This window comes from Schistocerca nitens, chromosome 4 (assembly GCF_023898315.1).
Source record: "Schistocerca nitens isolate TAMUIC-IGC-003100 chromosome 4, iqSchNite1.1, whole genome shotgun sequence".
In the NCBI taxonomy this organism is placed as follows: Eukaryota; Metazoa; Arthropoda; class Insecta; order Orthoptera; family Acrididae; genus Schistocerca; species Schistocerca nitens.
The window spans coordinates 378,586,522-378,658,610 of NC_064617.1; positions in this window are offsets into that span (position 1 = coordinate 378,586,522).

A 72,089-nucleotide genomic window follows, 5' to 3' on the forward strand; every position below is an offset into this window, starting at 1 on the left:
TCTCTTTGATCTCAAAATCTCATAACAACAAAGGAAAAGCAGTGGCTTGCAGGATATATAAACAAGATGCAAAAATACCAATGACCTATAGAAAACGATTTAAAAATAAAAGCGAAAGGAATCTGGCGAAGAAAACTGTTTAAGGCAGTAAACGTAAGACGGTAAAACCAATAATACCTTCTCAAACTGGATCTTTATCTCAGCAGCCTCTTCCTCGCGGAGTTTCTCTCGATATCTGTGAACAAGAATTATGTTTACTACGTACTCGTCGATATTTAGTCCATGCGCTTTCACAGTAGTAATCGCGATGTGAACTGCTGCCCTACCCCTGACGGTCCTTCTATCAAAGGCAGCAGGAAGCTTGAGTCTTGTCACAGCTTGACGTCATCTTCTATTTCTTACTTCTGGCGGTGAAATTTCTGGGTTGGGTTGTGTTGGGCTGTTTGGGGGAAGAGACCAAACAGCGAGGTCATCGGTCTTATCGGATTAGGGAAGGACGGGGAAGGAAGTCGTACGTGCCCTGTTAAAGGAATCCCGGCATTTGCCTGGAGCAATTTAGGGAAATCACAGGAAAATCTAAATCAGGATGGCCGGACGCGGGACTGAACCGTCGTCCTCCCGAATGCGAGTCCAGTGTGCTAACCACTGCGCCACCTCGCAGTTTCTGGGACACTCTAATCAGCCGATGATTCCAGACCTTGCCGGAAATCAAGTACCCTGATTCAACACTACTTGGATTTGGTGGATCATTCCTAGCAAGTAGGTCGAAGAACAGAGTGCAAAGAAACACCTTGAACGACAGAAAGATAAACGACCGAAGTTTTCACTTTGTTTTCAAATCTATGTACGTATAAAATGTATATCCTACAATTTCATAAGTATATGATGTACCGAATTGTCGAATTTCATATTCGCTTCGTTCCCGCCTCTTTTCAGAACCCTCTGCTTGTTCAGATGCTCTTCCCTCTTTCCCGGTTAGTTGGTAATCGATTTTATAGATGAACCCTGACTGTTCTTTCTTTCTTCCACTCAATTCGTGGGACTAATAGCGGAATAAATAAATCTTCCCCCGTAGACGAAAACATTGTCTTTGCTACGGCTGCAGCCTCACCTTAGTTCTGAGACCTCTGGACTGGTCCAGGTTGAGTCATACGACGGGTTTTCTCTGCACGCTGAACCCTCAGTCTGCCTCTCTTTGGGTCACCGACCTGTGACTTCATTTAGCATGCAACGTAGAAACGCATTGACTTAAGACAACTGAGGTAAAAGAAAGACTATCAACATTGGGCAATGAAAGAGTGAGGTTGCTCCTTTGTGTTTGCATCTCACAATCAAATTTGACGTTAGAAGTCGCTGTGCTCTCTCAACGTACGCATTCTGCTGTTACTTGTTGTCTACAGGCTACTCTTCAGCAACTTTTATACTGGTGGGTCCTCATTCTGTGACATGAAGTGGTCAACTGTGCACTACATAGGAGTATCCGTATACTTTTGATCAGATAGTGTACTACGAGGAGCATTCAATAGGTAATGCAACACATTATTTTTCTGAAAGCACGGTGGTTTTATGTAGGATTCAAATACACTGTATTGTTCCCCACTCATTTGGCTACAAAATCGTATTTTTCGACATAATCTCCGTTGAATGCGACGGCCTTCCGCCATCTTACCGAGAGGGCCTCTCGGATCGCATGGTACAACTCTAATGATCGAATGGCAGCCAACGTCTTGCTGCATCAAAAACCTCCTCATCATCCACATGAACTTCCCCATCTCCCACGTGCTGCTTCTCATGGTGGTCATCGTTCTCTGGGCCAAACGAATGGAAGTCGGAAGGTGCGAGGTCCGGGCCATGGAAAGGATAAGGAAGAACAGTCCAATGAAGATTTGTGAGCTCCTCTCTGGTGCGCGCACTTGCGTTGTCATGGAGAAGGAGAAGTTCGGTTGCATTTTTGTGACGACAAACTCGCTGAAGTGGTTACTTCAATTTCCTGACTTCAGTGTTGATCGTTGCACCATGGCGGAGGTCATAAAAAAAAATAATCCGTTGAGAAGACGGTCGCCATGACGTTACAAGCCAAGGGTACGGCTTTGAAATGTTCCTTTGGAGCAGAGGTGGTATGGCGCCACTCCATGGACAGCCGTTTTGTTTCTCGATCGAAGTTCAAATGGTTCAAATGGCTCGGAGCACCATGGGACTTAACTTCTGAGGTCATCAGTCCCCTAGAACTTAGAATTACTTAAACCTAACTAATCTAAGGACATCACACACATCCATGCACGAGGCAGTATTCGAACCTCCGGCCGTAGCGGTCTCGCGGTTCTGTAGCGCCTAGAATGCTCGACCACTCCGGCCAGCTCGATCGAAGTGATTAACCCATGTTTCACAGCCTGTGACGATGATCGACAAAAATTGCCATAATCAGCTTCGCAATACTCAAGCAACTCTGCATAGATGCTTCTTCGTTGCTTTTTATAGTCTTCTGTTATGCGATGAGGATCCCAGCGGGCAAATACCTTTGAGTACCACAACTGATGGACGAGTGTGTCAGCACTACCAACAGTGATGGCCAACTGTGCAGCGTGCTGTTTGGTTGTGATGCGTCGATCACCTCGAATGAGAGTGTCTGCACGTTCTAACATTGCAGGAGTCATAGCTGTGTGCGGCTGGCGGGCACGAGGGAGTTCGGACAGGTTTCTGCGATCTTGTTGCGATGATGGCATACACTTCACCTGCTTTTCTTCACTGCCACGTCTCCGTAGGCATTCTGCAAGTGCGTATAAGTATCTTCGAGGCTCTGGTTTTCCGGTAAGAGAAACTGAATGACAGCTCTCTGCCTGGAACGCACCTCTGTTACAGGAGCCATTTTGAAGGCTACGTATAGCGCTACCTCCAAACGGATCTTCATGAATTTATAGAGGCTGAAGAGGAAATATTCCACAATGTTCCAGAACAGATTCCGCATTTCAAATGTTCAAATGAATTCCTAAGGGACCAAACTGCTTAGGTCATCCGCCCCTAGACTTACAAACTACTTAAACTGACTTATGCTAAGAACAACACACACACCCACGTCCGAGGGAGGACTCGTACCTCCGGCGGGAAGGGCCGCGTAGTCCGTGACATGACGCCTCAAACCGCGCGGCCACTCCGCATTTTTTTTCAACCGCAACTGGCCGAGGAAGAAAAAAAAAAGTGTTGCATTCCTTATTGAACGCACCTTGTACTAGATTGTACAGTCACATCATTGCCATATTCCGCTCGAGCTGCTCCAGTCCGTGGGTCTCCCTCGTATGTATCCTGCTTAGTGTCGCAATTTCAATGGTCAGCAGTGTACACGCGCCGTCGATGACAGAGCACCAGCGCCTTCCACTGTGTTACGCGCGCTCCGCGGGTGTCAATGTAGGTGTCATTAGCGGCAGGCGGCAACAGGTGGCCCGCCGCCCGGCAAACTAATTAAGCCGACCCCCTCTCCCGCCGCCCCCACAGCTCCCCACCCACAACCGCCCACGCGCACTCTCGCACCTCGGCTCTCGCGCCGGCACCCACAGTGCTCGCTAGGCTAATGACGCTCCCCGACTTCAGGTAGCCGCGTCCGTCACTCTCAACAACACCGTCGCCTCTATTTATATTTTTTTCTGCAGCCGGCGCTAAGACAAAAAAGAGCGTGTTGTAGGAGCGACGTGTGGACGGGCGGGTGTGTTATGAACGGCAGCCTTTCTCCGCCGCCCTTCCTTTTTGTACGCCGCCGCTGCTCCAGTTGGGAGAGATAGTGTGGTTTTTTGTAACTGGGGGGAGAAGCCAAATTGCCAGGAATTCCCGCGCGAGCCTCGCCGCGCCGGCGGGGAAATCACATCACAGGCGCTTCCTGCGGCTCGGCTCGGCACAAATATTTTGTTAAATTAAGAGCGCCATTGAGGGTGCGGCCGCCCGCGGCTGCGGCTGCCAGACCGCGGGGGGCCTCCCAGGCACCGCCATCGCCGCTGCCATTGTGCCCTCACCTCACCTCACCCCGGCTCTCCTCGCTGCCGCTGCTGTCGCCTTCACGTCCTTCTCACTCGTAGCGCAAAAGACGAAAAAAAAAACTGTTCCTATTCAAACGTGAGTCATTTGTATACATACTAGCCAACTTTGCTTATTTACTTAGTTTAATGCCAGCTCATTTCCACACTCGACCCACCGACAGGGGTGAAATGGTATCAGGACTGTCGCCAGTCAGCCAGTGACTCAAAAGGCTTTTCGATATGACACTAATATCATTTTCGATTGCTTCCCGTCTCACTCAACCCTGACCCCACCCCAAGAAAAGGTCCTTACTCATCTATATTTTCCTGACTGCAGTGTGCGATTTGTGCTTTTACCAGTGGGGGGGGGGGGGATGTCTTTGGGGGTTAGTACAATTATATATGTTACTAGCTTCGACCGTGGCGTTACCCATGGTTAAACAGTTATTTAGAAATAGATGTTAATGCCGAAACTCACTGTCCACGCGTATGCACTCTCAGAAAAGCCATCCATTGTTATATCTTTAAAAGTACATTATAGGTAAAGCTTATTTACAAAATCATCTACATACAGGTATACGAGGGGAATTCAAAAAGTAAAGGCACATTTGTGAAAAGCTGTACTTATTCCGATGATAGAAAACTGAAACATGCGTTATTTTTCTACGTCACCTCCCTGGACTTCAATGCAGTTTTCCCTACGTTTTACGAGTTTTTTTTATTTCATCAGAAAATACGTTCATCGTTTGCATCTGTAACCAACTTTGCACCGCAGCAATGACGTCTTCATCACTTTCAAATCTTCTTCCCTGTAGTGCTTCCGTTAAGGGTCCAAAAATGTGAAAATCGCTTGGAGCCAGGTGGATGTTCCAGCACCTCGAATCTCAACTCCTTTATTGCGTCGGCTGTCCGTTTAGCAGAATGTGGGCGAGCTTTATCTTGCTGCAGGATGACACCTCTTCACAGTTTTCCACGACTTTTGGATCTGATTGCAGGTTTTAGTTTCGTACGCAACACATCACATCCACCATACAATACAGACCTGGCTTAGAAAGCCTCGTTTACGCTGGGGCGACCTCTTGCAACATTGTGGCGTGCTACGGAAATGTGGCGTGCGTCGTCTTGTCATTTAGTTCTAAATGTTTTGAAATGCTTACCTACTACATATTTTTTTTCAAAAATAATAAGCGAACATATTAATAGTATTAACAGTAAGACTGTATTAAAAAATTTCAGTGTTCGGCTCCACAAATTTAAATTATATGTAAAGTTTTACTCCAGTGCATGGGAAATAAACCTCCCAGGTTGGGATGCATAAACTAAAACCAGAGGAGGGGATGGTCTGATGCAGAGGGTGGGAAATCCCCCCCATCCCCTCCTGCAAATCGCACACTGCCTGACTGTACGAGGGGAGTTCAATAAGTAATACAGAACATTTGTTCTCTCGCCAACTTCCCTTTGAAAAATGTGGAATTTGTTCTGCGACATGGTCGATTACTCCTGCTTCAGTCCGTATAGTTTCATGAAGTCCCGATGGGTGGCGGTGCTACCCGTAGCCTTCAAAATGGCGCCGTAACGGAGATGAGTTCCAAGCAGGAGATTGTCACTAACTTTGAAACCATTGCAGATATTCAAAGGCGCCTGCAGAATATCTAGGAACACCTGTCAGTGAACAAAACCACGGCGAGTCGTTGGGCGAAGCGTCTATCATCATTGCAACAAGTTAGTGCAAACCTGTCCAAACTCCCCCGTTCTGGCCTGCCGCACAGGTCTGTGACCCCCGCAGTTTTGGTACGTGCGGACACATTTGTTCGACGTGATCGACGGATCACAATCAAACACTTCGCTGCTCAACAAGACGTCTCTCTTGGTGGTGCTCAAACGCTTGTCCACCGGTTGGGGTGCTCAAAATATGTGTGCCCGCTTCGTTCCCCGCCGCCTAACAGAAGACCATAAAGAGCAACGAAGGACCATCTGAGAGGAATTATTTACGCATATGAGGCTGTTCATGACCGTTTTTAGTCGAACGTGATCACAGGCTATGAAACATGAGTTTAATTCGAACCGGAAACAAAACGGCAATCGACGGAGTACCGCCACACAATCTCTCCGCCGCATCTTCAACCGGTAGGTCGTGGCGACAGTCTTGTGACAATCAGAAGGGCTTATTTTGTTTGATGTTTTCCCCCATGTTGCAACGATCAACCCTGAAATGTATTGATTTTACCCTCAGGAAATTGAAGAAACGACTGAAGTGTGTTCGCCGTGACAAAAATGCAGAAGAACTTATCCTTCTCTATGACAACAACGCAATGCCTCACACAAGTCTACAACCGGTAGGTCATGGCGACAGTCTTCTGACAATCTGAAGTGCTTATTTTGTTTGATGTTTTCCCCCATGTTGCAACGATCAACCCTGAAATGTATTGCTTTTACCCTCAGGAAATTGAAGAAACGACTGAAGTGTGTTCGCCGTCACAAAAATGCAGACGAACTTATCCTTCTCTATGACAACAACGCAATGTCTCACACAAGTCTACAAACACGAGAGCAACTCACAAATCGTCACTGGACTACTTCTCCTCATCCACCCTATAGCCCCTATCTCGCACAATCCGACTTGCATCTGTTTGGCTCAGAAGGGTGCATTCAGCGGGAAGCAGTACGTGGATGATGCGGAGATTATTGATGCAGCATTCGTTGGTTCCAACATCGACCACGAGAATGGTACTACCCACGCATACAGGCCTTCCCATTAAGGTGGCGTAAAATCGTCGCCTTGAATGGAGATTATAATGAAAAATAATGATTTGCACCCAAAAGAATGGGGAATAATGTGGTGTACTGGAATCCTAAATAAAACCAAACTACTTTAAGAAAAAAATGCCTTGCAACCTATTAAACGCCTCTCATTAGTAATATGTGTAGCAAGTAGGGTGCAAACTGTTCGATAAATTATATGTAAATCCCTTCTCACTCACAGCCCTACACCAACACCCTCATCCACATCCACCTCTATTGGTCATTTGTCATCAGGACTGTTACCGCTCAGACTTTGAATCCTGAACATACGGATGTGGCGCTAACATTCGTCATCCGATTTTCAACACCATCCCCATTCCCATCCCCATCCTCATCTCCATCAAATGTTATCTCAATTTTTACCAGTCAGCCTAGCAACAACGAAAACTACAGATTAGTATGCTTGGCTTCCGATTATTTGAACATGCCATGCTGTTCCCACGACAGCCCCACTTCTAGCGCTGCTACAAGTGCCTTATGATCCCCTCCCCCTCAGTATTATATCCACATGGCAACAACCAATCGTACAAATTTTGGCGAAATTGCTCCACCTGTCGCAGTTGTTCCAATTTAATAATTAATGTTCTTAGTGATTTATCCTAGACATCATTAGTACACGGCATTTTTCCAATCAGATTACAAATTGCGATTAATGAATCACTTCATAAGAAAAGTGACAGCACAGACTTAAACAGCTACGGCATCGTCCAATTTCCTCGACTCAGAATGCTATTTATACATTCACTCATCAATTAATACAAATCTTAAATAATATTTGATAGCCAGTTGTTTTTTTTTTCTTTTTGATCTTTCTAAGGCGTTTTATGATGTAGTAATGGTACTGTCTTAAACTCAAGTTTTATGGAACTGATGCATTTACGCACAACTGGTTTGAATCATGCTTAACAAACGGAATGAAAAAGGTTGTGCTAACTGATTCAGACAATGTTGAAAAGATAGAAAATTTTAGTGACTGGAAAAAAAAGCAAAGTGGGAGTAGGGAGTGCCAGAGTCCCACGCGGTTCAATTCTGTGTCCACTCCTATTTCTTATATATGTGAATGACGTTCCACTTAGTACTCAACAAGCAAAGTTGGTACGTCTTGCTGATGATACTAGTGTCATAGTAAATCCCATTAGACAGAAAGCAACAGAAGAGATGGTAAATGATACTGTTTAAAGAATTATTAAGTGGTTCTCTGAAAATGTACTCTCCCTAAATTCTGGAAAACAAAAAGTCCACACACACTACATTCAGTTTTGTACAGCAGATAGAGTCATACCAACAACTGATGCAGCACATGATCATAAGTCAGTGAATAGGGTAGAATGCGGCAAAGTTTTGAGTGTACATATTGATGAATACTTTTAGTGGAAGAAGCATATTACTGACCTTCTGAATCTGTTAAGTTCAACTACTGTTACTCTCTGTATAATTGCTAACCTTGGAAACAAACGTATCAAACTCGTAACATATTTTGCATATTTCCACTCAGTAATGTCTTACGGAATAACTTCCTGAAGTAACTCATCAATTAGAAAGAAAGTATTGATTGCACAAAAGACAGCAGGAAGAATAACATATTGTGTTCACCCACGGACCTCATGTAAGCACCTATTCAACGAGCTGCGCATTTTAACTGCGCCGTCACAATACATACATTCCCTAAACGAAATTCATCATAAATAATCCATCGCAATTTAAGAACAGTGATGTCCATACCTACAACACTTGAGGGAAAAATGACCTTTATTACCCATCGCTAAAGCCGTGACTGGCTCAGAAAGGAGATATGCAGCAATACAAATTTTTGATCAGTTGCACAAGTTCATAAAATGTCTTCTATGGAATGTACGTATAACACTTCACAAAATGGACATCGTCGACATTCAATAAATGTTCAAAACAAACCATTAACTTGCACCATAAACACGGAATGACAAATGGCGCTCCACAATGATTACAAAGATTCGTGTCATCAAGATCGAAGGCGAGCTCCTTTGGAGCCTCAAACGGTGCAGGATGTTTAGCCAGGCATCCACTCTTAAAGGAAGCATGTAGAATCATATTGGCATAAACAATTGATGACAACTGACGGAATGCGGTGGCATGCAACCGAATGTGAAACGGTTTGTTGTGGAGCTTATCGTGAAACTGGCAATCATTTAAGGCGTAACTACAGATAGTACGATAAAATGTTTTAAAACGCACACGAGAAAGAATCGCAGGGGGTGGATCACCTGCAACTTCTCGCAGCACAATAAATAACTTTCCGGCCAACTTACCATCCACATTAACAGTCGGTATAATTGTGTACGAATGCGCTAAGGCATTGACGTTAGTTAATCTTGATACAAATCTCTCGGTATCTCTGATTTCCAGGGTTCCTTTGAAATGCATTTCCTCTTCAAGTCCCGGTTGGACGTAGTTGAAAACAAATTCCTTATTGAACGATGGGATAAGTTTGTTTATCTCATCCACAAATTTTCGGGACGAATCTGCAATTTGCTGTGTATCACCAACTTAACGCTTTGCTTGAAATTTCGTTATTCCAATTCGCTAGCACTGTTTGAAGTTGCGCAACCGTCCACGGATTCCATTGAAATCATTGTAATCTAGGTCGCACACAGTTTTATGTGCTTAACGTAGTAGGTTTCTATCATGCACATCCTTGAAACGTGGAAACATCTGTTCTTGTAAAAAGTACACCTTGTCCTCCCTTCAATATCCGCACTAAACAGTCACGTTTCTGAGGATTTACTCGAAATCTGTTCATATACTTTTGTTTTCTTTTGTACTAGGCTGCGGATGATCTTCCACGTACGTAATTATGTTTAGTACCCCTCTCCTTGGACGTTTGTCCATGAGTGCATTTCACTGGAGACGGGATTTGTGGCTCCCTGTCCGACAAGGATGGGAGACTGCAAGGCTCGACACCTGTTCCAGTATCATGTTCAGGTGTTAAGCACGCATCGTCATCATTGTACTCCTCATGTACATTGTGCACACAGTCGAGCGTGTACGACACCACACATTCCACTCACTCATCTTGTGGAAACGCCAATATTTCATCTGCCACTTCTTTCTCACTTTACAAAATTCCTTGAGTTCCTTTCTGACGGAATGTCAACTTCAGCAACTGTGATGTAGATAAAATGCAATGTTCGTTTTGCTTATCATCGTCATTGCTCCGCTTCGTATCAACACTACTAGCACAGGAACGCTGTCGTGGGTCACTCGTCGACTAAGCTATTCAACGACGCTCTGAAGCCTCATGCTGTGCTCACCATTAGATATCCCCAGTCCTGCCCCCTTTTACCAAGAGCATCCAATATTATGACTACGTGGTACACAATATGTGGGGCGTCGAATGCCGTAAATATTATTGGCCTTTTGAGACCTCCCTCTCAATGGTTCCTTGTTAGCTACTGTATATGTGTAGCAAGTGAGTGTGATATTTCTCTCGACATTCAACGACTATTATAGACACACACACACACACACACACACACACACACACACACACACACACACACAGAGAGAGAGAGAGAGAGAGACAGACAGACACACACACACACACACACACACACACACACACACACTCACGGAAAAATGGCAACAACAAAAAATAATTAATATAGAGTAATGAAATCTCGGGATCGTTTGTCTAGATAATATAATTAAGTAATTAACGTTCCAAGATCACTGGTTAATTTAAGCTCGAGATAAGCCATTGCAAATGTGAACTGCTGGTACATTAATACGCGTTGTAACCTCCAGAATGTTGAAAGCAATCATGTCAGCCTGCATGCATTGTGTAGTAGATGTGTCGGGTGTCAGTTTGTGCGACGGAGTTTCATGCTTCTTGTACTTCGTCGGTCAATGCAGGGATGGTTAATGCTGTTTGTGGGTGAAGCCGGAGTTGTCCTGCGATGTCCCGTACGTGATCGATTGGAGACGGATCTGGTGATGGAGCAGGCAACATTTTGAGACTCTCTGGAACATGTTGGGTAACAACAGCGGTATGTGGGCGGCGTTATCCTGTTTGGAATCAGCAACTGAAATGATGTTCAAGAATGGCAGCAAAACATGTCGAACCAGCAGACTGACGTACAGATCTACTGTCAAGATGTGCGGGATAGCCGCGAAAATACGCCTGCTGTGACACGAAATCGCATCCCAGATCATAACTCCAGGTGTAGTACTAACGATTCTAGCATGCAGACAGGTTGGCTGCACGCCCTCAACAGGCCTCCTTCGAACCAACACACGGCCATCCCTGGCACCGAGGCAGAACCAGCAGTCATGTACAGTGGCCACATTCCTGCCAAGTGTTTCTGCAGTATCACAGAATGAACATGCATCTTCTCGTAGCCCTGTTATACGACCTCGTTAAAACTCTGTGACGTGTTGATAATGTCTTTGTCCCCTTAAAGGCATTCTTGACTAATACCAGCTCACTATGTCCAATCTCAAAGGTAACTAACGACCACGACCGTTACATCGTGTATTTCAAGGACCTGATTTATATCCTTCAGGTGTAGAAACATGCCTACCAACTTTCGTTGGCGTCGCACAGCTCCTTCTCGGTACTGCCTTTTTTTTTCCGTCAGTGTCTTTATGGGTATAGACAACGAGCAGTAGCAGAAAATTTTTCGGCATTTCAAATGATACCGGTGACATGGATTAAACATTGGTTTTATACAGTGGGACGCAGATCCGCTCGGGTGGCTGACTCGTTAGCACGCCACTCCCGGGATTCGACGAGGCGCGTCTGTATTAAATCGAATCCTCCCGTCGTGTTAACGACTATGACTGGGGTGCCGGCCAGGTCGGATATGGTTCGTAGTCAGTTTCCCACATCCGACTACGTGAATTTCGACTGCTTCCTATGTCCCGACTCAGTTACACAGTTAGTAACCATTTCGAAATCATTCTCACATTTCCACAAGGGATAATACTAAATGTAGACAGACAGATGACACACACACACACACACACACACACACACACACACACACACACGCATGTACACCATAGGTATTTCAGACTCTGGAACCGTATAGTTTCCTGCGTCTGGGTTTCAGGCATGATCTCCCTCCCCTCCCTCCCCCCCTTTCGTTCGACGCTGAGGAGTTATTCCAATACAGTTGTAGAGCCTCTAGTATGCTGCTCGAGTTTAAGGGGAATGCCATGTCGGCTGAGGTGTGAATGGGAATTGGTATTGTCGAGGAAGGCGTACTTGTGTAATCTGTGCAGTTGTACAAAGATACTGTGCCAAGGTGGCGTAGTGGTTAGTGCATCTGCCTAGTGAGTAGGGCACCTGGGTTCGAATCCCAGACTTGGAACAAATTTTCAATCGTCACTTCTGTCTGCATATAAACAAAGTGAACGGCTCCCAGCCACTCTTTACGACTAACATTGTCAAACTCACATTAAACATGCCGACCTCGTGAAGATACAGGATAAGGCCAGGAAAAAGAAGATTATATCGTGAACTACATGTCAGTGAGGAAAGTTAAATGTTAACTCTATCTGCGGAACAGGATAAGAAAAAGAGCCTTATCGCAGTAAGCCCTATCGCTAAACCATGTCTTGTTACGTTACAGAGCTCTATCTGATAAGGAAAAGTGGAACTACTGTGCAACATCTGAAAGAGGTGTGTAGTGGTCATTGCTTACAGTTAGTATGCTCGATCAGTCGGCAGGACATCCCCCACAGTCGTCATCTATAAGTCCTCTTTACTCAGCTTCGCTGACGACACCGCCTTCCTATAATTATACTACATCTTCCAGAAACGCCAACGGTCCCTTCAATTCCATCTCTACCAGCTAACATCTGGTGCAGGCAGTGGCTACTTAGAATCATCCCTCCAAAGACATAGCCAATTATTACAGGTCGAACCACCACCAGCTACTTCTTTCATGTCTTCTGCTTCGCTATTTACGACTGTGTTATCCAATTAACTGACACACTAAATTACTTCTGACTAATCCTCAATTCTAAACTAAGATAATAATGGCAGCTACTATCCATAAAACAAGAACTCCACAATAAATAAAATGTTAACCGGACTAACATGGGATTGCATACCTCCAACATACTCCACACTTACCACGATGTACGTTCCACCAGAACTTCTACCACTCACTTCAGATCTTCGAACACTGTGCACTTCGCCTTGTCTTCCAAATCCGTCAGCCCTCCTCCCCTCCAATCCTGTATGAATTTATTTCCTCTCTCCGCTCTCCCATGATGAACACCTACGGATTTCCTAAATTTTCTGCAAATTTACAACCATAGTTTCATTTCAACCCTGATTGTCTGCCTAGTACGCTGGCAAAATGGTATCAAGACGTCCCCCTCCTCAATAGCCTCCATCAATCTCACATCTACCCAATCCACTTCCTAATCCAAGGAAGTTTTAAACACCTTTTCCTGCCTGATCACGAGGTCCACCCAGAGATGTACCTATCTTTGAGCTTCAGCTGTGCAATGCTTTTTATCTCCATGGCAGGGCTCCTCTTGCCCCTCTCTCTTTCCTTCCTCCATTTCTATAAGCTTGATTTCGGATTCTCCTTCCTGCCTCTTCCACCGCCTTTTGAAAATACTCTCCCAAAACCACCCTTCTCACCAATTGCTCGTTTCATGCAATTACGGCTGTAAATTGGTGTTTCCTTTAATTACGAAGATTGCTGTCAAGTTTTTGGCAGTCTGAAAAAATCACTCTGTTACTTAACATCTTCAACGTACAACCATCCATTTTGATAATTCTGAAAACATGTACATGAATTATAATGTTTTAAAAGTATGCTTGATCATTTTGTGTAAGCTCTTGGCTCAAGAACCTTAGTAGACCGCTGCCAGCCCACCCTCGGGCTGACGGGTGAAGCAATGATTATAACAATAAAGGGGGAAAGAATCAGTCAGAAGTCCCTATTTCTCAATATCATGATGCTACCAGTTTAATTACGTGGTTTACAGCTTCGTTTTCGTTGTAACGCGCAATTTACTCGCGGATGTAGCAATTATTTTATCGCGATTTCAATCCGAAGAGTATTTTTCATCTTCACCTACAATACACTCTGCAATTCACACTTAAGTGTTTTGCAGAGAGTGTGTAGAACCACTTTCAGACTACTTCTCAACTGCTCTGCTTTCGAACAGCACATGGCCAAAAGGAACACTTACATCTTTGCGCGCGAATTCTGATTACTCTTATTTTATTACGGTGGCCATTTCTCCCTACGTAAGTGGGAGTTAATTATGTATTTTAGCATTCCAAGGAGAAAGGTGGTTATCGTACTTCCTAAGGAGATCTTACCTCAACGAAAAATGGCTTTGTTTCTATAACTGCCACCCGCTTTTGGTTCAAAAATGTTTCAAATGGCTCTGAGCACTATGGGACTTAACATCTGTGGTCATCAGTCCCCTAGAACTTAGAACTACTTAAACCTAACTAACCTAAGGACATCACACACATCCATGCCCGAGGCAGGATTCGAACCTGCGACCGTAGCAGTCGCGCGGTTCCGGACTGCGAGCCTAGAACCGCTAGACCACCGCGGCCGGCCCGCTTTTGGTATCCGTGACATTGTCTAACCGATTTCGCGATAATTCAAACCAATTGTCTGCCTTTTAATTTTTGCTATTTTCTCTGTAAATTGTAAGCTGTAACGATTTCCTGCCGCGTAGCAGTACTCCAGTAGAGAGCGGACAACCACCAGCGTAGAAAGTCTGTTCGGCAGATTTGTTGCATCTTCTAAGTGATCTGCCAATATACTATCTTCTTTGGTCAGTCTTCCACACAGCATGTTGTACGTAATGATTCCAATTAAAGTTACTCCTAACTGCAGTCCCTATCTACTCTGGCGATAACTTATCAAGAGAACGGCGTAATAGAGGAACACAAAAATGACAGCCTAAGGGTGTCTATGAATAGCCGAGTGAACGCATTATCGTAGCCAAGACAGAAATGAAGCCAAAACCCACCACAGTAGTACTAGTTCATATCTCTATTAGTTCCATCGACAATTAAGAGACTAGCTCAATGTATAACGATTTTAAAAATGATTGAGATAGTTACGGTAGATGCAAATTTAATTGTGAGGGGAGAACTGAAGTCGAGAGTACGAAAAGGAAGAGAAGGAAAAATAGGAGAACATGGACTAGAAGAAAGTGTTAAGGAGAAAGCAGACCAATAAAATTTTCGATGAACCACAATTTAATCACTGCAAAAATATGGTCTAAACGTCATGAAAGGAGGTTGCATACTGAACGAGACGTGAAGAGACTGAAAGGATACAGTTATATTATGTAATGGTAAGACAGTGAGGTGGGAATTTAAGGAGATGGGACCTGGACAAACTGATTAAACCATAGGTTGTACAAAGTTTCAGGGAGAGCATAACGGAACAATTGTCAAAATGGGGGAAAGAAATACAGTAGAAGAAGAATGGGTAGCTGTGAGGGATGAAGTAGTGAAAGCAGCAGAGGATCAAGTAGGTAAAAAAACGAGGACTAGTAGAAATCCTTGGGTAACATAAGAAATATTGAATTTAATTGATGAAAGGAGAAAATATACAAATGCAGTAAATGAATCAGGCAAAAAGGAATATAAACGTCTCAAAAATGAGATCGACAGGAAGTGCAAAACGGCTAAGCAGGGATGGCTAGAGGACAAATGTAAGGATGTAGAGTATTATCTCACTAGGGGTAAGATAGATACTGCCTACAGGAAAATTAAAGAGACTTTTGGAGAAAAGAGAACCACTTGTATGAATATCAAGAGCTCAGATGGAAACCCAGTTTTAAGAAAAAAAGGGAAAGCAGAAAGGTGGAAGGAGTATATAGAGGGTCTATACAAAGGCGATGTACTTGAGGACAATATTATGGAAATGGAAGAGGATGTAGATGAAGATGAAATGGGAGATACGATACTGCGTGAAGAATTTGACAGAGCACTGAAAGACCTGAGTCGAAACAAGGCCATGGGAGTAGACAACATTCCATTAGAACTACTGACGGCCTTGGGAGAGACAGTCCTGATAAAACTCTACCATCTGATGAGCAAGATATATGAGACAGGCGAAATACCCTCAGACTTCAAGAAGAATATAATAATTCCAATCCCAAAGAAAGCAGGTGTTGACAGATCTGAAAATTACCGAACAATCAGTTTAATAATCCACAGCTGCAAAATACTAACGCGAATTCTTTACAGACGAATGTAAAAACTAGTAGAAGCCGACCTCGGGGAAGATCAGTTTGGATTCCGTAGAAATATTGGAACATGTGAGGCAATACTGACCTTCCGACTTATCTTAGAAGAAAGATTAAGGAAAGGCAAACCTACGTTTCTAGCATTTGTAGACTTAGAGAAAGCTTTTGACAATGTTGACTGGAATACTCTCTTTCAAATTCTGAAGGTGGCAGGGGTAAAATACAGGGAGCGAAAGGCTATTTACAAATTGTACAGAAACCAGATGGCAGTTATAAGAGTCGAGGGACATGAGAGGGAAGCAGCGGTTGGGAAAGGAGTGAGACAGGGTTGTAGCCTCTCCCCGATGTTATTCAATCTGTATATTGAACAACCAGTAAAGGAAACAGAAGAAAAATTCGGAGTAGGTATTAAAATCCATGGAGAAGAAATTAAAATTCTGAGGTTCGCCGATGACATTGTAATTTTGTCAGAGACAGCAAAGGACTTGGAAGAGAAGTTGAACAGAATGGACAGTGTCTTGAAAGGAGGATATAAGATGAACATCAACTAAAGCAAAACGAGTATAATGGAATGTAGTCGAATTAAGTCGGGTGATGCTGAGGGAATAAGATTAGGAAATGAGACACTTAAAGTAGTAAAGGAGTTTTGCTATTTGGGGAGAAAAATAACCGATGATGGTAGAAGTAGAGAGGATATAAAATGTAGACTGGCAATGGCAAGGATAGCGTTTCTGAAGAAGAGAAATTTGTTAACATCGAGTATAGATTTAAGTGTCAGGAAGACGTTTCTGAAAGTATTTGTATGGAGTGTTGCCATGTATGGAAGTGAAACATGGACGATAAATAGTTTGGACAAGAAGAGAATAGAAGCTTTCGAAATGTGGTGCTACAGAAAAATGCTAAAGATTAGATGGGTAGATCACATAACTAGTGAGGAGTATTGAATAGAATTGGGGAGAAGAGGAGTTTGTGGCACAATTTGACAAGAAGAAGGGACCGGTTGGTAGGACATGTTCTGAGGCATCAAGGGATCACTAATTTAGCATTGGAGGGCAGCGTGGAGGGTAAAAATCGAAGAGGGAGACCAAGAGATGAATACACTAAGCAGATTCAGAAGGATGTAGGTTGCAGTAAGTACTGGGAGATGAAGAAGCTTGCACAGGATAGAGTAGCATGGAGAGCTGCATCAAACCAGTCTCAGGACTGAAGACCACAACAACAACAACAACAACAACAACAACAACACAGTGATTTCGAAATTATATAGAAAACAGCAATATATTCGAATGGTTAGATGTAGATTATAGCCACTATTGATTTGTTACAAAGTGCAAAAAATTCAGAAAGGTAGGAATTGAGAAGATGTGATCTGGATAAAGCGGGGGATTCAGAAGTTGTTGATGGTTTCAAACTGGGTATTAGGGAAAGCTGACCAAAGACGCTAAAAGTAGTAGATGAGGTTTGGTATTCTTGAAGCAAAGTAACTGATTATAATAGAAATAGAGAGGATACAAAATGCTGACTGAAATAGGTGTATCGAGAAAAGCATTTCTGAAAAAGACAAATGTGTTAACATCAAATTTAAATTTAAATGTAAAGGAGTTTTTTCTGAAGGTATATGTAATGAAACGTTCGTTTAGACAGTATTACACAACAGTAGTAGTAAGCTAGGAAGTAGTACAATATATCATAGAGAAAAATAAAAAGATTACTGAACATAAAATATATACATGTGACAAGCATATATGCACTGCAATGACATCATGGAAAACTTCTTTATTTTGAAATAAATAATGGTGCTCACTCGCACATAAATTAATTTTCAAAAGGATCTGTACATTTTGTTCTCAGGTACACTCTAAGTAAAGTTACAAATGTTGTTAACATTGGTGCTCAGGTGCACTCAGTTAAATTTTGTTTGAAAGAAGAGTGCACAAGTTACAGAAAACTGTCCATATTACATTAGTGTGCACTAGTTGTGAATTCATCAACTGTGGGAAACATGACAACCATGGCGTTATTATTTTTATAGTTATTCTGCACAATAGCTCGTGAAACTGACTGTGATTACATTGTCTTTTAGTCATAGCAAATATGTATCGAAGCAATGTCTTTTCGTGGTTATTGCACACAAAGCTGCTGATATGAGTGTACACAGTACACTACCTAGCACATGCTGAAGTATCTTCTAGCACTTATAATGTTGTAATAACTCATCAAGTGAGAGCGTTGTATCATGATTATTTGTAGGGTGGGTCAGAGCAGACTCAGTAGATGCAGTACATGTCCGCAATAAATCCAGTGACAACTCAAAGCCAGACCACTCACAAATGGTACATTTCACCAAATGTCTGTGAAGTCTCCTGAAATCATGATAATCGATGTGGCATGTCGTGGTAAAGAAAACGTTCATCTCACGTCGACATTTCTCACAGTGCAGAGAGTAACGCTAACTAAGTCCATAAATGTGCTTCTTTCACAGAGTACGTATGTCCTGTTTCAATACAGTGAAAGAAAATAAAGCAAAGTCATTTATCTAAAACTACATATGATAAATTCTCAAATTAAATGACAAAGAATAACAAACATTCCTTATGAACATCGAAATTACATTTTATAAGATGTGTTGGTAGTGACATCTCACAAAAAATAATCACAATCGAAATCTATTTTACACTGTGAGAGGAAAGAAATTAAAATATATTAATCATTACATGCACAATGCATTGTGAAAATATCAAAAGGCAAACACTGTTATCAGTATTCTTGCTTTTTACATGAATATGAATGGACTACTCGTGTTATAATGCAAGAGTACAATCATAATTCTAAAGAATGTATTTTTTTCTATGCTCAAGTAAGTGCGCATAGGAATAAAGGGAAAAGGGAAGGAAAAGAAAAGAATGTGCACAGTATTTTGCTGCTGTAGAGAAAAGGGATTATTAGTTTTAATGTGACCTGCCAGTCACAAAACATAAGACAAATGAAAACGTGATCACAAAACCTTAACCTATGCATGTGCTAATTACTTCTAATTACCGCATATACAATATTTAAGTGGTATCAAGAAGTGTGCTTAATATCTACCAACAACCAAAGTAATGAAATAGAATGAAAATAATTAACAAATTATGTCATTCCGATGAAATCAGTTAGCTGTAGTTGAAAAAGAATGAGAAATGGTACTATCCTGTGAATGAGAAAATTCAATAGCGCAAGCAAAGTCACAAATTCATCAAAGCAAGTTCATGGGAATAAGGGTCTTCAGTACTTCACGTTGCTTTTCACAATGAAAAAACAGCATATTATTGAAAGAAAGTATTTATCTTCCTGTGAATTCATAGACATGCATTATTGCTTTGCAACACCTTATCTCAAACCATTAGAAATACAACCCATCAGAGAAACGCAATCAGTAAAGCATGCACCAAGGGTAAAATCATCACATAATCCCTAACAATCCATAATGTTTTCCATACTTCAAGTCATAAACCACAAACATCTGCATAATAATAATAAAAAGTCGCTATCTTCACTTCTTATTATTTTATCATACCCTTGTTATAAAAATCCATAAATCATCGCTTCACGTACTTCATCTATGATGAATCCGTAAGTCTTCACATACGACACCTACGGTAAATGTCTTACACTCAGTGAAGAAACTGGTTACAGCTCCGTGTTAGAGTATTTCAGTGCAAGATGCAGAAATTAAATATCTGCTCAGTTTATTGATAGTACATGTTATACCTGTGCAAATATGTTTTCTTATTACTAAATCCGTTATTGCATACTTCTGTACGTTAGCCTGTAAGAGAAAATGCATTATGACGTGCATAGTTCGATGTTATTGTTACTCATGTTGCTTTTATCTTTTGTGATTCGTTTGTCTTTAATGAAAAAATCATTGCTGTCTTCTTTTGTGTAAGTTTTGCTTGTAGAATGGTGGATTGTAAGATATGGGTCAGTTATATTAGAATGTGATATATGCTCTGTAACAATCATTGTATCTATTATATCGAAGTCATGACATAGGGGAAGTAAACATACGAAATGGCTTATACTTACAGTAGAGTAAGAAGCAAAAATATTGTTAATGTTATGTACTCATACATCTGAATGAAAGAAAACCTGTAGAAAAAGTTCAATTACTAATTACATACAAACTGTTGACGCCAAAAGAAAATGATGCCAAAAGAAATATGTGTTACCACAACATAACTGTTATATATGGGTGTGTTGTTGTCATCCTAGGGAAAAGAAAGTCAAATAATTATTCAATGAACGATTTTATATTGGTGATGTGATGAAGATCTCTGTAACCTTTCGTTCTGAGTGTTTCAAGGTGTACTGCAATGGCATGTGGAATTTATCGAATTACAAAGGGTCCATAATAAAGTGATGCAAATTTCTGACACTTGTTCTTCACTTTATAAGAGAATGGGTGTGCTCGAACTAAATCTTTTTGTGCAACTTCGAATTTTCTACTGTTGTTTACCTTGTTTTGTATCACATTCCTCTGCTCATCTTCGTTTTATATTACTAATCGCAATATCAATCATTTCACGATGATGTAAACGCTCTGACTTGGGGAAAGAAATAAGTTTTTTTTATTTCGTATGTCGGATTTTCTTTATTCAAAACCAAATGTGGCAAGAGAAAAGTTGACTTATTAGGAATTGAATTAATGGTGCCTTGAAAATTTTGAATATACCTGTCTCATTCAGTGTGTTCTTTGTGGCAATACAGTGTATTTTTCCTATCTCTTTCATTACTATTTCACAAGGTTTGGAGGAAGCGTGATATACATTCTGTTAGTGGTTCATATTGTCTGTAGACGACATTTTGCTGCGGACATCTACAGTATATTGAGCTTCTAGTCATCGTCTGTCAGGAGGAAAGAAGCGACTATCTGGTTCACTTAATATGCAGTGTTGTTGCTGTCTGTAAGAATCATGATGCCTGTTGTCATTGCAGTTAATGTGGCTGTAATTCTGATTGTGACGATTGGAATGTAACTCATTATTTCAATTAATGTAATTGTTTCACTGATTATTATTATTGTAATTCTGCTGTGATCCGTAATTTTGTACTATAATTCTATAAAATTGTACTACAATCCTATAAAATATACTAAGACAAAAAACAACAAAATTATTTATATTAAATAATTAAATATACAAAAAATCAATACTGAGATGAATTGTGATTGCTATTATTTTGTTATTGAAACTGTTGGTTGTGGCCAGCAAAATTTTGGCTTTGTTGATGACTGTACTGAGGCTGTTCGTAAGATTGTTTCGTCTTTGCAATTATTCTGTTACCTCTGACTATTGCCGTATTGTCCATTTTCTCTGTTATTAAATGATCTGTTATAACCTAGATTCCTATTGCAATTGTAAATTCCTATTGACATTGTAACCTCTGTCGTTTTGAGAGAAATTTTTGGTAACAAAAGAATAGTTGGATTTTTTTTTTTTTGCTCTGTGAGTAAAGGAAAACATAGTGAACGGGGAACTTTTCAGATACAAAGTTGAATTTAAGCTAACTGACTGTGCGGCTGTGTTAAATGCTGGTTCTGTTGTACCATGTACTCAAATAATTGCATAATTGTCGCGAATTGCGAATTCTGAAAGTTTGGTAGGCTGATTGACTGATTTTGACGTTTCCCGCCACTATATCGCTAATAATGCCTTCTGAAATTCTTTAATAGTATAGCATTGTCTGGTTACTGGACGCATTTGCATGGCAGGTTGACCTTCTAAAAAACTACAGATTAACTCTAATTTGTGAGTTATTGACCAGGCTCGAGGCAAAGAGAAAGAGAACTGCTGGCCCAATCTGACGAACACATATAAGTATTACAATTTTTAAAAACTTTTATTTTTCGTACAGGGAGAAAATGTTTATACTCGGATCCGTTGTGTCTTGGAGAATTTTCTAGATCCTCATTCTATTTACGTTTTGTTCATATGTTGATCCAACTATCTGGAGAATAACAAGGGTTTTCTTCATATGAAATAATTGTCACCAATTTGGCAAGATTACTTTTCAATCTGTTAATCTCCTGTGCTTTGTTGATGTTCACCGTTTACTGGTCATGTTGGAAACAGTGTAATGAAAGGATTTTTTCTTTTGTGTAGAAGGTATGGGAAGTATGTCTGCCCAATTTGAGTCTGTGTTGACCTCTACTTCCTCACCTTTCTAAGAAATATCTTCTATTTGTGCTGTTAGAGACTGCAATTGTGTCCTAATATAGTCGACTTCACCAGCTTCCGATTCTAAATGACTAATCTGTTTCGAAAGCTTGAGTGTTTTACATTCTAGTCTCGTGTCTGCAGCACTGCGAACTACTGTATTTATTTTCTTAAGAAGCAAATCATTATCTTTGTACATTGTTTCTTTAACACCTCGTTGCGAAAAAAGTCTACAACTGTGTCAGATTTTCTAAAGGCGCTTCTAAATGGTCAGAAATTTTATTTAATTTAGTGTCAGTGTGATTTCTTTGGTGATTCTCAAATGCTTCACTGTGCTTTCGTAATTTTTGGTCAATATGACGGTAAAATTTTGTTACATTCTTCTGTTTTGTGTCAAGATGCGTCACTAACATTTTATTACTTTCTTGTTGTTGAGTCACGAGAATTTTGTTGTTTTCTGAGAGTAAAATCTGAAGCTTAGTCCCAAGCTTATCGGTGTGTAAACAACTGCCCTTAATGATTGTGTGATGAGCGGACTGTTCATTAGTCTTCTCACTGTGTACTTCCGTTGTGACCTGACTTTGCAATGTCTGAAATGTGGTGGATTACACCTTTCTGTAATCTTAAACTTGTAAAGGTGAAGAAGGTCAGTCACTGACGAAAGAGATATTTAGACTCAAACACATGCTATCCGAATTCGCATAACGTTTCTATGTTTGTTGGAACATAACTGTCTGTGAGGGAAGAATCTACGTCTTGCTTTGTCGAGTTCATCAGATATTCTAAAATAGGGTGCAATAATTTGTCAGAAACAGTGGTATTATTTCCTGTTGAATTGAACATAGCCAATGAATGGACAATACTGGTACGACGACGACTGTTTACAGTCTTATGTGGCATTGCAAAAAAAAAAAAAAAAAAAAAACAATATCCACAAGAAAAGAAATTGTCAATAATAAGTATGTTGATCAGTATGGGAAAGTAAACACAAACGATTAATCTATAAGCACAGTGCAAAAACTTAACTACAAACAAAATGTTACAGAGAGCAGTGCGTATATCTGTCTGCAAGATTCGCAAAGGATTCTCAGAGGCCCAAACCGAACAGAGATGTCACCAACTGAAAGTTTCGTTCATGAATCAGTTTTCGTTTGATTTGATTTTGAACTCTTACTAACGTGGTTGGCTGGTTGTAACATTGCTGTTGTTCAACTTTGGATGAATCTGTGCATTTCCAACTGCGAGAGGAAACAATTATATCTGCCTGTGAGAATACAACATGAATTTGGCCCTGTTTTATAATCTTTCTAAAAAATGTGCAAACTAATTAAATCCTGAACTTTACTCTTAATCTCTTGAATTAAACAAAGTGATCCCTGTGCATTAATGATCTACCTCCTAATGTTGTTCATGAAATGGTCCCTGAGTGTTGATAATTTTTTTGGAAAACTGACCCTGAAATGAAAATAACTTACCTTGTAATGCAATTCCTTGGAAACATAGTGCTGTCTATTGTCTCTGCACCAGCTGCAAATTTCTAACTACAGTTCCTGAGATATTAGTGCAATGCTCCAGACAACAAGTGAACTATTTGAAACCCATCATTGAGTGTGACACTCTTTAAATAAAAACAACTCAGATGGAGGATGTGGGCAATGCTCTTAGGTGAAATTTCCCTTTAACGAACTGTTTTTAAATTATCTGATATATTATTACTTGTTTGCAATTCATGTTACAACAGTAATTAACATAGACAAAGGGTAACATTGATACTAAATTCTTGCTCTCTCAAACGTTGGACAAATAATCAATAAACATGAAAAATACCTTACTGTGAAAATTACGCAATCTTTAATGAAAAATCTAAAGTTCCCTGATATGAGTGACTCATTCAGCAATGGTTCTAACTATGTGTGACTGCAGTGAAACTAAATAAGAAATATTACCATCATTCCTCATCATACTGTTCTCTAATATTACTACATCTCATTTCGTTCTAAATCACTAATCGAATCTTTCTCCTCTGTTCCACAGTATTCAAACACAAATCATTTTATTGAAACACTAATGCACTTTATGTCTACATTGCCATGAATCCTCTGCTCAGCATTTCTGTCTCACTAATAACTTAAAAGTGTTAATTTCCTTTTGTTCTACATTATTACTTTTATTGTGTTAACTGGTTTTTGGCTAACTTACCAAAGAAGTTACAATGTTTGTAAAAGACATTGGAAAAGAAGTTACACATCTAGATTGAAGCATAAAGTACAGTAATTAGCAATCTTTGACAGTGTGGTGATAATGCAATGTAAAAAGTAAAAAGTCGAACTGTAAAGTAGTATAAATAGGTTAAACAGAATAAACTGGAACGGCAAGCCTACATAACAGTTTATATTAATAAACAAAATCAATAAAATAAAATAAAACTAATACTTGACAAGGCTACTTCAGGAGATGCAAAACGTGGAGAGTGATATACAAACCAATTAAAAGAAGAAAGAACTATCGGTGCAACTACAGAATATACAAGGAACTTAAACAGTATCAGTAAGACAAACAGAAATGAATAAATTATGAAAATGGGTGAGTGTGAGAGAATATACAACAACTGCCATCTTTGAGAGTGTGATGGTGCTGCATTTTAAAAAGTAAAAAGCTGAATAGTATATAACTTTAAAAAGTGCAAACGGAAAAACATTAATACTATATTCAAAATTGTGTGTGTGTAACAGTTTTCCTTAAATAAATGAAACAAATAAAATAAAAACAGTACTTGATGAGGCAACTACAAGAGGTACTAAACATGGAAAGTTACACAAGTACCCGGTCAATGAAAGACTTAACAATTGTAACTAATTCTAAATGGATTAAATAAACAATTTCAATAAAATAAAAGAACTCAGTGAATGCAGGAGAATGGGGGCATATGTAGGAACAGACAGTGTGGGAAGCAAAGAAAAACAGAGTGTATTACATGAAATTTATGAGAGGGGAAGCGTTAAGCTGTGTCTGGTCGTTTAAAATTAGAATAGGACTGATGTTCGTTAATTTCCAGGGCTTTCAGCACACTGTGTTTTTGGCCTTTGTTTGTTAAGTGAAGGACATAGGCTATGGCTTGTAGTTGTTACTGCCTGACTGTCCACTGTAATACGTGTCACAATTAGAACAGGTAATTTTTTTATATTCTGCTGTTGTCTAGTAACTGGATCTTATCTTTGCTATTGAAAACATTGGGCTGTGGTGATCTTAACACAGCAGAAAAGCCTATACCTTTAAGATTTCAGTGTTTTGCCACAATCTGTGGTACCTATCCTATATATAGTAATGACATCACTTCTTGCAGACGGTGGAAAGGGCAGCAGATGGTGCATATAGGAGGGGTATAATTTTCAGTTTTTGTTTCCTATCTAAGATGTGGTCAATCAGGATTGGATTTTAGCCACTGGTTCAGCAATAAATTTTATTGTACCTAACTCTGAACATGGAAAATGTAGTCAGATATGAGATGGTGTACCATTTAGTGAAAAGCTGCATATTTGTGAGCTATGGGGTGTTGTTAGCAAGAATGTGTCTTTAGTTGTAGTTTTTCTATAAATTTTGAAACAATGTGTTTGTGTACTGATGGCAGTGGTGAGATCTAAGACATTTATGGATTTTTTGCCAATCTCCATTGTGAACAGAACATTTTTATGTTGACTGTTTAGGGTTGCAAAAATGTGTTGAGTTGCCCTGTAGTACCAGTCCACATACACAGCACATCACCTATTTATCTAAACCAGTATTTAATATTTCCACTCAAATGCTCTTTTTTCAGAAAATGCTGTTCAAAACTGTCCAAAAATATTCCAGCCAACAGTGGACTAAGAGGGGAACTCATAGCTAAGCCATCTAATTGTTTATACAGAGTCGCTGGGAACTTGAACTAGTTTTGTGCTAACCATGTCTGAGTGGCTAGTCTCAAGAATTCAATTCCACCAGATTGGCATTAGACCTGTACATCAACTCTGTCAGTATATCAATGCATTCCGCTACTGGTACGTTGAAAAACAAACTGCAGACATCAAAGGATGCTAATTTATCACTGTGTGAGACAGGTATATCTTTTATCTTATTTGCACGGTCTACAGAGTTTGAAATACCACGCTTTGCTTTGAGTTTAGTCTTGCTCTTAATTAAGGTGTCCAGTTTACTTCCTAGTTTGTAAGATGAAGCAGTAAATGATGATATAACAGGATGAATAGGAACACCTTGTTTACGTAGTGCAGGAATTCTAGAAAGCACGGGGTTCATATTAGTTAACAGTTTTGCTTCAAACGCAGAGACTACACTTATGCATAATCTGATTGCACTTTTAACATCCCATTTTAATAATTTAGTAGTGTCTTTATGAAAGACATGGAATCATGTGGTGCTGAGCATATTGTTAACTTTATCCACGTAATCACATTTGGTCAAAAGTATAATATTGTTGCCTGTATCAGATTTTGTTACAATCATGTTTTGTTTATTTAATTCCTATTTTAAGGTCTCAAACGTGTGAAAATCAGTACTCTGTTGGATGTTACACTCAAATCTGATTTCTTTCTTTAGGCTATTGGCAACTAAATATTTTGCAGCGTTGTCTTTCATTATAGCATATTCAATATCTACTTTCATAACATGCAGTCGTTTTTCTGAGGGAAGATGGGAAGAAGGATATTTAAAACCTTTTACTTTTTGTACATTTGGCGACAGAAAAAACTTCGATAGGTTAATTACAGGCTGGGGAGACGTTCGTTTGCATTTTGGGGTTAGAGGTGCACTCACATTACTAACCATTGATAATTTCTTGTTCTGTCATAAAAATATATGATGAATAACAGTACCCCCAATTTGACAAACTTCACAATCAAAAACATGAAACTCACATGGGTGTAATTTCAATGTGATAGTCATATGTACCACTCTTAGATGAGTACACTCATTGTCATGAACAAGACACCATTTTTCATTTCCTCTTCTATCTATGTATATCTTGCGATCTCACTGGCATTATTTGCATTGGTAAATTTTCCTCTTGGCTTTATGGAGACATACTTTGGCGTAATTATGCATTGAAAACACTGTTTGTTGAACCAGATGTGTTGTGTTGACTTAGCTTTTTGTCTCGGTAATCTACTATAAAAGATGGCTAATGATGCTATGCTGGCACATTTATCATGTTAACTGAAACTACCATTGGTTCTTGGTTGAACAGCGCTATAATAAATGAAGAGCACCAGTTTCCTTTTGTTCTAAAGAATTACTTTTATTGTGTTAACTGGTTTTTGGCTTATGAGGCCAATTTCAGACACTTACTGGCTATTGTCGTCAAACAATTTACAATATTTCTGAAAGACTTTGGAAAATAAGTTACACATCTAGAATGAAGTATAAACGTACAATAAATAGCAAAATTTCACAGTGTGGTGGTAATACAATGTAAAAAGTAAAAAGTTTAACAGTAAAGAGATAAAAACGGCGTGAATAGGAAAAAACTTGAACAGCAGACCTACATAACAGTTTATATAAATAAAAAAATCTGTAAAATAAAATTAGTACTTTACAAGGCTAGTTCAGGAGGTATAAAACATGAGAGTCATACATCAACCAATTAAAAGAAGAAAGAATTAACAATGTAACTACAGAATATATAAGGAACTTAAGAAATATCAGTAAGATAAATAGAAATGAATAAATGCAAGAGCATGTGGGAACGTACAGTAAATGCCATCTTTGAGAGTGTGGTGGTACTGCATTTTAAAAAGTAAAAAGTTGAACATTATAGAAATATAAAAGGAGCAAACAGGAAAAACATTAAAACTTTACTCCCCTCGCTACTCTAATGATAGAACTCCCATTCCCCTTGCTACCAAGTGGCGATGACAAAAACAAGTACACTTCCCAGCAACACAACTACTCTGACCAAAGATTGCTTGTTAATAATAAACGATTCAAAATTGTTGCATAGCTTTTGAGATATTGGCCGCTTATCGTTTGAGATATCCAAAGTATGTACAAACTCCAGAAATACAGATAGCAAACTCCCAACAGACGTCTTTCAATGGGTTGGATAAAAATTAGCGGCAAGATTTCTACAATTCATAGTGGACTGTACTGACAGTTGTTCACTGTATTAAATGATCTAAATATAATCGGCCCACATATCGATTACCTTTTACCATAGAAATGAAACCCGTCTTATATCGTCAGTGCATTCATCTGCTTTGAAGTCTCAGAAGGACCTCACTATGGCATGGATGATGTCTTGTCTTGTATGCCACAAAGAGATTGAAACACCATTTAAGTTTCCAGACTCCCTTTCTACTTGATAAGATCGCTATAAACCATCGATATCAAGACAAACATTTCTTCTTTTAAATTTTTTTTCTTATTGGTTTATGTAATTCATTAATGGTCCTTTCTCGAATATTAGACTGCTGATTGCTGAAGCAGTCTTTGTATGGAATCCAGTCACCTACAATTTCTTTTTTGATAAATTTAGTCATTTTAGTCTTGCAAATTGTACAAAGACCTTCAAGTCTCTATCTTCCATTTTTAGTTGTCATTCTGCGAGGATTATGTCTTTCAGTAAATTTTCTGCACTTCACGAAGGTTGATCTAGAGATATGAACGTTTTATCTTTCATTTTCATTTGAAGTGATAGATTATTTGAGTGGAGTATAAAATTTGGAATTCATTGACCTTATATCTTTTTATTTCTATATTGAAATCAGTAGGTGACAGGTGACCATTTACATTGGCTCCAAAAATAAAAATTCTCTTAAGTTTTACTTCATACTCAGATATATACTTTAATACTTCATCACCCATAAGAAATTGAAATTTCACTTTATGTTTGTCACACATTTTGTTTTGAAGGTAGCTTCACTGGTTTATATATGGACTTCAGTCTGTCTTTGAGAAATAATCTGCAAAAGATTTTTCTACTTTCATTTTTCTTAAGTAATTGCGTAGCATAGTTTTGTATTTGCTGTCATCCATTGCAGAACAACTCACTTGGACCAAGATATTTAACCAATTCTTTGTGAATATTTCCTTCATGAATCTGATTAATTTTTTATGTTGAGATGTGTTGCAATGATGTAATTACTGAATTACAATAGAATACTTGAGTACCCTGGTTCTATAACAAGACTATTGAGTTAATGTCCTGAATATTGTTTAGCATCTTAATCATTTGCAGAATCTTTTATACCTGCTAACCATCCACCTTTAAAATTGGTATATCATTTAGTTGTTTCAAAAATTTTACCTAATTCTTTCTGAAATTGTTTGGTTAAATTTTCCATTCTTGGATCATTTTCTCCAAGAAGAGTACCCAATCACATTATGATTTTATTTTATTCATTTTTTTTATTTTTTATTCTAAATATTATAATTTTTTAGATTTTATTTTCATATTCTGTTTCAATGTTTCACATTATGTTATTTCCAAAAATGTCTATTTACTAAATTTAAAATTTTATGAAGTTTGTAAGTCATATGACAACAGTTGCAAAACATATAGACACAAATGACCACATATTGTTTCATTAAAGTTTTGTATTTGCTGTCATCCATTGCAGAACAACTCACTTGGACCAAGATATTTAACCAATTCTTTGTGAATATTTCCTCCAAATGAATCAAATACAATTTTTTTATCATTATTCTTATAATTGCATATCTAATAAGTGTCAAAATTATTGGAAATATCTAAATTAACTATTTCAGATTCAAATCTTTTGGTTTATTAGGTACTTTTGTCAGTCATAAAGGCAGCATGAAAATGTTTCATTTTCAGTTGCTTGACAAGACTTTTTATGTCGAAATTACTTTTTGCATAAGGATAGATATCAATTATTTTTGTAATTATTTTGTTCCTTTTCCCTTCTTCTTCTTTTCAACATTGTGTCTTTTTTGTTCTTCCAGTTCTTTATCACCTTTCTTTCTATTTATATTAGCATTTGCTACAGCAGCTGCTCCACCAGCCTATGAACCAATAGTATGTAATATGGCAATGCTGTAAAAAATAATGGAAGAAATCCGTTTTCATGTTGTGTTAATCCAGACTCTTGTTTCTTTTATTGATAAAAATTCAATAATTTTTTTGACAGTAGCTATGGCTAATGTTTTGTGCATATTTCGTAGTTTATTTACCTCCCTTTCTCTTTTGAGCATCAGGTATAAAATTATCAGCACTTTGCAACTGACATTACTGAGTCTAGTTTAAATTGCTTTTGGTTTGGCTTTGCCATTGCGTAGCTATCTGTAACCAATGCTGGAGTTATTCATTTATATAGAATAAAATTCTATGCCGATTAATGTTTTTGGGTAATATTTTACTGCTACTGAAATTTTTATGGTCCACCTCCATTTTCATCAGCACCTAAACCTATTCCAAATTTTCTTTTTCCTTATGTTATTCCTCAGACTGCAGTTGCTGCAACTTTTTCGCCAAATGAAGCATCAGGTCTCTGTGTGCAATATCATGTTTGTTGCAAGCTTCACGTAACTGATTAATTCCTTGATCTCCTCTAACTAATCTTTCATCTAATTTGGCTTCAGAAGCACAATATCTATAGACTGACAGGTGCATTTCGAATAGTAGTTTATTGATTAACGTACTCCTCACTCTTCCAAAGAAGAATGTTGAAAGGTATGGGATTTCCTTTGAGTAACCCATGATGAAATCACTACGTTTATTCACTAACATTTGTGTTACTCTTACTGTGCACTACCTCTAGATATCAGTACTGCAACTTCCTTTGTTTGTGTTCCACAAAAGATAAACTTGTCACAATGAGAGAAGTCACGAAATTGCTAACACGTGTTCCATTTATTGTTCTTGTATCAGCTTTGTCACTCTGAATTCCAACTCTATAAACAATTCGTAAACAATTTTTGCTAGCACAGGCAAAGCTGGTGTTTTAGCTAATGGTTAGGCTGGCCATTACTAAATCATTTGCTGTCCTCCATTCTTCGAGAACATCAGAACTCTGGCAGTTAATCTGGCAGCTCATATCGCAGCTCATCAATCTACAAGCAGAAGATAAGACAGCAGCAGTGTCACAGAAAAAAAGTGATACATCAGCTTTACCAGAAGAAACCCAGAGGGTGAAGGTAAGAAAGAAACATCAAGAAAAAGCCCTCTGGGTTCGTTTGTTTTGGCATGCAGTTTTGCTATTTCAAATAAAATTTCAATTTTATTAATAAACATTTTCTCTGTATAAATGGAGCCCTGGCGCAAGTAGTTCATTAATGGAAGCAATCCTAATTTGTCTAAAAAATCAGTGAACTATAAGTAATTTTTTACATACTATTACTGGATGTGAATATTTGAATACTATATACGGTGAAAAAAACTTGTATGGAGTTCAACAACGATTTTAAAATCATATTGCCAAACAGATATTATAAATTAATTACTGCGTGGGTCATAGATTGAAATGTTGAGATACAAGGAAATGGAGAAACTTAAAAATAATGAGAATAAATTTCATGACCTAGAATTTTTAGTCTGAATACACCTGGTGCTGAATCCATTAAAATCTTTACCTTGCTTTATTTAAAAAGGAATATATACTGATTTCTAATGATATTTTATGCTTTTTTCTGTAATTCCATAGAGAGAATATCCTCCTGCTCAAATTATTACAAATATAAAAAATAAGTAAAATAAATAAAAATTAAAGAAGACATATAAACTATAATAAAAATAAAAAAGTGAAATATATTACACCTGAAGCTGGTCATTTCTCTGCTCACAAAAAGTAGGCTCACGAAAAAGCTTCGAAGTGCGCTCAACTTACTGTCTTACTGCTTGTTCAGACGAAGAGAAGCGGATTGTGACAAAGACTCTATTTCCCAATAATATTTCCGGCCATAGGTAACTGCCTTGAAATATTAAAATGTGAATTTGCGAAGTTGTTGATCCACATAATCAGGCCCAGGCAGAGCTCACTTTACTTTGTCCTCTGACTCGGTCAGGGACAATAATGTTAACGAATAATGCTAGAATTTATATACTCCCAGGTGCACAGCCCGACATCACACACATCATATTCAGTGTGATGTCCAAAGACTTTTGATAGTATATTCTTTGTTAATGTAATCTGTCCTCCTTCGGTACATGAGCAAAAGACGATTCTGCCAAGAACCGCATGAAGAGCCCTTACTAAATCTTTGCAGGTACTAAGGGAATCCACTAGAGTACATCCAAGCCTCCAATCCAGCTTTGACAGCTTGGAGAGACAGTATATCGAGTCGTCTTGACTGGAGAGCTTTATAGGTCACACAAATACCAACCGACTTAATTCAACTGCTCCAGTAACTTGTGATCAGCATGCTTACCATTCGTGTTGATCCCCTGATTTCAGACTAAAAAGGATTCAAGACATATTGGAAACTACTGTGCACATAACTCTATCAATGTATCAAACCGTTCATGTATCTTGCCAAATTCTTCGTTCAATGAGAAACTAGAGTACCATCTGGGGCCACTAGGGACTGTCGAAAACCATTCGCCGAAATCTGAACACGATCTCAAGCAGCATCTGGTGCTTATGCTTTTTCAGCCCTCCTATTTCACGCCTTCCTGTGGTGTGATTATGGAGGGATTGGATACTGACACATGAATAAATAAATTATCAGAGAACTCCTTTAAACCACACAATTTGGCAACACCCTTGGTTCCACCCACCCACATTTGTTGAGCAATTTAAAATGTACCTGAACAGAGAAAACCCCTGATGAGAGCCCTAGACACCTGCAGACTGGCTATTCTGCTACTCATGCACCTGCTGGTAGCCATGCGGAATTGGAGGGGTGTCAAGGGGTTACCTGTCTGTAAGCACCTAGTGCTCCATCACACATTGTCTCTGCAGATGTACAAATTTAAAGTGCACAACAGAACTGGGCGTATGATACCTACGATATTGGCGAACAGGGGGACTTAGGAGCATCCTTTGCCGTTTTGGTCACACTCTTCCACGACCACACCACAAGAGTGCACGATATGGGAGAACCGAAAAAGAATAAGCACCAGTTACTGCTTGGATCGCGTTCGAATTTCGACGAATGATTTTGGACGGTCCCTGGTGGCATGTCCTGTAAACCAGACCAAAAATTGCGATAGCACTGCATTCCAGAGGGCTGTGATTACGTTCAGTGGGACTGCTGGCATACGATGCCATTATAGATGAGTTGAATCGTCTGCGGGTGTCGGCAGTGTCAAAGATTGTGAAGAACGTCGGCCTGTTGCTCACTGAACTGCGAAGTGAGGTTTTCGACCGCGAAATGTGTGGGAATCAGCGCCCCAAGAGAAGGGGTGGTTTCGTTGACGCTCTCTATACCATCCGCTAGGTCTTTTCACGTCGGTTCTGAACGGCGGTGGGTCTGAATGGTTTTTCCTCGGCCATCCATAAAAAACCGCTTGGTTTTTACACGCTGGGTAAGGTGGTTCTGACCTACATCACCAAGGTTTCAAAATAAGGGTGGAATGTGGGTAAAAGTGGACGTGACGACCTTCCCATCATCTGACGCCTTTACAGGCAGAATTTTGGTGAAATTTCATGCCAATGTAACACCATTAATTCACCTTACTGATCACATGAACTTCTGAACTCTCACGTCACCTCGCTTTGGCATCATTACAGGGGAAGGTTATTGGCAGCCTTGAGCCAAATTTCGGCCTTCTGCGACAGAATGGTCAACAATGACGGGGTTTTGCAAAAACGAACTTACAGTTGTATTTTGCTATGTATACAGGAACGAAACGGGAACGGAATTCCAGTGTTGGCTTTTTTGTAACCAAAAAATTCAAAAATATTATTACAGACGTGTAATGCAGTTCAAACAGAAAAATAGCAAGACTTGTTATGAAAATAAAATACAGCCAATAGAACAGATTAAATTTTTGCACCAACAGGCTCATACCTTTATGTAATTCTATAAAGCCTTTATCGTGACTAATAAATGACAGAAAACTCTACTTACTGTTGATAATGGGGGATCTGAAAGCAAGAGTAGGACAGAAACAACATTACTGTTCTCCAGAGTGAAACTTTGAGTATGGTATAGGATATCACAGAGGTCATACACTACTGGCCATTAAAGTTGCTACACCACGAAGATGACGTGCTACAGACGCGAAATTTAACCGAATAGAAGAAGATGCTGTGATATGCAAATGATTTGCTTTTCAGAGCATTCACAAAAGATTGGCGCCGGTGGCGACACCTACAACGTGCTGACACGAGGAAAATTTCCAACCGATTTCTCATACACAAACAGCAATTGACCGGCGTTGCCTGGTGAAACGTTGTTGTGATGCCTTGTGTAAGGAGAAGAAATGCGTACCATCACGTTTCCGACTTTATAAAGGTCGGATTGTAGCCTATCGGGATTGCGGTTTATCGTATCGCGACATTGCTGCTCGCGTTGGTCGAGATCCAATGACTGTTAGCAGAATATGGAAGCTGTGGGTTCAGGAGGGTAATACGGAACGCCGTTCTGGATCCCAACGGCCTCGTATCACTAGCAGTCGAGATGACAGGCATCTTATCCGCATGGCTGTAACGGATCTTGCAGCCACGTCTCGATCCCTGAGTCAACAGATGGGGACGTTTGCAAGACGACAACCATCTGCACGAACAGTTGGACGACGTTTGCAGCAGCATGGACTATCAGCTCGGAGACCAAGGCTGCAGTTACTCTTGACGCTGCATCACAGACAGGAGCGCCTGCGATGGTGTACTCAACGACGAACCTGGGTGCACGAATGGCAAAACGTCATTTTTTTCGGATGAATCGAGGTTCTTTTTATAGCATCATGATGGTCTCATCCGTGTTTGTCGACATAGCAGTGAACGTACAGTGGAAGCGTGTATTCGTCATCGCCATACTGACGTATCACGCGGCGTGATGGTATGGAATGCCACTGGTTACACGTCTCGGTCACCTCTTGTTGCCATTGACGGCACTTTGAACAGTGGATGTTACATCTCAGTTGTGTTACGACCCGTGGCTCTACCCTTCATTCGATCCCTGCAAAACCCTACATTTCAGCAGGATAATGCACGACCGCATGTTGCAGGTCCTGTACGGGCCTTTCTGGATACAGAAAATGTTCGACTGCTGCCCTGGCCAGCACATTCTCCAGATCTCTCACCAATTGAAAACGTCTGGTCATTGGTGGCCGAGCAACTGGCTCGTCACAATACGCCAGTCACTAATCTTGATGAAGTGTGGTATCGTGTTGAAGCTGCATGGGCAGCTGTACCTGTACACGCCATCCAAGCTCTGTTTGACTCAATGCCCAGGCGCATCAAGGCCGTTATTACGGCCAGAGGTGTTTGTTTTGGGTACTTATTTCTCAGGATCTATGCACCCAAACTGCGTGAAAATGTAATCACATGTCAGTTCTAGTATAATACATTTGTCCAATGAATACCCGTTTATCTTCTGCCATTTCTTATTGGTGTAGCAATTTTAAATCCAGTAGTGTACATTAGTAGAGCTTGGCGACATCAGAATGCTTACATTCTTCATTTGTGTGGCCATAGTGTCCGTAGTTACTTTATAATTCTCGAGAGTATTTTTGGTCTATCGTTGCAATTACAAAAATGTGTGAATTTTTCACCAGACGCGTTTCGCTTTATTGAGGTCCTGTACGGGCCTATAATTAAATTATTTATATTTTGATTCGCTTTTTAGACCGAAAAATAGTTCGTTAAGAATAGGTGATTTTTCGGCTGATTTCTCTGTTACATCGGGATATGCGGTCTGCTAGCACATCAATGTCTTTATGTTTTTGATACTCATAATTTTCGTTTAATTTTTAGATGTTCTGTAGCACTATGCATTTCTCACACCACATCTTCGTGCACACCACTGTATTCTGTTTCTTTTTGTTCTTCAAGTATGTGTTGTTTGTGTTTTGTACTTTTGCCAACATGACCTTTCGCTACTTTGTCTTTGACCTACAACATTTTATTAAAATTAGATTGTTGTAGGTGTGTAACTCTATTTAATTATGTTTCTGTGTATTTAGGTACGGTACTGTGTAAGAGTAGAGAAGCAATAGCGATGTAGAGATTTTTTATTATTTTTTCTTTTATTTCAATTTAATTTTATTTATTTTTTTATGGGAGGGGGAAACTATGATGAATGGAAATAAGTATATAATAGTGTGATGGAGTGTGAGTTAGAGGAAAAGGTGAGGAGCGAGAAGTGAAATAAAACTGTGAGTGGTGGGTGCGGTGGTAGGGGGTGGGGGGTGGTTGTGGTAGAGTGGGAGGGGATGAAGGATTGAAGAGACTCTTTTCTTTTTCTTGTAATTCCATCAATTGTTCTGTATAGAGTCTTGTTTACTATATTAATCTGGTCGTTGAGCAACTGTTTATTTTGTGTTAATGCTTTTTGCATGTGGAAATTTTCTTGGAAAGGGAGGAGGTGTCTGTCTTTACTGATTTTTATCATATTCATATCGTTTTCAATATTGCTTGGTGTATGGTATTCTGCTTATAGCTGATCCGCAAATGTTGAATGATTTTCACCATATTTGAATGCTCAGATGTGTTCTTTATATCTTGTTTCCAATGTTCTGTCAGTCATTCCAATGTATATCTTCTCACAGTCTGTGCAACTGAGCTGATAGATACCACATTGTTGGTATCTGTCTGCTTTTGATTTTAGTTTTGGGACGTGCTTTTGTATGGAATTGTTTCCTTTGTAAGCGTTTGTGCATTGTTTTTTTGAATAAATCTCCTATTTTATGAGTGAATTTGTTGTGGTAGGTCATTGTATGCCACTTTTTTTGTTGTAGTGCAAGAAGCGAGAAATCAGCTGAAAAATCACAGTAAGTACAAATCATCCTATTCTTAACGAACTGTTTTTCGACATAAAAAGCAAATCAAAATGTAAATAACTTAATTACAACACACTGATGATGCTTTACTTCAGTAAAACGAAACGCGTCTGGTGAAGAAAATCACACATTTTTGGAGTTGCAACGACAGTCCAAAAATTCCTTCAAAACCCTTAAGTTCAACAAAATTCATAATAAAATAAATACAAAGTTTACATAACACTGAACATATTGAAATATAAATGGATTTAACTGATTCCTAAACAATAGAGAAGTTTCAAACGTTTTGAAGGTCTTTACCCACAGTACAAGTTCAAGTGATCGTAGAACAGCACGATGCCGAGTAATACCAGATAAGTTTCTCATTAGAAATATAAATTGTGAGAATTTATTTAAAAATAAGGAGATGTAAAATAAATTAAGCAACAAGTTCATCATGTTAGTAAATGAAGATAGTATAGACATAAGTGAAAATGGGCAGCTGTTCTACAAAGGCACTTAAGCAAATAGCAAAGGGTGTTGCAACTATTGGAAAGGAGTAGAAAAGAAGACCTCAAATGGAGTAAGATATGTATTAAAGAGAATCAGAGAGTTGCAAACAAACAGTTATGGAACACAATGAAACATGCTGGGCTTGACAAAACTATACAGCAAGAACTTTGAGAGCATAAGCGAAGATAGCACGACAAGCCAGTAAACGAAACAACTGATAACAGTGACAGTATGCAAAAAACAGAAACTCACGTTGTTTAGTGATACATTTTACCAAGTTTTATAGCATATCTTATAATAACTAACAACAGAGAGAAAATTATGCATATATTGAAAGATTTTTTTTAACCTTCCTTATAGCTCACGAGGTCATTCACATACACAGATAGTTAATAATGAAAATAAGTGCATTCCTGAAGTAATTCTAGGCGAGCTGCACAAAGCCATTCAAATGTACGGTAGCAGAAAAGACGCAGAGACGGTGTTGCTTCAATGGAACTGGCCACGATTGAAGGAAAGAGACTTGAAAAATTATTTACTATGTATTTTCGGAGGAAAACATCTGAAGATTGGATGTGAATTACACTGTACATCACATTTCAGCAGACTTACACAAATGGGGAAAAAATGTGTGGTTCCAAACAATAACGACAAAGTATTTCTTTAGAATCTTTTTTGCGACTTGTGCATATTCTTCATATAAAACAGTAGAACTGGTATTAATAATAAAGTTTAAGTGTCTTTTTCTCTAACAAATATGTTTCTTATGTGGAATGTGGATGAATAGCCCTAGGTGTAGAGTGCCATTCCATATCAGGTGTTCGATATTGTAATATGATTGTCAACAATGGAAACACGTTCGCAGAATAACAGACTCCATAATGAAATCTGAAGTGAAATGAGATTTCCACCCAAGTTTCGATACTGCTGTAAGTTACTTCGTTCCTTTTTAAGCATTCACCACTGTGCACACGGAGGAGTTAAAGCTACTTAATACACTGAGCGGTAAATCAGAACACCAAGACGAAGTTTTGTGACATAAACGAAAGCTGGTAGGCGTGCTTCTAAATCTGAAAGATAATATCTATTCAGATTTTCCTCCAGTCGCATATGAGTGGCGCTAGTAGCATCACGGAGGACGTAAATGAGGTTTTGCTTTAAATACGCGCTATAACGGCTGTGAGCGTTAGTTACCAACAACAGACTGGAGGTAGTGAGTTGATGTTAAACAAGAATGCTTTTAAGGCGACAGAGGCGCCATTATCAACAACCCACTGAGTTTGAAAGAGGTCGTAAAACACGGCTACGAGAAGTTGGATGTTCCATCTGCCATACTGAAGAAATACTTGGCAGGAATGTACATGTTTGCTGGCAGCAGAGGTCACGGGAATGTACGATCTCAAGAAGACAGGGCTCTGGATGGTCATGTCACACTATCGAGAGGGAAGACCACCGGTTTCGGCATATGACTCTGGCGCATCGTACTGCATCTGCAGCGGCAGTATGAGCAGCAGTTTTCACCATAGTGATACAAAGAACTGTTACAAAATAAACTAAATAAGTCAGTGCACGAATAATGCTGTATGCCACATTTAGCATTTTTTAGGAAACCAACAAGAACTGTTAATTCCAAAGAATTACTTCAAAAGAATAATGTAATAGCAGATATGTATTGTTTTGCCTGCAAATTGTTGAAAATACTTGATTGTGCTCTTTAAAACTGCTCTTAATGTAGTTTATTTTGAAAATAAATGAGTATTAAAATCGAAAAACGCTGTGTAGCAACGGATATACACTATCTCAGATCGCTCTGTACTCTGCTGTAATGATAAAGTTGCATAGAATCCAAAAGTTGTAAGTAACAAAATTATAGCAAGATAAAAGTTAATATGTATTGTAAACTGATCACCTTAAAAAGGTAATAGAACATGAATTTGGTATCAAGTTGAAGCATAAATCTGTACATTAGACTCGGTTGTCAGACTGGAGGTTTTCGTAAAAATGCCTGCATTTTGGTTCACTGTATTTCGTGGTGTCCAATAGATCTCTTTTATTTTCCTTATGAAGTTTCAGTGGCCCATTATAGAAAAACCGAAAACCAGAAGACAATGGAGATTTTTTTACTTTATGTTCACAACCACGTTTCACAGTACATTGTCTATCCCATTGATGAAGCACGTTGTGATTACGACATACTCTTATGCCTCGAGGATAGTCACTATGTAGTTTCAACGAGAGCACACCAGTAATTTTCAAAGCAGGTGGTGTTTTGTAAATCAACTCACTGGATCCTATGCCCTTGAAATCTTCTTGGTCAGTTTTGAAGGATCGACAAAGGCCTAAATAATGACATGCTTCCATTCTAAAGGAACGATAACTTTTGACGCTTACTTTCTTTTCTAGGTCATTGCGAAGTTCGCCGGCCGGGTTGGCCGAGCGGTTCTAGGCGCTACAGTATGGAACCGCGCGACCTCTACGGTCGCAGGTTCGAATCCTGCCTCGGGCATGGACGTGTGTGATGTCCTTAGGTTAGTTAGGTTTAAGTAGCTCTAAGTTCTAGGGGACTGATGACCTCTGAAGTTAAGTTCCATAGTGCTCAGAGCCATTTGAACCATTGCGAAGTTCCTGCCACAGGGTAGGAAACTATGAATCGAACATAAAAACTGTTGATATATTTCGGTAAGGTACTTGCAGCTGACCATATTGAAATAAAGCACCAAAATTCTTCAGTTATTCTTCTATCAACATTGCGGTCAGACCATAAAATCGGTTTGCGTTTCATACCTTCTTCAAGCATCACAAGTTTAAGCAGACATTAATCTATTTTAGGGGAACCTTTCTCGCAGCGGATTCATTCCACAAACTTATTATGTTGCTTCCAGCACCAGCGTCCATGAACCACGAAATTATACGACGACAGCTGTCTCTGGCAGAATACTGTGGAATGCGTCAATGTAGGACAAAGCAAAACCTGTTGTAGGTGAACACATATACTGTTGCTCCTTTTAACCGTTTCCGTACCGTTTGTTAGCACTTCGTGTGCTTGGTCTGCTGTTTCATGACGCAACTGACTATCAAGTTCGATGCTGTACATTTCTATTTTGCATGAAGCTGAGGCCATAAGCAATCGATAAATGCTGGAGAGGTTGAGTCGGGGTACATACGTTGTTATGAGGATTTATTCCCGCTGTAATGGGTCGTCTGATTCGGGAAACTGGAAATTTGTTCCCGAATCAGAGACCTGTACACATTCGATAATGCATGTGGCCTGCTGAAATGTTTTATTCGACCGTGTTTAGGAGTGGTCATTCCACCTTCCAGTTTACATTGAAGAGTCTGTATTCGTTGCTGGGTGATGCAAAATATGTCAAGCAATGTTTTTTGACGCACTTCTTTTGAATGGACTTCGTATTTGAAAGCAGACTGTTTCCATGAAGTATCATCGCCTGTCTTGCTTTACTTTCGTATGGCCGGCACGCCTGATCCATGGAGTTTATCAGGAAAGTGGACTGCTCGTAGTGCGTCAAGGCGTGATATTCTTCACACAGCTTGGACTAAATTTCCACGTTTATGTACATGCATCCCTCTTTTGAACACACTTCTGCATTGTATTCATGATCCTGAATCATTCAGTTAATGTTACTACCTAATATTCAACTGAATTATCATATTTCGCATTGTCCTTCAATAGTATAGGAGTGCTCAGAGAGTGTATTACATTTTGTGTCGATTATAGAGATTATTATAGAAATCATTTAAGTCAGCTTTTGTACTTTCATTCGTTTTAAATGTCGCTCCAGTTCGTCAAATGTATTACATATGTAAGTGAAATACGTAAATTTATATCTTTTGTGTGAAATGTACTATGTTGTTTGTAAAATGCAGTATATATCCAGTCGGTACTGCACTTACTAAGTAACCATACACGGCACTCAGTACATTCATTCTAAGCAGTATCAGTGTTCAGTCACACAGAAGCTTTAATAAGAAATATATAATTCAAGCACAAAACTGTCTTCAGCAATGGTTTCTGGACCTCTTAGCAAAATGTGCCTCTGACCGTAGACACATTATTCCAGTTTAAACAAACATGTTGGCCGACAACATGGCGATTACTGCCTTGTCTTTGTGCAGTGTCCAACGAAAAACGGTTTGTGCCGTGACCATAAGTGCGAGAATTTGTAACACCAACAAGCAGAATAGAAAATAAGTACATATAATAAGTAATATATCGTAAAAATACAATTCACGAAGAGTAATAGTTAATTAAATTGTTAATTTGCACAGGGTAGCTGCAGCATCCAAACTGAAGTTGATGTTTTTAGCGATGTACTGACTGGAGATTAAATATGTATTATGCCAATTAAAGATCAATGAAAGCTCGAAATGTTTTATGACGTAAAATAAAATATATAAAGAAGTGATTGATTGCTCTATTTCTTAAAATAAGATAATCCACAGCCATGGAGCTCAACATCCAGTGAAATGGATACATTAATGTTATATTTTTTCCAGTAATTTTCGGATTTGCAGCCGAAAATTACTGGAAGCAGAAATACACCGGGAAAATTTCAGAAGTCACAACGTTATATTTGTTGTACTCTAAACTGAAGATTCAGCTCATTATTTGATTCCGAAGTATGTGACAAGTATGATACATATGATTTTACCAGATAACTCGAAAAATCTGAGGAAACTGTCTGATAATTTGCTGCAAACGACAGCAATGAAATTAATCGTATAAGTAAAAATATATCGTTTATAGAAAGTACTAAACATTCTTTTTATTGCAATACAATGCACTAAAAAATCTGAATTTTTAACGGTTATATCGGAATAAGTACGCACAAGGTGAATCACTTTGCAAAAGCGTTTGAGTCAGTTTCAATAAAATTTGTCCCAACAACTCTTAAGAAACAAGGCCTTAATTCGGTCTGTGTTGGTGTGCACGTTTGTCCTGTTATTGGCTGGGAAGACCAGTGAGCAGGTTACTTTTTTATTGCGGTCAATGTTCACGAAATTGTTTAGTCTAAATTACGATTTTGCCAGTCTATTCATAATCTATAGCCCATAAATATTGTTTGTCCTATGACTGCGTGAAAATATGCTGGGAGTCAGTATTTCGTTGAGGCTCCTGCAAGAGGATACTCACAGCATATACTGACGCAGCCATTGGACAGTCAATATTTACAACCTGTGTTCGTAGACAGAAGAATATATATAAAATACATTAATGCTGTAGCTTCAGCTAGACTCAATCAAGACAGTGAGATATTCTAAACTGAAAAAAAAGTTATGTAAGCACATTCCATGGTATCAAAACTATTCTCACCTATAGCAGACGACATTTTCAGATCCATAAATTACGAAAAAAGAAGAAATATGTCTCAGTGGTGCAAAACGTGAACCAATTCGTTTTTTGGTGCAACAGTCCACATTGAAATTAATACAGACAAGCGCCAAATGAATGAATTTATAAAGCAGGTCTGAAAGTAGGGATAAGAGTCTTCTTCTTCTTCTTTCTTTGGTGTATCTATTTTATGACAGGTTTCAACTGGAGGCTCTCCATGATGTCCTGTTCTGAGCATCTTCCTTTATCTGTTTCTATATTTGTTCATTTCTAATAATGTCCATAATTCAAACTCTCTTCCTACCTCTTCCTCTCGTTATTTCCACTTCTCCCTCTATAATTCTTTGTTGTAGGCAATTTTTATGCACTATATGTACTTGTCAATTTTTTTTTTTTGTTTCTGATCACTTCAAAATGGCTCTGAGCACTATGGGACTTAACTTCTGAGGTCATCAGTCCCCTAGAACTTAGAACTACTTAAACCTAACTAACCTAAGGACATCACACACATCCATGCCCGAGGCAGGGCTCGAACCTGCGACCGTAGCGGTGGCGTGGTTCCAGACTGAAGCGCCTAGAACCGCACGACCCCACCGGCCGGGCGATAACTTCCAATAATCATCTTTTCCCCCTATTTTCTTTATTAATTCTACATTCTTAAATCTGGCGGTCTATTTTATTACAAGCATTCTTCTTTATACCCACGTAGCCTAAGACTATAATAACGTACAACCAACATATCAAAGAGAAATCAGCACGAAGAAAAATGAAATCATAGAACAGGTTGAAGGGATTTCGTATCAAGGACAGTAGGAGAAATTCATTGAATGGGCCACAGAAGAATTAAACAGAAGATTAAAAATGGCGTAGAGTGCCTTTCGTAAACCAAACACAATCAGCAAGGTTTAGTTTCGGATGTGACTGAAATGGAGAGTTTCCAGTCGGTGTGAAGTGCGAGTATTGGCTTATAGCGGCCATTGCGGAAACCATTCCAAAATTCAGGTTGACTCAGATGCGTCTTGGGAATTTCTAGGAGAGGCACGAAAGAAACAAATGGATCAGGGAGCAGACTGAAATGGTTAACATAATCATGGCAGAAATGAAAATTAAATGGGTTGAGTGATACACATAGTTAGGAGATAAGTCGGAATAAGGAAATTCCTAGCAAGTAAACGATCTGGTAAGGTAGGTAGATGACATTAGAGAACATGCAGGAATAACAGGAATAACATGGATGCGTATAGCTGAATATTGTAATGTATGGAAAATTTAGAAGACGCCTGGGCAATGCAGTGGATGACAAGTGACACATACCGACGATGATTACGATGATCATGATAGTGATTGATGATGAAGACGATGATGGTGAATGGAGACTGTTGCTTATATCTACCTTAGTGCAGAGAATTTATAAAGCAAAACGGACACACTGTAATAGTAGTTACAATATCAACGCAACATTCACGTGTAATATGATAAATACTATGAAACAGAAATGCCCTTTGCCATGTAACGCAGTTACGTGTGTTCTGAAATGATTATCATGAATCTTAATCAGAATAAGTATCGGCTTAGTAAACACATTCGTCCCAGCGATCTTTACTTGAATGTTCAAAGCAGTTTAGTCATTTAATACATGCCCATTCTTTCGCAATGCAAGCGCTAAGATTGTTATAAATCAAGCCACTCATGGTGTTCAGTTTAACGTAATGATGTGACACTAATCAGCGGGTCTCTTTCGTACCATTGACATAGGTCTCCAACTGCAGTATGATTTTCAGGATTGTAAAAGGCACTGCATGTTTTCTTGTTGCAAAGACAGCATGGTTAACACTTTTTTTCTCAAATTAACTATTTTATTTCTTCCACTGTAATCATACTTATACTTCTTTCCTTAAACGCCTCTGTATGCAACCACGTTTCATGTGCTTCCAGCATATTCGTTACAATAGTTCTCATAGTTTGTACATCGTTTCTACAAATGCTGAACTCTAGGTAACGTTTAAAAGATTTCGTTCTCAATTCCGTGTCAGTATTTATTAGCAATAGACCTTTGTTTAATATAGCTTCCTTTTACGTCACCTGTCTACTTCAGGAGACGAAGATTGGCTCTTTGTTGCGTATCCTTCTCCATACCTTTCGCAGTCTGTTTCCTCATTTATTGAGTTTGTGAATGCCTCATACACTTAGTTTATGTAGTGATTATTATTAGCATGCACCTATCTTCACAGACCTACTATAGTTGACCTAGTGGAGAACATTACGAAATACGTAGGGCGATTTTTCTTTTTCAAGATGTTAACCCACGGCGAAAATAATAAAATACTTACAAGAACAATTCATAATATTGTTTGTGACGGAAACTGGCCTTCTCAGTACTTACATTCTACACTTGTCGTTCTGCCGACAGTTCTCCCTATTCTGTTGCGGAGTTGCACAAACCTGTTTTCCATTTATGCTGAGAACAAGTGGTTTCGCTTTCCGCGAAGTGCAGTAATCCCTGTGAAGTGCCATTCTCTCCTGTACGCGACGGAGCGACTTTCTGTAGCAAAGGCAACAAAACAACTCGATGTTGTCACCTTGATTTCGAAATAGTCCCTTACTGAGATCTGTGAACATCTGCGGCGGAACCTGGTGCTGAAACCAGTCGACAAACAGTTTTTTCGTCCTGCTCTGCTGGTTAGCTTTTAACACTTGACAACAGTGAAGCGCAGGGGACCGAGGTCGACGGGAAAAACGTTCTTCTTGTTCCGAGACGAAACTCAACGGAAGCCTCCGGGATACTGCTCTCCTACAGATCTCACAGGACGTCGAAAACGACTTCCGCACTGCAGCTTAACGAGTGTTTGTATCCATTTCCCTGGTGACAAAGTTGTCAAATTTACTTATACTACCATCGTTTCAGACCTTGATTCTACCTCTTTTCCTTACTTCTGCTATAGAAATTTGAGTAACTTACGATGTCAGTGAGGCTGTTATGAACATCCTCTGCACTGTATTAGATCAAAATGTCTTGAACAGTAATAAGATAAAATACAATTTATGTATTATTCAATTTCGAAATAGCACTATCTACATACACTGAAGAGCCAAAGAAACAGGTACATCGGCCTAATATCCTGTAGGGCCTCAGCGAGCACACAGAAGTGCCGCAACACGGCGTGGCATGTATTCGACTAATGTCTGAAGTACTGCTGGAGGGAACTGACACCACGAATCCTGCAGAGATGTCCATAAATGCGTACGAGTACGAGGGGGTGGAGATCTCTTCCAACCAGCACATTGCAAGGCATCCCAGATATGCTCAATAATGTTCTTGTCTGGGGAATTTGGTGCCCAATGGAAGTGTTTAAACTCAGAAGAGTTTTCCTGGAGCCACTCTGTAGCAATTCTGGACGTGTGGGGTGTCGCATTGTCCTGCTGGAATTTCCCAAGTCTGTCGGAACGCATAATGAACGTGAATGGATGCAAATGATCTGACAGGATGCTTACGTACGTGTCACCTGTCAGGGTCGTATCAGGGGCCCCATATCACTCCAACCGCATACGCCCCACACCATTACAAGGTCTCCACCAGCTCGAACAGCCCCTGCTGACATGCAGAGCCATGGATTCATGAGGTTGTCTCCTTACTCCTATACGTCCTTCCGCACGATACAATTTGAAACGAGACTCGTCCGATCTGGCAACATCTTTCAAGTCACGAACAGTCCAATGTCGGTGTTGACGGGCCCAGGTGAGGCGTAAAGCTTTGTGTCGTGCCGTCATCAAGGGTACATGAGTGGGCTTTCTGCTCCGAAAGCCCTTATCGATGATGTTTCAACACGACGTTCAGACGTACTTAAATCTTGATAACCTGCCATTGTAGCAGCAGTACCCGGTCTAAAAACTGCGCCAGACACTTGTTGTCTTATCTAGGCGTTGCCGACCGCAGCGCCGTATTCTGCCTGTTTACATATCTCTGTATTTGAATACGCATACCTATACCGGTTTCTTTGCAGCTTCGATGTATATACGTTCTTGAATGTTCAGTTGGAATATTGTATTTTCTCTTTGGCGCAATACTACTCCTTATCAAATTTACCATACGATGTTATAATGCGTGAATCACATGAATCTTTCACCTCAAGCACTTCTGAAATACGAGAGTGTGCTATTTATGTGCTGACTGTAAATTGTAAATATAGACAACTGTCTCATACTTGTGTCAACACCAGCCTAAGAAAAAAAAAGCGAATGAACAAATGATTTGGATTCCTAAAAATGAAAGAGAATTGTGTTTCAAAGATTCTATTCAGAATGTCGACCACCAGCTCCTGACGATGACGATGGAGGCTATCGTCGAAATTTCGAGATCTTATCCCAGATTTACGGGGCAAGAAAATCGAGAATGTTTTACATATCAGTGCCGTCGCGAAAGATTTCGTTCTCATGGTGTTCGTATGTTTGTTTCCTTTACAGCACACTCCTTACATTCCAAACTCCTCGTCAGTTTCATTGTGGTAGTACAAGAAGTATGGCGTACTGGAATGTGGTATTTAGCAGTGCTGAAAAATCAGGCATGTTAATAGAAGGTATACAAGGAAGGTTCTAGTACAAACCAGGTAACTGGTGACGTCATATATGACATCATAAATGATTCATCGGACATCCCTATCTTCCATTATCCCTATGATGTCATGTGGTGTTGCCAGATTTCTCCTAGTAGACCAGATGCCCTATACACATGGAGCAATTAAAGAACCGCTTTATCTAAACGCAGTAATTGTGCCCCATTGCAAAGTAGATGAATGAAATTTGGCTCAAATGTGCTTACTACCTTTCTTTGTAACGGTGAAAAAGCTTGGCGCCGTGTGCCGTCGCCGACTGACTCGGCGACGCTACGGGAGGTAAAAGACCGGAGCTCAGAAGTTCATGCGAGTTGTATGGTGGGTTAATGATGTCATGTTGGCACCAAATTTCGCACAGTTCTGTGCTACGCCATCGCGGGCGTCTCACACGACGGGTCGCCACACCCTCTCTTATCCACATTTCACCTGTTCTTTGACATCTGTGGGCTGCAGCTCAGAACATCGGCTCTCAGCATTGACATCAGTAGTTTTCCTATGGGTGACTAAGGAAACATATCAGATACACCGCCATAGCCCAGAATCGACACGAAAATACTTCAAGGGGTGGCATTACGGGCGGAAACATGACAACCCCTTCCCTTGGGGCTTTAATTCCTATACCTTTCGCAGTCGAAAAGACAGTTCTCATTTCAGTATGCAACAGTACGACCACCTGGATGAGTCAATCCTTTTCTGAGAACATCGTATACCAGCAGTCCCACGGAACATGATCATGCGTCTTCGGAGTGCAGTGTGAACCCAACTTTTGGTGTAGGGTGCAGGGTGGAACCAAAGGGACCCGCTAGAAACCATTCGACAAAATTTGAACATGGTCCTAAGCAGCAACACCTCCCTTTGAGGAGCACTTTAAAAATTACCTGTACCGCGACAAACGATGACCGAGAGTCCCAGGCCCCTACAGGCAATAAAACCCTTGACACCTTCAGATGTGCATGCCTAGTAGCAAGTGCAAGAGTAGCAGTGGAGCCTTACATTTTTAAAGTACTCAAGAATGGCATGTAGGTGACACTGAGGGTGTTACCGAACTGGGTGGGGGTCCTACAGGGTTCCTTATTTCTGCATGTGTCAATGTTGCACCGTAACCACACCACAGGAAGGGCGCGAAACAGGAGGGCTGAAAAATCATAAGCAGCCTTTGGTAATTCACATCACATTCAAATTTAGTTGACTGGTTTGCAATGGTCCCACCCTGTGCACAAGATCAAAAACTGCAGTTACACTGCATTCCAAAGGGGTACAACCACGTTCTGTGTGGTTTCTCTCCCACAATGTCCTTAGAAAAGTATTGAATAGTGCGCACTGCGCTGTGAACTGTCGTTTTTGACCGCGAAATATATGGGATGGACATCCTGAAGAAAGGAGTGGTTCCTTTGATTGCCTGTGTGTCACCCTCTGAGGCGTTTCAGTGTAGTTTCTGAGTGCCTGAAACGTTTTCCTTCGTAACCTATAAGAAAACCGCGTGATTTCAACGGTGGGTGTCGCTGTTCTGACATTTGCCGTGGCGTCAAAAGAAGATGGTTAGATGTAGGCAAGAGGGGATGTGACCAATTCTCCATCATGTGACACGTCCACGGTGGCGTAGGGCAGAAATGGGGCGAAATTTGGTGCCAGTGCGACATCGTTAACCCACCTCACATGGACTTCTGATCTCTTGCCTTTTTTTCGCATGTATCAATTCCTTGCTTTTTGAAGCGTCGCCAAGCTTGTGGGTATCACCACGGGGCACTACGGTTTTGCACCAGCACAGAGGAAGGTTGTAAGCACCTTTGAGGAAAAATGAAACATATACGTCGCAACGAAAGATATTTATGGCATTTCTAAAAAGTGTTGCTTAATCATGTTGCACAGTGTATAAAAGATGAGAAATTCAAGATATGGTGGGAAATTCAAATAGGCAGGAAATTCAAAAATATTCCAGTTGTGCTACAGGGTTTTCCTCCAGTCCTATGACATCGTTATGGAACTTGGACTGTTTTCCTAAGTACAAACTTGCGGAAAATTCAAGATGGGGCCCTGGCCTGCTGTTGGAAGTAGATCACTTGTGCTAAGTATAGAACTGAAGATGCCGAATGCAACACCCTCCCTCCCCCTCCTTCCGCCCCCCCCCCCCCTCGCCAACGACGCCACTGTGCAAGTAGGTCATATAATAATCAAGCTGTCAGGACAAAGGGAAATAACAACGATGCTGACCTACTTAACATTTTTCCCAGAAAGCACTCAGCCTTCTAAAGACATACAAGGCTATTTATAGCAGTCAGGTCACTTACACAATTCTAGGGTTTTCCCTCAGATGTCATTCTAAGTTTAACCCTCCTACTGCTAGGATTATTTGTTTCATTGAGTACCACGGCGGTCATGAAGACCTCAAGCAATTTACATCTGATAATCTGGCAGTATTTTTATGAACTAACATAGAAACTTAGAGTACAGTTGTTCAAGATAACAGTCATCACTCTGTTTACAGAAATGTCGCATTCAACAGACAATTTAAATTTGGGTCATATTGACCCCTGTGGTACTGAGTCACAAACTCTATAAATAAATCACTGGATGGAACTGGCTCAGAGGGAGAAAGTTATGTATTTTGAAAATAATAATTTTAACAACTGCCCTTCCAACATCATAAATTAAATACCAGTAAATAAGTTCTTTTGAGATTACTTTAAAACTATATGACTGTCACTATCGTATGGTGTAGTAGGAGCAATTGCGTCTTCATTTAACACCACACTGGTGTGTGCGTGGGGGGGGGGGCGGGGGGCGCTCTCCATGCCCACCCCCACCGCTCCACACCGCTGTCAGCCACAGCCAGCACTGTGCTGCTGTCAGCCACGGTAGGGACCTACAGATCGCCTTCAACTGGGAGCCAGTTTCGGCAAGAACCTCCACTATACTCCACATGACGTAGTGCGGCGCACAAATACACCACTACATAGATGCTGTTTCCACCTATGAGTCTGGGAGAGCCGGCGCCACGTCATACAGTTTAAATGCAGGTGGTCATTGCTCGCCTTTTGTCCGATGCGGGCAGCGTGCCCCGCCACAGTCGGCGCGCTTTATAAGACGGCACAGGTTTCAGATATATTCCTAAATAAATACTATTTTACACTTAAACGTACTATTAATTTAGAACTGCACTTTATCTTGCCTCTTAGTCGTCTGGAGTGCGACGCTGATCACACTCTGCCGTCCGGCGACACCACAGTGGTGTGGTGCGCGAAATAGCGGGCAATGTCCGGCGACACCACAGTGGTGCCGTGAACATAGTATCGCGCAGTAGCCGGCGACAGCACTTTAGTATTTTTTGCATTCTGTTGGTGTTTTGGTTACGTAACAATAAGTTACACACGTCAACTAGTTTTTTGTTTTTATAAGTACTTGTGCCCTTTCATCGTGGCAGACGAAAGTGATGATACGATTATTTACGATGAATGCGCGGAGCATGGAAGTTGCCACTACATCGCATACGTTTCGTCATGATCCGGTTGACAGACTTTCCGCTCACATAAAGCAATACCAACTAACAGGCCTTCTTATTTCCGAAACGATAAACGAAAACGAAGAAATGCCATATATGTTTCAAAAATAAAAAAAAGAACAACAAACTTAATGTGCAAGTCTTGTGGAGCTGCGTTACGTCTTGGAGACTGTTTTACTGCATATCATATGAAAGAGAAACACTAAGTACCAAAAACAATGCAAATATATGAAACAAACAAATTTTGTATTTATTTACGTATGTATAGCTTCGAAATTTCATGAAAGTAGAGAAACAGGGTTGAGAACTTATGAGAACTAACGACGGGTTTTGTAAAACTAACAATTTATAATCTCTCGATAATGTCAAGAACGGCCGGCGACAAGCCAAGTAATCCGAATTAGCGCTGCCGGCGCCAAGCGAATAAATTTGTACGAGACACGCGGACAACAAAGTATTAACATTCCAGTGTAGGACATCTGTTTCTAGCGCCTGACGTACATTCATCTAGCAAGGTTCCCTTGTACAGAGTTCCATACATTATGGTCGAAAACTTAAAGAGGATGAAACTACTACCTTGTACGCAAAATACATCATTTCCAAGCGACACAAACCCCCTATAGATTGTTGGAGGTGTGTGACGAAATTCACGTCCATTACGATTCGAAAATTATGGTACATTAACATCACTCCTATAAAATAATCGTCAGCGAACGTTTCAGTCTGTGCATAGACATCTAGGTTTCACAAAAAAAATGGTTCAAATGGCTCTGAGCACTATGGGACTTATCATCTTAGGTCATCAGTCCCCTAGAACTTAGAACTACTTAAACCTAACTAACCTAAGGACATCACACACATCCATGCCCGAGGCAGGATTCGAACCTGCGACCGTAGCAGTCCCGCTGTTCCGGACTGCAGCGACTAGAACCGCACGGCCACCGCGGCCGGCTAGGTTTCACATATAGATACTAAATGAGGCATGCACTTTCACATATTTTCGCAGTCATCCAGTTACCCAGTTTCGATAACTTTTGTATTTCTTTGGCAACAACATAGGTAACAGAATAAGTGAAATTATTATGGAAATTGGTAGAGATAGTTCTAAACCATGGCAATATTATCCATTAACAAAAAAAAAAATTCAACACCAATTTTTTACGAATATAGGTGTTATTACAGACACATTTCTAAATAATTTCGGACGAATGCCGATGTGCTTCCGCAACAAGGACGCTTGTGTGGAGCATGTGGTAACTGTATTCCCAGTAAAATTGAAAACAGTGAACTGATATAAATGCTTGTTAACGTTTTTTTCAATTCACATCACAATATTTTCTGCTGAATCCGAAGTATCACACAAAGTGATAGTGCAGAACACTGATGTTTTAACCCATCATACGGGCCTGAGGCCCTAATGTTAAAGTAGATCAACAGTGCAGTACTTCATTCGTTTGCCGGCCGAAGTGGCCGTGCGGTTAAAGGCGCTGCAGTCTGGAACCGCAAGACCGCTACGGTCGCAGGTTCGAATCCTGCCTCGGGCATGGATGTTTGTGATGTCCTTAGGTTAGTTAGGTTTAAGTAGTTCTAAGTTCTAGGGGACTAATGACCTCGGCAGTTGAGTCCCATAGTGCTCAGAGCCATTTTTTGACTTCATTCGTTTCCAGAACACACACCTCTAAGTGCTGTATAATCATACGGCATTTTCCGCACAGCATAGATGGAGGTATATGACAGGGATCGTACAACGGAACTCCATATAAAAATGCTGACACTCGGTGGTATAAAGTTTCTCAGTGTTATGGTTAAAATAATTTACTCGTCTTCCTACATACTAGATGAACAATGACAAATGTCGCAGGTTCTTGGACGAAGATAGATGGTTGCGCAGTACAACCAATACTTAAGAAGCAGCTTGAAATAAAACGATAATTTCATATTTTTAGCGCATAGATATGCCTATTAGAAAGCGACATTATTTCTGGCACGCTAAATTGGGATGTGGGATGGCGTTTTATTCTAGTAATAGGATAGTATTTTATTCATACGGGTGTATTACGTCAATTACTTGAACGTGCACAGTAGCACAGGCAGTCATTACACAGAGTGGGACGCCAGCAACCACACTGCCACGTACTGTCTATTCATCCGTCATCCCGGCCTGTACTGCGTGCCTGTGTTCCGAACACTGTAAATCTGTCGGAAGGCATAGCTATGACTATCAGAAATCAACGCTATGTTGGGTGTACTAAGTTTAGATCTACGTCACCGCTTCCCATCACAACACAGCTGCAGCACTGGATAGCACCACATAACCAACAAACGCAGCGCGGTGGGTATAAAACATAAAATTTTGCCGTAGTTAGACTATTTTGAAGGTTTTTGAGGAATATAAAGGGCCTGATGATTAACATGCAGTCAGAATCAAAGCACACACAGAGTTTATCAATGCAACGAATTCACACCGAGTGAACCTTACGCAAACCCGAAAAAATCTGATAAACGCATCGTATCTGGAGCATTTTACTTCTTTAGTCCAGAGATATTTAAGTAACGGAACACAGTACATTATACTAGACGGCGAATGTGACAAATCTAAACATATATAAACGATTTACCTGAACTACAAATTGTTCGGTGACGATGCTTTCTTATAGAGGGGCGTTAAGTCGTAGAATGATCGTAAGGAATTGCAGGGAAAAAAATGGCTCTGAGCACTATGGGACTTAACATCTGTGGTCATCAGTCCCCTAGAAATTAGAACTACTTAAACCTAACTAACCTAAGGACATCACACATATCCATGCCCGAGGCAGGATTCGAACCTGCGACCGTAGCAGTCGCGCGGTTCCGGACTGAGCGCCTAGAACCGCTAGACCACCGCGGCCGGCAATTGCAGGAAACCAAGGATGAAATGTCTAACAATAAATGTAACTCTACAACATACAAAAGTGTTACAGATATGCTGTAGAAGCTTAAATGGACATACATAGAAGAATGACTATGCAACTCTCGTAGAACGATGCTAGATAAAGGCATGTGAATATCAGGATAGAAGATAAACAACAGCAGTAGGAGTGACTCCAACCATCTCAAAATAAATGGTCGTACACAGTATAGTGCAAACTGTAGAGTTCACTACGAATTTATGGACTTTTATTCTTTTCTTTGTAATTACAGTCTTGTTATGAAGTGTTAAGCAGATAATTCTCAAAAGCGACAAGTCATGAAACGAAAGTTGTAGGAGATATATTTGCTGGTACAGTTTCTCACAGTTCTATCCAACAGACAGTCATAGTCAGAACCGACTCTGAAGCGTAACTTCTGATTACATGTTAGGTACTAGCATTGCCTTCAAGGTGCTGTTAGGTGACTCCTCACATCAACTTTAAGTCTTTTTACATTATACGTATGACATCTGATATTTCCAGCAGACTTCGAAATAGTGACAGTTGAGGAATTTGAAGGTGTGTGCGACGTGGTAAATATGTTCAGAATCGATTGCTGGGTTGACGACTCCTCTGTTAGCAAGCTTACACGCTTCCATAGGATTTATAAACCGTTTTCTGGTAAACATTTATATGAATCCTACAAGTGTCCGTGTGTAGTAGGTCATGATAGTGAGTGTTAGGAGATGTGGTTTAAAACAATAGCGAGTGCAGACTTGGAGAAATTCCTCAATGTCATGCAAATATACCACATGTTATTGAAAAGCGGTGTGTAGTTTACATCCCCCCCCCTCCCCCTTCGTTTGGCAGATTCTAATGTCAATAGGAACTGCACCTCGGTGTTTCAATTTTTGATTATGAAATTCTGTGTCGAATTCAAGTAATTTGATGTTTGAAAAGGTTTAATCATAGATAATACAATCACAGATGATGTCGCCGTGTTTTCCGAAGTTTGAACCTACGGTATCATTTTCAGGATGGGGCAATTTAGTAATGAAAGAAACTGCCTTCTTTTCCAGAAGGTATGTTGTAAAAGCTTTTACACACACACACATATTGTTGTCTGACATATACGCAATACGTCCACCCATAATCACAGACGGGAAGAGACAGATAGTTGAAAAGTGAAAAATTTGATATCATCTTAAGGAAACTTTAGAGTACAGATACATGTTCATCTTCCTTTTCGTACATATCTCTTTTTGGCGTGTTCATATTTATAGTGCATTTCTACGCTACACAATTTCCCTGTACTTATTTAATGACATATACCTTATGGCTAAACCAAAATAAGATCTATCATAAGTTGATTCTGTACATCAAAGCCGGCCGGAGTGGGCGTGCGGTTCTAGGCGCTACAGTCTGGAGCCGAGCGACCGCTACGGTCGCAGGTTCGAATCCTGCCTCCTTAGGTTAGTTAGGTTTAATTAGTTCTAAGTTCTAGGCGACTGATGACCTCAGAAGTTAAGTCGCATAGTGCTCAGAGCCATTTTTCTACATCAAATATAATCGAGAGCTACTGCAATATTCTAGACAGATGTTCCACCAGAACACGAATTTTAACGTCAGCCACCTCCAGTTCATATGATATGATCGCTCGTCTTTTAAACGCTTCCTTCCCGGTTTTACCCAGTATTCCTCCTCTATCACAGTGTCATTCCCCTGCAGGAGAAATGGCTTCGCAGCCTTGACAGTGTCTCTCACAGAGATGAATCTGAAGAATTTACTTTTTTAACAGCTGTTAAACGTACTACACACATTTCAAACGTTCACCAGTTAGAAACCGTTGAAATTAACACATTTTAATTTCCACACGACAGCGCAACATTTGTTAATTGCGTATCATGTTTGCGTTACAGGTTTGAACTGTTGCTCAGTATGACGACCAAATGCTTCCACGACAGTCTGGAAAAGCACTAGACATTCCTCTACTGCTGCCCGAAACAACGGTGGTCCATGGAATGTTGAGGTGTCGTGACGCAGCACTTGCAATGCTTCAAAATAGCACATTGCGTCCAGCATTGTCAACCACGACTACAGTAACTTCAACAATTTGTGACGCAAAGACCGTTGGTCTCTCCCACGAGCAATACCCAAATCGGCACTTAAGTGGAACTTCCGAAGCATGTTCTTCAACCCCGATGTGGAAGGAGGACCTCCTCGTATTCCTTCAATGCGTCGATGCCTGCTAAGAGTAGCAGCACTGTTTCTGTTGTATTTGTAAAACAACTTTACGATTAAAACCTTGCACACCTTCTCCAGACCCATGTCGACTGTCTGCAACTGTAATGCGCACTGATGCTTGTGTTTCAGTTTGCGTCGCACTGCCAGTGCAAGCGCCTAATGGCAAATCGTGAAGCAACACCACTAACAACTCAAATTATGCAGCGCACAGTTTGAACATCATTCGTATAAAGTTGTGTACCCTGACAGCCAAAAGTTTTCCGTGTACTCTGGCTCAGGTAGTGAAAGTTTAATTATAATCACCCCGCAAATTTCACTGTTTTCGGCTACTTCGCACACATATTGTATGATAAGCGATTAACATTTTTTGTGTTCGGGAGTTGAAAAATGGTTCAAATGGCTCTGAGCACTATGGGTCTTAACTTCTAAGGTCAACAGTCCCTTAGAACTTAGAACTACTTAAACCTAACTAACCTAAGGACATCACACACATCCATGCCCGAGGCAGGATTCGAACCTGCGACCGTAGCGGTCGCGCGGTTCCAGACTGTAGTACCTAGAACCGCTCGTCCACCCCGGCCAGCTCGGGAGTTGAGCATTGCAGTTATTTGTGCTAAATTCTAACTTAAATGGCATCAGTCATAATATGACAGCACTACTTTCATATCAGCAAATCACGGATTTTCGACAAATAAACACCACACTGGGCTCTTGATGAGGTGACAGTCTTAGAACAACAGATTTACCATTGCAAATAGCAACACCACATTCACCTGTGCACGATTCAGCGCTAGTGGCACAGACGTTGGAAGTAGTGTGAAACAGTTGTGTGTGTTCTGCTCCAGTGTATCACGGAGACTGTCTCGAATCAGTTTAGTGTGCTGCTCCAATGTAAGTGATGCTTCGTCTGCTGCGCTGACTTCCAATTTTCAGTTATTCTTTCTATGTACGTTGCCGTAACATTGGGTACTGTACGCCTCTACTAGAGTTTTGGCTCCTATTTAGCCCCCATTCAGGTCTGTTAGTTCGGACTATTAATCGCAACAGACGCGCTTGCAGTTGCAGGATCGAGCGTGCGCCTAGCTCATGACCTTAAAGTACACTCCAGAAAAGAGGTCGACAACAGTAAACTGTTATAACACATTGTATTATACTCGTTTAACATTCCTTTACTAAAGATTCAGAATGTTTCGAACAGGATGGTTTAGAATGCCGAAAACTCATTCCATATGCAGCACGCTAAAGGCAATATCATTTGAGTGTTTCAGAGCACACCCTAAGATTTCTTTCATCCTCGAGAGTCAAATCTACCGGCATGCATGACAACCGTTCTCATGTCTGTGAGGCGGCTAGCTTCTTCCAGGGACAGAAGACGTCCCCAGTAACAGACTTCACCCGTATGATTTTGCGCTCTGACATCATGCATCACTGCTCGCTCTGGTGTTTCCAAGAGACAGGCACCTCTCGATGTATACGTGACCTTGATCTGCACTTTTTTTTCGATCGCAAACCTATGTCACTTAGCAACGTTCATCTAGCAAGCGGCATGGCATGAATTTCACCAAAGCGAACTTAGAAAAGCGACTATATGAACTATGATTGCTGTAGATGGGATACAAACACCTGGAAAATCTTTTCAAACGTCAAGATCTTTGATTGCAACACAAAATTTGAAAGCCGAATTGCACTCCCAATTGACGTTAGAGTCTGCCAAAGGAACAAACGAATGGGGGAGATATGAACTATATTGTTTCTCTATCACATCTGGTTCACTTGCATGGCGTTGACGAATTTCTCGAAATCCTCAAACGCAGTGGATGCACACCATATCTCCTCGTACTCACTATGGTGACCAGCAAAAGATTACTGCATAAGCGCTCATGTTGAAGGATTCATACCGATATCCATCAGAAAATGGTTTATAATTCCTACAGGACCTTTAATCTTGGCCTACAGAAGTCTCACCATCTCAACAATCGATTAACCTTGAAGAGTGTGCTTTGATCCTGACTGAATGTTAATCAGCAGGGCCTTAGATATCTCAAATTTCTTCAAAATCTTTTGATTATGGTAAAGATTTATGTTTTATATGAGCTGTTCAATGAGCTATTTCGCTAAAATATGCAATAGCCGGTATAGATTTGTTGGGTATGTAGTGCCATGCAGTTCCGCACCCGTGTTGTGATGGGAAGCAGTGGCTTAGCAAGGGAATAGTCCACTCCAATATGTCGAAATTAACCTGGAATTTTCAGCAGGAAACTCACACCGAAAGAAATGCACTGACAAATTTTAGCTGCTATGGCTTGCTGCAGGTATTTGAAAATAAAACATATATTAAAGTTACTCATTTTTGCAGCATAAAGAAACGTTTAACAGTTGTAGTATTGGGACAATCTTTGTATGGCCCCATGTAGCATTGTTGCCAAATTTATAAAGATGGCTCATCCAAGATGGCGGCGATAAACGCGGCAACATTGCAATGACGTCATGGCAGGAAGCTTAAATTTTGGCACAAAACTTTCAAATAGGTCAATTGTGCTACCTCCACTAACATAATCCTCCTACCCCCTCTTCTCCCCCACCCCTCCCACCACCTCAGCCCTCTCCCCTTCCCCCATCCCCACTCAACACCCCAAGAAAATGATGGGAAGTTCAAATTTTAGCAGGAAGAAGGTTACTTGGTTCAAAATGGTTCAAATGGCTCTGAGCACTATGGGACTTAACACCTATGGTCATCAGTCCCCCAGAACTTAGAACTACTTAAACCTAACTAACCTAAGGACAGCACACAACACCCAGCCATCACGAGGCAGAGAAAATCCCTGACCCCGCCGGGCATCGAACCCGGGAACCCGGGCGTGGGAAGCGAGAACGCTACCGCACGACCACGAGATGCGGGCAAGGTTACTTGGGCTATGTCCACCAACCTAAGAAAGTGACAAGAAAATGTAGGTGGGGGAATAGGTCAATTGGGATACATCCACTAACCTAAGCCATCCGGTCACCACCTCCTCCTTGAAATTGGCGCAAAAAGGACTAAGCCTGTGCTGGGCTGCTGGTTAGGATGGACATAAGTCTTTATTTTGCATGCAGTGTTTATTTAAACAGTTTGAGTTGTCATAGGGAGTAGCTCCATCTACTGTGTTCACCATGAGGTCCGGAGTCCAACTGATCTAGTACACAGTAGTGCAACCAGAGGGCGCTGCGTCTGATGGTCTGGGGAAAAATGGCGGGAAAAGGACTCAGTATGTGTCCAGCTGCTGGAGAGAGGAAGAGTGTACTTTTATTTATTTTTTCAGTGGGAAGTTGAAACTATTTATTTAGGGATGGATTTCACATAGTTTATTTATTATGCTGATACAAAACACTGGCCCTGACGTGTTTGGAGTCACAGTAATCAGTCTACAGGCCTGCAAACTACCCATAAACGACCGAAATAATGCAGTACACTGATGTGCAGACAGGATAACAACTCACAGATTGTCAAAATAATATATGTATAACGCTCTGCAAACAAACTCACTAATTGAAAACCATCGAAATAATGCAATGCACAGCCTACAGACCTGCAAACTACTCATAAATTACCGAAATAATGCGGTATACCGATGTACAGACAAGCAAACAACCTGTAAATTGTCAAAATAACGCATGTAACACGCTCTGCAACAAGCTCACCAATTACAAACTGTAGAAATAATGCATTGCATATCCTGCAGACATGATCACAAAATAATGTTACAGACAGGTTCACTGCGTGTGAAATTGGCAAAATAATGCATGTATAACGCTCTGCAAACACACTCACAACGCTTAAACAGCAGAAAATAATGCAGTGCACAAACATTCATTGCATGTAAAAACGCTTTTGATCTATCATTAAGAAATTCGATCACGATGTATCAGCGAACTGTTCCCTACAGAGTTCCCAAGGCATTAACGATGGGGTGGCGCGCTCACACAGGGCTAATACGTCTCGCATGTGAGACGCCTCTGGCCACACGCATGTGTTTACCTATGCATCATGATGTCTCATGTCTATTTAAATAACAGCCTATTCCCCTTAAGACATGCTATAGAAATCTTTTACAATGCTTCCCAGAATAACACAGGATGCATTCTTCCTAGCGATCCTAACATGACAGCCCACTCCACATGTGAGACGCCTCTGGCCATGCACGTGTTTACCTAACCATCATGGCTGACATGGCTTTCATAGCTGTGGGTCCAGCACCAAGCAAGATGTTTGCATAGCGGCTCACCAGTTCAGGTGCAGTTAAAGGGTTTTCATTGTTATACAGACGTCACATGTCTATGTAAATCAGGGACACGTCTCCTTCTCCTAAATCATAAAGTGTCACAGAAATAGTTAAGAGTCACTTTTATGGTTATAGGGGCTTTCCTGATGTCTCACCTTGTCTGCATGGAAATTCTTGTTCTAACAGGACCTGTTTACGAAAATAACCCAGAATAACACCGAATGCATTCTTACTGATGGTCCTAAAGAGACCTGTCCATCATGTGTTACCCTTCCTGGAAACCATGGCATCATGCTTTCAAAAATGTCTCCGAAACGGTAAACATTCTCACCGATATGAAGAGGCTCCTATGTCCAAGCACAAAGGATGTCTTGTGAATGAATGGAGGATTCTGATTGGCTCTTACTGAATTTACCCGCCAAATTACTGATGCTGATGGCTGGGAAGCACTGTCCACCTTTTATTTTCTTTTTTTATTTTATTTTATTTTATTTTATTTTTTTGAGGATGAGACTTTCAGTGAAAAAAACTATTTTGTACAGATCGCCATATGGCACTAAAAGTTAAACCTTGCAAACGTGCACTACAGATCATCAAATATGGAAAGACACTTCCTCAATTACACTGCTCTGCCGCTGATGACAGAAGCTTGAATATTTCAGTGTGAAACCGATCTCCATCCTGGCTATATATCACCAATGCCGTTTCGATGTAGTAAACACACAATTCGTATCCTGCTCCATACAAAATCACCTCTTCTGCGTCTTGCATATAGCTATCATACATCAGACAGTCGTACACATAGCATGAAGACAGATAGCATAAGCACATGGATCATATATAGTCCTCGCAGCGCTAGTTTCCTGCGAGCTCAGTAGGTCATCCACCACAGCCGACCATTAGAAGTCAGCTACTCCCTCACACACACTGGCCTGATGCATGACCAGAGTACTTCAGTGGACTGAGGTCACTCTCTGAACTCTTGTACAAAGGCTGGGTCAGTTCCCCTCGTTACAAAGGCGTTACTGTTTCTGGTCCTGACCTGCTTGCTTGCTTGCTTTCTACACCCATCTTCAGACTCTGGGACAACAAGAACATGTGTATTTTCACTTGGCTTACAAGAATATCATACCATTTTCGCGGTACTTCTCGATATCAAGCACACAGCAATTTCGCTTGCATAGCAGTGTCGTTTGCGCAATATAATTCTGAAGATATAGAGTAGAAATTATTTCTCTAGAAAACTAAAACTTTAGTGAGGTGGAGTGTGCTGTAAACCACTGAGTAACTAGAAACTTATCCCTTCTGCAAAGACCTTTACGTGAAAACACGAGAAAAAAATTGAGGAAACTGATATTTCCACTCATGAATACCGATGTCCGTGATATAACAGATTCCAAATCATCTTTATAATTTAAAAGTCAGCTAAGGTGTTTCTCATGTCTAGAGAACCACCAAACGTGTCTTCCACCCGTTTTTCACCTGCTAGAGGCACACAACACACACCACAATCGATCTTCTCTCAACCAAATAAAGACGGGGAATGTGCAGACGCAGTCAACCGGACAATTTAAATGGGAGGGAATAGCGGTTCAGCACAAACACACGTCCATATTGAATCTTCTCAGATTTCCTCGGGGAACACACATTACGAAGAAGGCTATCCAAAACATACTGAGTATTAGTTCGCTATTCAGCCATCTAGAGGACCACATAGTTAGGTCAGCTACATTCCTGTACGCCAACAGGCGTTTCCATTTGGAGAGCTCCTGCTGTTAGCTGGAAACGTGAATCAATCCCACCACAGGCCACTGCCGCCGCGAGCCACGCACCTCCAGAGAGAATCTTCCTAGAAAACTGGCTAAATATATATTTGATTGCTATACTTACAATTAAATATTACGATTGTGGACTCTATTGGACGACTGTTGACAGTGAGTGAAGTATCCGAAATACCCCCTGCTGACGGCTGTGGCTCTATAAATAGAAATATCAGTACCATTCTTATGACTTGAAATACTTCCATTCCCCTTGCTATCGGAGTATTTCATGTCAAATCCATATCTTCATTAAGACTGGACAGTCATTTTCTTTGCACATGTTGGAACACACACACACACATAAGCCTGATGCTGAAGGCTGACCTATGTCCTACTATTTCGCCAATACCTGATTGCTGCGATACGAAACAATACAGAAAGAAAATCAGCAATGGGTGGGCATATCTCATAAGTTTTTACTGTGAGTGGTACCACAGTGGTTTAGAAAGAGATAAAAAGACGATCGCAACGATCATGTTACTATCACAATCGGTCTTCGTTCTATAAGTGCTCACAAGTATCGCTAAAGATATCTGTGTTAGAAACTATACAAGCCTTATAAATCGAGATATGGCATCACCTCCAAATGAAGAGGTTTTTCCAGATAAATACCGCAACAATGAATACAGACAGTGACCGCAGAAGTGTATATTATCAAACAAACAGTGCGGTTACACGTTGCTGATGCGTTTGAGCTCGTAATAAAATCATCTAATTTAGAAAGTGATTCGGCTAAGGAACGCGAAATGAAGTTGGTAATTGCAACTCCCTCATCCCGTCTCTAGATATTTCTGCAGTATTTGTAATGCATTCTTTCTTGATGCCATGTCAGAGGTTCTGCGATATATCCACTCGGTTATAGCGATGGTTGATTGAGAAGGACAATCAGTAGATGGTGTGCTGATTGAGGTCATAAGAAATGGACACAGGTTTTTCAGATCTCTAGTGCTATACTTTCTGGTAGAAATGCTATTTGCGAGTTGGAATCAAGTCTTTCCTTTCAACCACATACATGCATTGGTCCTATGGAGAAGTGTTTTAATGATTACAGCCACTAGTGAATTATACTTCTGGCACCCACATATCTCGAAATGTACTGCTACTTCTCGAATGTACTGCTACAGTAAAATTTTAGATTGTCCCTATGTATCTTGCAACTTCCCCTCAGACTCTGTGTTGCTATCACTGGAGCTTTGCACATATGATCGTTCCAGTTTAAGTCAGAACTGAGTAGGAGTCCGAGAAAACTACATCTTCCATCTTCTGCAGCCGTGTGGAAGCAGGCAAAGCTGAGTTAGTGCGACTGGACCGTGTTTTGACCATTCAGTGGAAATGTGAACATGTTGTCGTAGCTTCACCAACAGTGTATGATGTGTAAGGTTGGCGCTAATTGAATGCTGCATGAAGTAGTATGAAGACAGTATGAACAGTTACGGTCGTGTTTCTTATTGGGAAAAGTAGGAAGCCTGCACATCGTACAGGTACTGCAGTCTGAAGCAGATCCACATCCCTCGACGACCATTCAAGTATATCACCCCAATATTTTATCATTATTCTGTATCATCAGACAGAGAAAAATTATGAACTACACTCCTGGAAATAGAAATAAGAACACCGTGAATTCATTGTCCCAGGAAGGGGAAACTTTATTGACACATTCCTGGGGTCAGATACATCACATGATCACACTGACAGAACCACAGGCACATAGACACAGGCAACAGAGCATGCACAATGTCGGCACTAGTACAGTGTATATCCACCTTTCGCAGCAATGCAGGCTGCTATTCTCCCATGGAGGCGATCGTAGAGATGCTGGATGTAGTCCTGTGGAACGGCTTGCCATGCCATTTCCACCTGGCGCCTCAGTTGGACCAGCGTTCGTGCTGGACGTGCAGACCGCATGAGACGACGCTTCATCCAGTCCCAAACATGCTCAATGGGGGACAGATCCGGAGATCTTGCTGGCCAGGGTAGTTGACGTACACCTTCTAGAGCACGTTGGGTGGCACGGGATACATGCGGACGTGCATTGTCCTGTTGGAACAGCAAGTTCCCTTGCCGGTCTAGGAATGGTAGAACGATGGGTTCGATGACGGTTTGGATGTACCGTGCACTATTCAGTGTCCCCTCGACGATCACCAGTGGTGTACGGCCAGTGTAGGAGATCGCTCCCCACACCATGATGCCGGGTGTTGGCCCTGTGTGCCTCGGTCGTATGCAGTCCTGAATGTGGCGCTCACCTGCACGGCGCCAAACACGCATAAGACCATCATTGGCACCAAGGCAGAAGCGACTCTCATCGCTGAAGACGACACGTCTCCATTCGTCCCTCCATTCACGCCTGTCGCGACACCACTGGAGGCGGGCTGCACGATGTTGGGGCGTGAGCGGAAGACGGCCTAACGGTGAGCGGGACCGTAGCCCAGCTTCATGGAGACGGTTGCGAATGGTCCTCGCCGATACCCCAGGAGCAACAGTGTCCCTAATTTGCTGGGAAGTGGCGGTGCGGTCCCCTACGGCACTGCGTAGGATCCTACGGTCTTGGCGTGCATCCGTGCGTCGCTGCGGTCCGGTCCCAGGTCGACGGGCACGTGCACCTTCCGCCGACCACTGGCGACAACATCGATGTACTGTGGAGAGCTCACGCCCCACGTGTTGAGCAATTCGGCGGTACGTCCACCCGGCCTCCCGCATGCCCACTATACGCCCTCGCTCAAAGTCCGTCAACTGCACATACGTTTCACGTCCACGCTGTCGCGGCATGCTACCAGTGTTAAAGACTGCGATGGAGCTCCGTATGCCACGGCAAACTGGCTGACACTGACGGCGGCGGTGCACAAATGCCGCGCAGCTAGCGCCATTCGACGGCCAACACCGCGGTTCCTGGTGTGTCCGCTGTGCCGTGCGTGTGATCATTGCTTGTACAGCCCTCTCGCAGTGTCCGGAGCAAGTATGGTGGGTCTGACACACCGGTGTCAATGTGTTCTTTTTTCCATTTCCAGGAGTGTATAAAAACTCTACTAAATACATCCAATAGAGGACTCAATAAGATTTTGACCGCATCTCTTTCTCTCTCTCTTCAAATATATCGAGAACAAATACCTCTGCGTGCCAGTATCGAGCACATGCAGCTATCCTGTTAAGTATACAGGGATTGATCCACTGGATCAGGCGGTCGGTGGTCAAAGTCACTTGCACAAACCAGTGTAAAGTGTCAACGACTATTCTGTAGAAAGAGGAGGATGACCGCATTCCACAGACTATACTGTCAGTCGCAAGAGAGGCTCCCAGTGTCATTGGTTGAGACATTGTTTTTTTTCTGCTATAACATGCGTTTTACTCTGCCATACATTTCCTTTTTACCTCCACGACTTCAAGGGCTGTGTCAGGTTCTAAACTGATATTAACACATTCTGATCCATTGCCTCTCACAGAAAACTAGACACCGCATGCTGTAAATCATGTTGTTGCTGCTGCTACCACAACACACACACACACACACACACACACACACACAGGATGATTTTAAATAAAAGGGAGTCACAACATAAGAAAACTGGGAGAGTTCTGCGGCGCTGCGGAGTGTTTCCAAACTGCCTTCTAATGGTGACTAAGGACCTCTACATTTAAACTCTCTGTCACAATGATGAGATAGCTAACGACTCTTTGTTCTGTTTCAGCTGATTCCTCATATTGCAGTCATGTATGCAATCACTGTTTCGGTGCTAGCCATCCCCAGAAGGTGTTGCCCCCTCCACCAAGACTCTTTCTCCATCTCAAACAAGCAATGTCAGGCAATCACTATGTGGTAATCAACAGCACACCAGTGGACAGATGGGATGGAAAAGACACCATCAATGTACTGTAATAATAAGCATCACACTTGATAGTGGGAGCAATTTTAGCAATTTTACAGTAATTTCAACACCGACCAGTGATGCTACAGTATGCTTCCCGATTTCAGAATCATCACTGAAGCGCCCCTCCTCTACTTTGCAAGCACCATTGCGAATGTAGATCGATTACTGTGCAGTACATTCATTCATTGATAATTCTCGAACATACACATCATCAAAGTATATCATACAGAGATCTATGTATTTCTAGGACCTCGAGCATAGTGTGTAATTTACGATCTTTCTTCATGCGGATGAGAGTCACAGGGAATTCTCGCATTCTTAGCATAAAGTTAGAGACTGAAAGATGCCCTCGCATTCTCTTTGACCAACCCACCCTGCAGCACCATTACTGATTTAATCTCCAGCTGACCAGAAGTAGACTGCTACATTCTGCGTCTCGTGGATGAATGGAGCTTGCTGAGTCCGCACCCATCCAAGTGCACAAGATTTCTCCAGAGTGCGCATGTCGAGAAGGTTAGCACCCCTTATCGGTGTATAGTAGTAGATCTGAAAGTGTTGTGATGTAATAGCAGATGGTTACGAAGAATGAGAAATGGATGGTTTTTATGCATGAGGGAACTCCAGACGGCTGGAGTTCAAAGCATTTTACATAAATCATCTACGCCATCAATTGTAGAGTATTGTTCTAGTGTCTGTGATCAGTATCAGGAGGCTATTGGTAAGAGAGAACATAAACACACGCACTCCAAGGCTACATGGTTCTGTACCTGAATCAGGCTATAATGTTAGACTGCTTCAGCTTCTGACCTATTAGTCATGTGGGATGCAACGCTGTTAATACTATTCCAATGTAAGAAATATATTTCCAGAGCATGACGTACATCCTTCTTGTAGGTTTCTTTACGATGAACTATGGTAACAAACTGTAAAATGAAAAAAAACTTCTTCCTTAAAACATCGATTCTATGTGATACATGCACAATGTAGCTTTCGAGAGATGTATAGCATCCACTGTTCTCATCCGATCACAATCCAGAAATTATACTATACCCCTATCAGTCCTATAGAAAACGATCGTTAGTAACGGAGAATACGTCTTACGAGGAAACTTATAAACGCTTAGCAGTAGCGTTGACATGTGAAATTACACGTCATGCACCCCCTAACTCTGTAAACAGGACATCTGTTAAGCAAGTGTATACATGGGAATTGCAGTGCCTCACAAACACCTCTCGCTAACTTAGAAGCATCTTAGATATGAAACTGAAGTGTCGACTTTATACCCAAGATGCGACAGGTTAATTGAGTACATCGCATAAATCTTCGTTCGTTTAGAGGAATGTGTGGAACCGCGCGACCGCTACGGTCGCAGGTTCGAATCCTGCCTCGGGCATGGGTGTGTGTGACGTCCTTAGGTAAGTTAGGTTTAAGTAGTTCTAAGTTCTAGGGGACTGATGACCTTAGAAGTTAAGTCCCGTAGTGCTCAGAGCCATTTGAACCATTTTTTTAGAGGAATGTGTCGAAACAGAATGGTCAAGTTTCATCACACATGAGATGGAAGTCCTCTGAAAACCGTGAGGTTCGCTGTTAACGATCTCAAGTAGACAGTGCTCTAAGGTACACACACAGAATACGAGGTTGTATACGAGTCGAATGCAGGCTATGTCACACAACTGATGCATCCTGACAGAACATAATGGCCAAATGACCAGCAGCAACATCTCCCTCTCTCTCTGTTTTTCCAGGAAAGCATCAAAGACAGCAGTCAACTCATGTGTGTCACTATTACCTCAATAGACATACACAGTAGAATGCTGCCTCGACGACAAAAATTACTGTTTCCCTGGTTGCTGATGCTTTTATGTCAAGGTTATCTCGTTATCTTCTTGCTGTTTTATACTCGTTCCCGAGTTCAAGAATTCTTCCGCGCCAACCAGAAGACACGCAAGTACTTCCTCAATTTCCCCACATTTCGGTGTCTTTTCCCCCAATATGAACGTATTTGCCGTCATGTTTCGTAACTTTATCGATTTTATGTCACTTCTTTCCATGTAATCATGACACCATGTCTCGTTCCGTGTCCTAAAATTGCTTGTAAATATAGTACAGCTGGGAACACCTAGTGTACATGTACTATTTTTCTGGTCGTGCGGCATAGTATAGCACCGTACTCGAATGCATCCAATCACCTCCGCCCGCATACTCTACAGTTGCAGTGCGCGTGCTCTATTTTCTTTATGTCTATGTCTGTGAATGTGTCGTGGATGGCTCCCAGGACCCACAGTAGGCCTGAGTTAGCATTCTAGAGTGGATCTGATGCAAGTTGTATCCGGAGAAATGTTGGGATGCAGATCCACAATATGCCACATCCAGGATAGGCTTTGAAGGTGGATCCGCCACGCATAACGTCTGCAGCGATGTTGGGATTCAGATCCACGATATACCACATCCGAGTCAGTGTCCGAGTGTGGATCTGCCATGCATTATACGAAGCCTGTTCAGAAAGTAAGCTCCGATTGATTGCCAAATTGAAACCACAGTGAACATCAGAAATGTTTTACTTGTAACAATTAGCTACACCTTTCAGCTACTTCTCTACGTAGTCGCCGTTCTGACTTAGACTTTTGTCATAGCGTTGTACCAACTTTTCAATAGCCTCATCATAGAAGGCAGCCGCCAGTGCTTTCCGCCAATTCTCCACGCTGGCTTACACCTCGTTGTCTGTGTCAAAATGTTGTCTTCAAAGACAGCGGTTCATGTGACCAGAGATGAAACTCAGGGGGAGACAATTTCGGACTGTATTGTGGGTAATCTAACATTTCCATTTGAAAACGATGCAGGAGCATCTTCATTGCCCCTGCAGAATGCGGCTGAGAATTGTCTTGAAGAAGAAACAGCACGACAGTTATGTAATGTTAGCTGCATAGCTTCAAGCGAAATTTCTCACCAGGCCCTCGTACTTGGCGGCAGACACTATTTTCTAGACATCTTTACGCACTCACTGCGAGCTCAGAAATGAGAAGAGCGACGTGATGCTAACTGGGGTTATACTAGAGACACTACCCAACACATCTGTGCAAAGCTTTATCGGATTTTCATAGTCGTTTCCATTTCGCGACCGATCGGAGCTTACTTTCTGAACGCCCCTCGTATTTTCAGAGCGATATTCAGAGGCGGAACCACCACGTCACATCTGGGATAGAGCTTGCAGGTGGACCAACCACGCGTTATGTCTGTAGATGTGTTCTGTGTTCAAAGTTGGTTCAACCAGCGGGATGACCAGGTCCTGGTGCCATCTGCGACACATGCACAGACAAAGACATACAGAAAACAGAGCAAGTGCACTGGAACTGTAGAGTATGTGGATGGAGGTGACTGAATGCATTCGAGTAAAGTGCTATACTATGCCGCACGACCAGAAAAATAGTGCATTTACACTAGGTGTTGGCAGCTGTACTATATTTACAAACAATTTTAAAACACGGAACGAGATTTGATGTCATGATTGTATGGATAGAAGTGACATAAAATCGATGAAGTTACGGAAAATGACGGCAAATACGTAGAAATTGGGAGAAAGGACACCAAAATGTGGGGAAACTGAGGAAGTACTTGCGTGTCTTCTGGTTGGCGCGGAAGAATTCTTGAGCTCGGGAACGAGTATGCAACAGCAAGAAGAAAACGAGAAAAGCTTGACATGAAAGCATCAGGGACCAGAGAAACCGTCACTTTTTTCGCCGAGGCAGCATTTTCATCTGTTTCCTTGTAAGAGGTATTCTCTCTTACTAACGATAATTTTACATAGGATTGACATCATTGCGACATTGCCACATCTATCGCCACCTTCTTTAATAAATTTGGCAACAATGCAATTTGGGGCCATACGAAGTTTGTCCCACTACTAATGGTTTGTACAGCGAATCCTGCCTAGATATGGTGAATAAGCAGACGCAACCATGACAAGAGAAGGTAGCACCGTATAGCGTGAAGTCCGAAGTGCACTCTTGCTAATTTTATGCACTGAAAACATAAAAAATGTCTCAGATCATTAATTTTTCTAAATGACATGCAGTTCATATCGTCAGCTAAAATTTCAGTAGTTATTCAGCAGTTCTAGGCAAGGAAGGGCTGGCAAACGACTGTTATAAGCGGTCCTTCGTGCAGCAAAACTACAGTATAATACAACCAGAAAGACACAATATACATAAAGAAATAACAATAAACATACAGACAACTAAAAAAAAGAAAACAAAATCCTCAACCACAACTTATCTAGGAAACATCTCCAACAAAATTAACAAATCATTCAGCAAAATCGACCTCGCCATGCATATCAGAACACACACACGGCCTCAAACACAAAACTGACGAAGGTAGCGCGAAAATTACCATACACAACAAAACCGGTATTTACAGAACTTCATCCATGCCATAAGTTCTACATAGGACAAACCGGTAGAAACTTAAAAATTAGATGTAAAGAGCACACCAGAGAAAGTGAAAACAACGTGTGTTCAACATCTACAAACAGAAAAACACTACGTAGAATCTATAAATGGAGCCCTAGAAATCCTCCATATTACGCAGAAGGCAGCATTCATGAACATCCTTGAAGAAATAGAAATATATTCACATGCATACAGCAACCATTCAAATTTATTGAACGAACAAACCGACCTAAAGAACAAAAAGTACAAAGAAAACTTTATTCACATTCAAAATCGGGTAAAGTAATAAAATATAGACGCTAAATAATACATATCCACAGTAAGAGAGATAAAAACATGAAGAAATAAAACAAAGACATTACACCAACACGAAAAACATTAGAACTTAAAATAAAAATCGCAGATAAAACTAAAAAAAACTCAAGGCAAAACATAATTAGAACCAAACCTATAAATATAATAAGAAACAACTGAATTTCACTCATCACTTATTTATAAAGGTAACTATGGAAACAGGTAATATTGCTGATACACTGTCATTCAAGCTGACAGAAAAGTAGCATTCATGGAAAGCAACTAAAATCAGATCTACATCTGCAGTGTACACCTAGGAAAAAGTAATAATTCTAAAAATGACAGGACATGACAACAACGATGTTACATTAACGTAAAAACACCTAACGATGTACTGTAGCTTCTCTGATCTTAGTTACAGACCATTGTATTAAGACCATCGCCTGCTTATGTATTTACAGAGATCTTGATGGTGGCAGTATGCCAAAATGTGCCCATCGTGAATGACATAAAATTACGAATATATTATTCATAATAATCATGTCACAAAAAGATATATTTTGCGCTGTGGGTCCCGAAGAACAAAAGAAAACAAATTTGTTACACAGTTGACTAGCAGAGGAAAGAAAATCAATGCACTGTATGACTTTACATTACAGACGGTTTCCATCGATTGGGACTTTAATATGTTCACATTAAATATCTCATAACAGTTCCTGTAGCACAGTTTTTATGTTAATCTTTGAATAATGTATGTTTCACTGAAACTGAAACCGTTCCTTGACTATTTCCATTAGTCCTCAAAAAAACATGAAGTGTCTGTTGAATTACAAATACAAACATTTCCTTTACACCAGGCACACCTGATGAAAGTAAAAGCAATACGTTTAGGCACGTCATAGTATTTACCAGCTTTATTTAGACACAACTGGGATGGAGAAAGAAATGGTCATGGAAGTTACTCAGCACATTGAGCTGCATACCAGGCTTACTTGATCAAATTTGTAAAACCTGGTGATGCAAACTGACATTGCACAAATGACTGACGTTTAACAATACTATTCTGCTAATAAATTTAAGACGATAAAAAGCCGTCAGAAATTACATTGTTCGACCGTTTTCTGAAAAACAATTTTATTGTAAAAAAAATTATTTATCGAGACGCTGAATCTTTTCGTAGTCTTCCTAAAGACAGATGTGATTTTAA